Genomic DNA, 72089 nt, shown 5'->3' with positions numbered 1-72089 from the left:
CACAGTGGTGTAGCGTATAGCACTATGGAAACTGGTGGTCACCTTTCCAACTGATCTATGCTCCATATCCCACAAACAACTCCAAAGAGCGCTGGGGAATATGCCTGTGAGTATGAGGGGGATGTGAGCGGGCGGTGGATTCTGTCCCCCAGGAGTGAGGTTGTCAATGTCGAGGTGAGAGGTGAGATTCTCCATCACTCTGAATGCCCCTAAAACATACCCAAGAGTAACATATACCCCAAACTTCCCCCTCCCACAGGACAGAAAGGTCCTTATAGCAACCTGTGAGATACAGAAATCGCTACAGAGACATCCATGCACAGCGAGTCAAAGAAGGACTCTAGATAGAATGATGTCAAGAGAAATATTGGTTAAAGGCCAGATATTCTGTTGAGAGGCGATATCTGTCTCTCCAGCTGTCCCAAACAAATCCTGAGGTACCTGATACTTCACCAGATGTTCTCCTCTCTACACATTTCAAATGAGTTTTTGGCTTTGGGAACTTGTGGTGGCTGTCTCTTTCATCACCGTCATCGGCATCATCTTCTTGATCTCCAACTGCTGCTGGCACAATGAAGATAACAGGCTTGCCGGTTGGCCCCCGCATTTTGCACCTCTCATTCTCATGTCATGGGAAATTTCCCAAACAAAGTATCCCATTTGTAATGAAATTTCTCCTCTTGATTATCAGCCCAAAATGGAAGGTCTGAGAATGTGTTCACTGTACAGATCTCCATCTTATCTCTCATCCCAATGGATCAGAAAGGATTCACATGTCAGATGCTGTGTACACTAGGTTCAATATCCACACACTGAGCCTCTGGGGTGGGATGTGGTAGACATCTAACAGCTGCTTAGCAACATTAAAGAACAGATAGGAACTTAAGAAGAATCTCACACTCAGGGGGAAAGATAAAAGGTTTCACCAAGCTGGGACCTGGGATGCTCAGTTACTGGTGAAAGTGCCAGGATATCCATAATGGCTACAGTCTCATATGCCAACCACTGCACTCAAACACACCTGCTCCGACTCATATCTAAGTGAAGTTGGGGTTTTTGTCTTTACTGTGTGTTTACTCTTAGGCTGCTTTGTTTTTATAATTGTGTCATATGTTCAGATCTTCAAATCAGTGCTCAGGATCCCCTCTGAGCAGGGCCAACATAAAGCTTTCTCCACCTGCCTTCCTCACCTCACTGTGGTCTCCCTGTTTGTTTGCACTGGCATCTTTGCCTACCTGAAACCCACCTCCAGCTCCCCATCTGCTCTGGATCTTGTAGTGGCTGTTCTCTATTCCGTATCGCCACCAATGATGAATCCAATTATCTACAGCATGAGGAACAAAGAGATCAAAGCTGCCCTGAGGAGATTGACTGGGTGTAGGTAATTCACCAAGAATTATTTTTCTGTCTTTCTCTAATTAAAGTTTTCTTACATAGTATCTTTAAGTATTCATTAACATCAGTTATTTCCATGACCACACAGCTTGCACACAAACAGGTCTGATTCTGATCTCAGTTGCACCAATGTAAATCCAGATTAACTCCACTGATGTCACTGCTGCTGGGTGATTTACACCAGTAGAAAATCTGCCATTGTGGGGGTCTCAGGCACTGGTGCCCCTTGGTCTCTCCTATTCTCTGCTGGTGGCACAGAACCATCTTGTCTCCTGAGGGCTGTGACACTTTGGTCTAATTTCAGTTGTTGAGTTTGGTGTGCAGGTGCTGGGTGGTGTTGGCATACAGCAGGTCAGACTGGATGATCTGGTCATCCCTTCTGGCCTTGAACTCTATGACTCTGTGACTTTATGGATGTGCAGGGATGGAGGAGAGGAGAAGGGGCCACACAGAGAATAAGCACCAGTAGAGTCCATGGCGTTGCATTAGTACAACTTTCTGTGATGCCCTGTCCTCCTGGATAGGGAGGTAACTCCAGCTCAGATGGAGCCCTTGACCCCTGCAGCTGTGCAGTGTCACTGTATAAACATCACCATGGGCAGTGCGTGTTCTGAGGCCCCTCTGTGCCCCACATAGAGAATAGGGGGCTGTTCCAGTGGCTTTCAGGCAGCCTGGCTGTTAAGCTTAAGCTGTAAAAGCTCGTACTTTGGGCCCTAGATATGTCTGGATGAGTCCCCCGGGTGTCAGCCTAGATTAGCTGGTGATCCTCACATATGCACAAGAGGCCTGAGAACTTCAGGGGACCTAATTCCTGCACTAATCAGAGGCTGATGTTGCCTACCAACCTACTCTAGAACAGCAGCAGGAGTGAGACCTAAGAGGGGAGGGACTCCCTAGTGAGAGGAGGGGCAGGTTTATTCCTGGATCATCTCAGACATGCCCATTCCTAGTCCCTCTGCACCCTGGAGACCAAAGATGCATGGAATGGGCAGGGCTGTGAGGCTTGCTCTCAGCTCAGGTTGGTAGAACTGGTCAAAATAGCTTGTCAATGGGAAATGGTTTCCTCAGCCTGTTCGTGACAGATGCTGCTATGTCTTTAGCTAAGTTAAATAATCTGCCAATGGCTTAGAAAAATGTTTCCCAGCTCTTGGCTAGGTTGGTCACTGACGCATTCCCAGAATACCGGATTTGATGGGTTGGATCACAGAACCCCCCTTGGGAACTGCCACCTGTTGAGCCTTGACTATCTTCTGAGCCTGTCTTCCCTGCCAGCTTCGGACTTCAGTGCCTTGCCTGGTTTGAGCCAGACACGCTAGCCTGCTACAAACACAGACCCAGGTCTGAACCACATCCGCCAAAAGCTGCAGGCTTAACTGAAAACAGCTTAAGAAGTGTTCCTGTCTCCAACAACTCAGGTACCCTACTCCAAATGGGGTCCAAACCCCAAATAAATCCATTTTGCCCTGTATAAAGTTTATACAGGATAAACTCATAAATTGTTCACCCTCTATAACGTGGATAGAGAGATATGCACAGCTGTTTGCCCCTCCCCCTAGGTATTAATACTTACTCTGGGTTAATTAATAAGCCAAAAGTGATTTTATTAAATGCAAAAAGGAGGATTTAAGTGGTTCCAAGTATTAACAGACACAACAAAGTGAATTACCAAGCAAAATAAAATAAAACACGCGAGTCTAAGCCTAATACAGTAAGAAAGTGATTCCAGATGAAATCTCACTCTCAGAGATGTTCCAGTAAGCTTCTTTTACAGACTAGCCTCCTTCTAGTCTGGGTCCAGCAGTTATTCACAGCACCGTGGTTACTATCCTTTGTTCCAGTTTCTTTCAGGTCTCTTTTGGGGATGGAGAGGCTATCTCTTGAGCCAGCTGAGACAGAATGGAGGGATTTCCAGGGTTTTAAATAGACTTTCCCTTGTGGGTGAAAACCCCTTCTCCTCTCCTATGCAGAGTCCAGCAGCAAGATGAAGTTTTGGAGTTACCTGGGTAAGTCACATGTCCATGCATGACTCAGAGCTTTACCGGACGATGCCACATTCCCAGGAAAGCTCAGATGTGGACTGACATCTCTCAGAGTTCATTGTTATCTTAAGTGTTTCTGGATTGGGCACTTACTGAGAATAGTATTTTCTCAAGAAGCTGACCAACTGCTTCACTGAGGCGACTTAAAATCAAACAAGTACATAGCCAATACTCATAACTTTGAAGAGAAAAATTATACAGGCATGCAAATAGGATGAATATATCCACTAGATCATAACCTTTGCAGAGATATGTTACGTGGCACATCTAACATAAGACATATTCCAGTCATGTCATATTTACACTCATAACATATTTCTATAAAGTATTATGGGGTTTATTATTTCTATAAAGCAATGTCACTCCGAACATTGTGGAACTTCTGGGAAAGCTGTGACCCCACCCCTGCCTCATGACCATTCCTGCCAGTGTGACCTTGCACGCGTGTCCCCTTATCCGTGATACTGGACAAAACCACGTCTGATTTTGTCTCAGTACTAGACAGGGGACAAACCACACAAAAAGGGGATTATCCAGCTTAAAACCAAATGAATGGCCAACTACCTCGATCCACCATGCTCACCTCTTCCGAACAGCTTCTGAATGGCTTCCTAGATACCTCCTCTACCTGGAATATGTTCAAACAAACTGGATCTCCTGCATTCTGTCCTAGAGGCACTGATGGTGGGTATATTGTCCAACAGTGAACATCGTGGCTTCTTTCTGGAGTAGGGCCTGATGGAGTTAAAGGAGTCCTTGGGAACTTGTGTTTGACTCCTTAGGCCTCTTAGAAAATCACAGCTCTGGTCTTAGACCAACGTCCTGTCTTCTCCCTAGATATGGTGTCTCTGGGTTAGGTGTCAGATACACTGCCTTGGACAAGTGCACTTGCTTTATAGGTGAAAAGAAGGATTTAGTTCTCCAGGGCCTTCACTTAAGGACCAAACTAACACGAGACTGAAAAGAGGCTTTAGTCTAGAATTTTAAAGGTCCCTAGGGGGTTTGGACCATACGTCTCATCAATGGAAATTTTTGCAGAATATTCATAGCATGTAAGGCGAGAAGGGAGCACTAGATCACCCAGTCTAGTCTTCTGACCTCCTACAGATCACAGGCCATTTACCCCTGTCTTGAGCCCAGTAACTTATGTTTGAAGAACACATGTTCCAGAAGGGCATTCAGTCTTGATCTAAAGACATCAAGAGATGGAGAATCCACCACTGGCCTTGGTAAAAGCTGCCAAGGTGAACTGTACGTCCTGTCCCCATTGAAGGGAATTTTTAAAGATACTTAGGGAATATGATAGATTTGAAGTTCTGAGCCTTATTGTATTCGTGTCCCATCGTATGATTTAGCATATGGCACAAGGGATTTTGCTGCTCTTTGATCATATCCTCAATAGTAGTTGCCATACTCGGAAGGAAAAGAAGGCTGAGTGGGGACCTGATAACAGTCTTCAAACATGTTATGGGCTGTAATAAAGAGGATGGTGATCAATAGTCCTCCATGTCCGTTGAAGATAGGACAAGAAGTAATGGGCTGAATCTGCAGCAAGGGAGATTTAGGTTAGAGATTAGGAAATGTTTTCTAACTCTAAAGACAGTTACATTCTGGAATAGGCTGCCAAGGGAGGTTGTGGAATCCTCATCATTGGAGATTTTTTGAAGAACAGGTTGGACAAGCAACTGTCAGGGCTGGTCTAGATTTACTAGGTCCTGCCTCAGCTTCTCAAGGTCTTTTTCAGCCCCACATTTCTATGTTTCTGTGATTCTATGATATACCTACAAAAGACAGGAATTAACTTTTCTTTATTAGGTGGGCTGGCGCCAGCCACGGAATCAGCAGAGATATGGGCATGTTCTTCAAAGGGGAGGGCTATTCTTTCCAGGAATTAAAGATGGGATTTTCAAAGAGCCAGGCACCAGATTCCCCTTGGCTTCCAGTCCCTCCCAGCCCATCATCTCTGTGATTCTAGGATCTCTAGTGGATATCAAAGATCATGAGTCAATGGACCCACAGCTGCACACCAGGGTATCATTGCCCAGTATAGACACCTGCACTTCATCACTTAAGGCCCAGTTTTCAAAAGTGTTTAGGTGCCTGGTAGGTTTTCTAAAGGCCCTAGGCGTCCAAAACTCATTGATTTCAATGGGAGTTAGCTGCCTAGTTGCTTTTGAAAAACCCACTAGGTGACTAAATACCCCCTGGGGCTTGGATCCATAAAGAGACACAGGCGTGGTGACCCACAATGCGGAACACCTAACTTTTAGGCACCTATAAAATTACTGAGACAACAATAGGGTCACACACAGCGTGAGTCAGGCCCCCCGGGCTCTCTAGTCGATGGATAGGGAGAGACAGACACCTAAGAATGGGAGCCACAAAAACCAGCATTCTAGAAGGGGAGGCGCCTGAGCTAGCCGATGGGAGATGCCAAGGATAGGAGTGTGTGCTAGCTCAGAGAGAGATGCCTAAGTCCAGTCAGGGAGGCCACTGTCTCTGCTAGTGAACCATGAACCAGGGGAAGATAGGCACGTGCTCGGTCCGGGGCCCGATCTGGTAGTACCCTATACTTGCTGACATCAAATGGATACTCCCATATAATCAAACATATCTTGCCATCCCAAACCCCCAGCCAGCAAAAACATCTGGAACAAAGAAACAAATCAACGAACCAACAAAATACAGTACATCCTCGCTATAACGAACCCCTGGGGATCGAAGACATTTGTTCATTTAAACCAGGGATTCATTGTAGCAAAAGAGCCCTGCCTCTGGGGGCGTCAGCTGACACCTTGAGCCCCGTGGCCATGGCAGAGGCTAACAGCTCTTCCAGCCCTGGGTCGGTAGTTGGGGGCAGAGAGCTCCTTCGGCCTCGGGGCTGTCGTGGAGGCAGAATTTTACTCCCCGTCTTGAAAAAAGGAGAAGAGACAGAGACCCCATGAAGTCCACTAGTGACTTTGATATGGTAACTGATTTTATGTGGAAAGTGCTCTGATACCATGGTGATGGGTGGCAGTACAAAAGCCTCAGACTGATCGATCAATCAATAGATAGAGGGGTATGCATGGGGATGGATGGATAGCTAGACATTGATAAGTTCATGGAGGATAGGTCCATCAATGGCTATGAACCAAGAAGGTCAGGGATACAACCCCATGCTCTAGGTGTTCCTAAGTCTCTGACTGCCAGATTCTGAGATTGGACAACACCGGATGGATCACTCAATAATTGTCCTGTTCTGTTCATCTGACATTGGCCACTGTGTGTACACAGGATAATGGGCTAGATGGACCTTTAATCTGACCCAGTATGGCCATTCTTATGTTCTTAGCTAGACAGATAGATAGATTCTGATCTTATTTATATAGGTGTAAATTTATAGTAACTCCATTGACCTGAGTGGAGTTTTTCTAGATATTTACCAGTGTAAATATGTCAGTGTGCATAAATGGATGGCAGTTATGTTCTCATGGAAACAATAATGTCCACAGCTGATTGTATTTATAAAGAAACACAGAATGAGACAATGGTCCTGGGAGAAAGATGGCTATTTTACTTTTTGGACAATAGCCTTGACCCAAACATTTTCCACACAGCAGCATAGATATCGTTGTTCCTCATGCTATAAATGATTGGATTCTTCATGGGAGGCACAACAGAATTACAAAAAAAACCCAGCCACAATGAGATCCAGACCTGAGATTCAGCTGGAGGTGGGTTTAATATAGGCAAAACTAGCAGTGCAAACAAACACAGAGACCACAATGAGGTGAGGGAGGCAGGTGGAGAAGGTTTTATGCCAACTCTTCTCAGAGGGGATTCTCAGCACTGTTTTGAAGATCAGAACATAAGGCACAATTATATGACACTGAAAACTGGTAGAATGGGGTGGGCAGTTTTTACTCTGTCTTTACTCAGCCAAAACTCAGACTGGAGGAAATTCTGATCTCAGGGATGAAGCCAAAATAACTCCAATGACTTCAGCTCTACTCTGGTGTAACTGAGAACCCAGTCTGGCCCAACCAAAGTCTTGCTTGATTAAACACATATAAGTAACTCAAAATTTGGCTCCGAAATAGGCTTGTTCAGCAATTTATAACTATAGATCAATACATCAACTGCAGATATTCCAAACCCAATTGTCTTCTCTCATGTACCTTGGAGAAAAGCAAAAATGCTACCCAGAAATAAGAACCTGGTGCTAATACACGGTGTGAATATTCCTGTGATTCACAACATGCATCTAGCCAGTGATTCCCAATTTTGTAGTTATACATTTGACTTTTCCCTTGGTAAGAGAAGAACTTTGCACTTGTCTTTATTGAATTTCCTCTTGTTGATTTTAGACCAATTCTCCAATTTATCAAGGTCATTTTGAATTCTTATCCTGGGCTCCAAAGTCTTTGCAACCCCTCCCATCTTGGTGTCATCTGGAAGATTTATAAGCATATTCTCTCCTCTGTTATCCAAGTTGTTAATAAAAATATTGAATAACAGCCTTAAAAATGCCACCAGAATAGAGTTGCAGGTTTTGATCGTAAAACTATGGGTGGAGATTTTCAACTGGGGACTGGGATTCCCAATTCCCATTAAAACTAATTGGAATTTTGGTGGCCAAATATCTATAGGCAACCTTGAAAATCCCATCACTGGTCATGTTGGCCCCACCATGAACACAAAATAGCCTACATCGCCAAGAGAGAGATGGAGTTGTGTTACTCTGAGGTGTTGCCTAATTCAGCTAAAATCTCCCAGAATTAATTTTTATAGACCGGGTTAATAAATGGGGTAGAGGATCAGAATCCTCTTACTCCCTTCAAAAGATTCAAACTTTCTTTAAATAATTCATAGAAATTTAGAATTTTTGTAAAAAATCTACAATTTTGTGGGGTTTTTAGAGAAACTTTGTTCCCATTTTTGGTGGAGTTCAAATTAGATTAATAGATTCCAAGGCCATCAGGGACTGTCTAGTCTGACCTCCTGTATAACCCAGCCCAGAGAACATCCCCAAAACAATACCTAGAGCGGATCCTTTAGAAAAACATCCAATCTTGATTTGAAAGTTGTCAGTGATGGAATCTACAAAATAAGTAATTAATAATAAACTAAGTGAGATATCCAAAGGGGATTAATGGAGCTGGGCGCTCCTCTCCTGAAGAAAGCCAATAGGATTTAGACACACAAATCCAGTAGGTTCCTTTGAGTACTGCAGCCTGTCTGGATAATGAGAGCATGCAGTTACTTTGGAGTAGATAAAACTGTATGAGGGGTAGAAACTCACCTTCCTCACACCATAGACCATTCACTAGCTGAGGATGATGAGACTCCGCCATGGGCAGGTTATTTGAGAATTGTCCTCTATAGGGGCTCTTAGACTTTCCTCTGAATCAGGTGGTACTGGCCACTATCACGGGCAGAATAATGGACTGGATGGTCCAAACGTCTTACCCAGTTAGACAGTTCCTATGACAAGCAGATGCTGTCAAATAAAATTGCAATGAATGTTGCACCCACATCAACTCAAACATATTTAATTTAGCTTTAATTACTCATTATTAAAGCTGGCCAAAATGAAAATTATACTTTTGTGGGAAATATCATTGTTTTGTTTTCATAGAAACATCCCATAATGTTGCTTTTGGATGGGGGGGGGTGGGCAAAAAATTGAAACTGAAGGCTGAAAAGCGTTTGCTTCTCAATAAACTTCTCTAGTAAAAATGCCAGTTTATAGCAAATATTTTCGAGTTTTGGGAAAAGATTTCTGATACTGAAAACTTTTCCCCAAAAACCTGAAAAAGTATACCAAAGAGTTTTCCCTCTCCAGGTTTTCATAAAACCAAAACCAAAACCAACTTCCCCCAACCGACAAACAAAAACCCATAGAAAAATGAGTTGAAAATGAATTTCCTCACACCAAAATTATTTTCAATGACAAGCAATTTTTCTTCAAAAAGCTGTTTTGTCAGGAAGATATTTTTGAGTATCTCCACCCATTTTGAATTGTCCCCCAAGTTGTAACTATTATCTCCATTGGATGGATGACAAACTAAGGAAAGGAGCGGTGAAGAGGCTGAACAAAGCCAGAGGAATAGTTGGGATCAGCTCTCAGGACACCTTGGACCTTAGCTTTTAAATTAATTAATTATCTGATAGTTGAACCTGATATGAGGGGCCCATAATATTAGGTAAGAGACACTCTCCACCCCAAGGAGCTAAAGCAGAAAAGACAGGAAAAGGGTGGGAGGGGAAAGACAGCCCCAGGGTATGATTTTCCCAAGGTAACGCAGCAGGTCAGCGGCAGGGCTAGGAATTGATCTGGAGTACAGTCCTGTGTGCCCATAATATTTGCCTCACAGTCTTTCCTCTAGATGGTGCTGCTAATTTTAACTGTGATTATCTTCATTTCTGGAAACTCTTTAGGGAAGTAAAGGGCCAGAGAAATTAATTTTTGCCTCTGGGCTGTTGAGGGCTCCATGGACTGAGTCCCACAAGCCCTTAGAAAACAGACATGGATAAATCACCTTCCTGCAGCACCAACCTTTTTGACACACAGCTCATCTGCAGACAGCACAGATCTCAGTGTATTTCCAGCAGCTCAGCCTCAGTGCTGTGGGGGAACGGCCTCTCATAATACAGTGATAGGGGCATTAAATAGAGAGATAGAGCGGTGTGTATGGGGCTAGAGAGAGAGGGGCAACCAATTGCAGTCTGTAGCTGGAGGAGAAAAGACATCTCAGTCTGGGAGGATTACATAAAGACCAGCACCGAAAGTTTGCTATTGCAATGAAAAATATTTGGGGATTACAGAGTGGCTCTTGAAGGATGAAATTGTAAGTGACAATATATTTTTTTTTTATAGTTTCACTCTTAGCTCGATTTGGGGAAACAGAGGCAGTCCAAAGCATTTACCTTAGGAAAGAGGGGGCAGAATATTCATTCCTCAGTTTCCTTCTATTGGGAGTGGGGGAATTGATCAAATTGACACACATATATTTAGAATGGATTGAGGAGTTTACATTAAAATTGTCCAAAAATTGTGACAAACACTGTCAGCTTGCTGTTACTTTTCTCTCTGTATACATTAGTTTGTTTTTATTGCTGTTTATCTATCTGTTTGTACTTTTCTCTCTCAATTCGTTTGTTTTTACTTCTCTATCTACCTCTTTGTGTTACTTCGGTGTTTCTCTCGCATTCTCTGTATCTGTTCTTTTCTTACTTGTGTCTCTCTGTTAGTTTGTTGTTACATCTATCTATCTATCTATCTATCTATCTACCTATCTATCTATCTATCTATCATCAGTTTGTGTCTAGTTCTCAGTTTATTGTTACTTCTGTCTATTAGATTGCTGCAAGGGCAGTTGAGTGAAGTGTGTTAGAGTAGTGGGGACTAGGAGCCAGGACTCCTGGGTTCTATCCCCAGCCCTGGAAAGGGAGTGGGGTCTAGTGGGTATGAGTAGTGGGGACTGAGAGCCAGAACTCTGGAGTTTTATGTGTGGTTCTGGGAGGAAGTTCAGTCTAGTGTGTAGAGGAGACGAAACAGAACTGGGGGGGTTCTATTTCTGTCTGTCATAAGGACTGTGGGACAGACACCCCCCAGAACTTGAAGCTGAGTGGTTAGGGCGCTCAGCTGGCCTGTGACATACTCAGATTCAATCCCTCCCTCTGATTGATGTTGAGAAGGGATTTGAATTCTCATTTACAGGACAGTTCCTGCGCAGCTGGGCTACGGGCTATTCTGAAATGAGACTGTCTCAGTCTCTCCTGTTGAAGCTGCTCCACTCTGTATCAATAATTAAATAGTCATTGGAGCAGGGACTTAAACTTGGCTCTTCCAGACACCAGGTGCGTGCCCCAAGTACCAAGCTGGAGAATCACTCTCACTCGTGTTCGCTGGCCCAATGACTCTCCATTGTCACTCACAGCAGTCATTCCTGATGGCAGTGGAGAGTCACTGGGATGGAGGCTGAGATGCAGTCTGATGTAGTCATTAGAGGAGGGGACTGGGAGTCATGACACCTCACTTGTGTTCCCAGCTCTGGGATGGAGTTGGGTCCAGTGGGTAAAGCCAGAATTCCTGGCCTGTATTTCCAGCTCCGGGAGGGGTGTTGCATTTAGTGGGTTAGAGCAGGGGGCAAACTGGGAGTCAGGACTCCTGGATTCTCTTCCAAGCTCTGGGAGGGAGTTTAGTTGAGTGGTTAGAGAATCAGGAGGGGAGCTGTAATGTCTGTCTCTCACAGTGAGCATGGAAATCCAGCTAGAATGGGGGATGGGGCATCAGGGCTCCTGAGCTGTATTCCTGATTCGAGTTTACTGTGTAATTATGGCTGGGTTTGGTCACCTCCATGTGAGATGGTGCTCCCGTTTAGAGCAGTTTAAATGGGGAGTAATTCCATGGCCTGCAGTGAAATTACCCCACATTCGCAGCAGTGCCCTGACAGCAGAATCTGGCCAGCCAGACCCCTGATTCCCCTTGGTAAACTGATGATAGTGACATTTATACAATGTGATCCAGAGTTTGCGCACATGTGGGTGATAGAGGTATACAAATACCTCAAAAGCAATTGTTCCTAATTCTCCTCTCCATCACCCTGGTGTAAATTAGGAGTAACTGCACTGGAGTCCATTGAGCTGATTCTACTTTCTCTCACCCCAGTGTAAATCAGGAGTAAGTCCACTGAAATCAGTGGAACTGTTTTCCCCATCCTCATTCCCATTTACACCAATCTTCACAAGCTAAGGGTCAGACTCAAGGAAATTCAGGTGGTTTTCACAAAAGGAGAGTTATTTAACTGATCTAATCCTGGCCCTTGCTCTTGTCCCTCCCTCTGCAACCATCACACGATGTCCTAAGGAAGAAAATGTCCAACCGAACCACCGTGACCGAGTTCCTTCTCCTGGGATTCTCTGACATTTGGGAGCTGCAGATTTTGCATGTTCTGGTGTTTCTAGTGATTTACCTGGCAGCCCTGGTGGGGAATCTTCTTATCTTCATGGCCATAGCCTTCGACCACCACCTTCACACCCCCATGTACTTCTTCCTGATGAATCTGTCCATCGTAGACCTTGGCTCCATCTCTGTCACCCTTCCCAAATCCATGGCCAACTCCCTCATGAACACCAAGTCCATTTCCTATGCGGGATGTGTTTCCCAAGTCTTTTTCCTCCTCTTCATGCTGGGAGCGGATTTTTCCCTTCTCACCGTCATGGCGTATGACCGATATGTCGCCATCTGCCAACCACTGCACTATGAGGCAATGATGAACCGCAGAGCTTGTGTCCAACTTGCAGCTGGTTCCTGGATCAGTGGGATTCTCTGCTCTATGCTACACACCGGGAACACGTTTGCATTGACCTTCTGTGGAGGCAACATGGTGGATCAGTTCTTCTGTGAAATCCCCCAGCTACTGAAGCTCACCTGTTCTGACTCATATCTAAGTGAAGTTGGGGTTCTTGTCTTTAGTGTGTGTTTAGTCTTAGGCTTCTTTGTTTTTATCATTGTGTCGTATGTTCAGATCTTCAAGTCAGTGCTCAGGATCCCCTCTGAGCAGGGCCGACATAAAGCCTTCTCCACCTGCCTTCCTCACCTCGCTGTGGTCTCCCTGTTTGTTTGCACTGGCGGCTTTGCATACCTAAAACCCACTTCCAGTTCCCCATCTGCTCTGGATCTTGTGGTGGCTGTTCTCTATTCTGTATTGCCACCAATGATGAATCCAATTATCTACAGCATGAAGAACAAAGAGATCAAAGCTGCCCTGAGGAGACTGACTGCGTGTAGGTAATGCATTAATTTTCTGTCTTTCTCTAATTAAAGTTTTCTTACGTAGTATCTTTAAGTATTCATTAATGTCAGTTATTTCCATTACCACACAGCTTGCACACAAACAGGTCTGATTCTGATCTTAGTTGCACCAATGCAAATCCAGATTAACTCCACTGATGTCACTGCTGCTGGGGTGATCTACACCAGTAGAAAATCTGGTCCAGTTGTGGAGTTAAATGGGTGCAGATTGTGTGTGCGAGAGGAATCAGAGTTTCATTCTGTGCCAAAAAAATACCCGTTACACTGCTTGGCCACTTGCAGCCATTCCATGGCCACTGAAAACAATGATGGGAGTTGTCTTGCTTGCTTAAAGCAATTTGCAGCATCTGTGGATCTGGCCTACTCCCTCCAATGGAGCTGTATATCCATTGCCACCAGCTGGGGACTGGGTCCATTGTCTTATAAACCACCATTCATGGCCTAACCACAAAAGGGGGACAAGGAGCCAGACTGTGTCAGTCTAGCTCACATGTACATTCAGGCGTGTGAGAGATGGAGAGACTGGCTAGAAATTACAGGGAGGTTTATAACCACCAGCAGGGTGAGGTTCTTGAGCAGCCTCCCAATAGGAGTTGTGGGGGGCAAATGACAAAATTTGTTTTAAGAGACAGCTGAACACATGTCTGAGTGGGATTGTATGACGGAGCTGTGGTGTTTAGATGTTGCTTAGAATATCATCGAATATCAGGGTTGGAAGGGACCTCAGGAGTTCATCTAGTCCAACCCCCTGCTCAAAGCAGGACCAATCCCCAACTAAATCATCCCAGCCAGGGCTTTGTCAAGCCTGACCTTAAAACCTTGAACTCTGTGACTTTATGGATGTGCGTGGATGGGGAAGAGGAGAAGGGGCCACACAGAGAATAAACTCCATTAGAGTCCATGGCGTTTCATTAGTACAACTGTCTGCAACACCCTGTCCTTCTGGCTGGGGGAGGTGACTCCAGCTCAAATGAAGCCCTTGATCTCTGCAGCCACGCAGTGTCACCATATAAACACCACCCATGGGCAGTGACTGTTCTGAGGCTCCTCTGTGCCCCACCTAGAGGATAGGGGGCTGTTCCAGTGGCTTTCAGGTAGCCTGGTTGTTCAGCTCGTGCTGTAGAAGCTCGTACTCTAGATGTCTGTGGTTGAATCCCCCGGGTGTCAGCCTAGATTAGCTGGTGATCCTCACATATGCACAAGTGGCCTGAGAACTTCAGGGGACCTAATTCCTGCACTAATCAGAGGCTGATGTTGCCTACCAACCTACTCTAGAACAGCAGCGGGAGTGAGACCTAAGAGGGGAGGGACTCCCTAGTGAGTGGAGGAGCAGGTTTATTCCTGGATCATCTCAGACATGCCCATTCCTAGTCCCTCTGCACCCTGGAGACCAAAGATGCATGGAATGGGCAGGGGTGTGAGGCTTGCTCTCAGCTCAGGTTGGTAGAACTGGTCAAAGTAATTTGTCAATGGGAAATGGTTTCCTCAACCTGTTCATGACAGATGCTGCTATGTTTTTATCTGAGTTAAACAATCTGCCAATGGCTTAGAAAAATGTTTCCCAGCTCTTCCCTTGACTAGGTTGGCCACTGACACATTCCCAGAATACTGGATCTGACAGGTTGGATCACAGAATCCCCCTTGGGAACTGCCATCTGTTGTACCTGGACTTCTTCTGAGCCTGTCTTCTCTGCCAGCTTGGGACTTCAGTGGCTTGCCTGGTTTGAGCCAGACACGCTAGCCTGCTACAAACACAGACCCAGATCTGAACCACATTCACCAAAAGCTTCAGGCTTAACTGAAAACAGCTTAAGAAGTGTTCCTGTCTCCAACAATCAGGTACCCTACTCTGTATGGGGTCCAAACCCCAAATAAATCCATTTTACCCTGTGTAAAGTATATACAGGATAAACTCATACATTTTTCACTCTCTATAAACCTGATAGAGAGATATGCTCAGGTGTTTGCCCCTCCCCCTAGGTATTAATACATACTCTGGGTTAATTAATAAGTCAAAAGTGATTTTATTAAATACAAAAAGTAGGATTTAAGTGGTTCCAAGTTATAAAAGACAAAACAAATGAATTACCAAGCAAAATAAAACAAAGCACGCTAGTCTATGCCTAATATAGTAAGAAAGTGATTCCAGATGAAATCTCACTCTCAGAGATGTTCCAGTAAGTTTCTTTTAGAGACTAGCCTCCTTCTAATCTGGGTCCAGCAATTACTCCACCAATAGGGAGTCAGGCCCCCAGGCTCCCTATATGACAGATAGGGAGAGACAGACACCTAAGAATGGGATCCACAAAAGCCAGCATGCTAGGAGGGAGGCACCTGAGCTAGTCGATGGGAGATGCCAAGGAGAGGAGTGTGTGCTAGCTCAGAGAGAGATGCCTAAGTCCAGTCAGGGAGGTCCCTGTCTCTGCTAGTGAACCATGAACAGGGGAAGATAGGCGCATGCTCGGACCAGGGCCCGATCTGGTAGTACCCTATACTTGATGTCATCAAATGGATACTTCGATCTAATCAAAAATAACTCGCCCTCCCAAATGCCCACCCACCAGAAACATCTGGAACAAAGAAACAAATCAACTAACCAACAAAATACAGTACACCCTCACTAGAACGAACCCCTGGGGATCGAAGACATTTGTTCTTTAAAACCAGGGGTTCATTATAGCAGAAGAGCCCTGCTGCCGGGGGCAGCAGCTGACACCTTGAGCCCCATGGCCATGGCAGAGGTTGACAGGTCTTCCAGCCCTGCGTCGGTAGGTGGGGGCAGAGAGCTCCTCCGGCCTCGGGGCTGTCGTGGGGGCAGAATTTTACTCCCCATCTTGAAAAAAGGAGAAGAGACAGAGACCCCATGAAGTCCACTAGTGACTTTGATATGGTAACTGATTTTATGTGGAAAGTGCTCTGATACCATGGTGATGGGTGGCAGTACAAAAGCCTCAGACTGATCGATCGATCAATAGATAGAGGGGAATGCATGGGGATGGATGGATAGCTAGACATTGATAAGTTCATGGAGGATAGGTCCATCAATGCCCGTTAACCAAGAGGTTCAGGGATGCAACCCTGTGCTCTAGATGTCCGTAAGCCTCTGTCTGCCAGATGCTGGGATTGGACAATACAGGATGGGTCACTCAATAATTGTCCTGTTCTGTTCATTCTCTCTGAAGCATCTGACATTGGCCACTGTGTGTAGACAGGATAATGGGCTAGATGAACCATTAATCTGACCCAGTATGGCCATTCTTATGTTCTTAGCTAGACAGATAGATAGATTCTGGTCTTATTTATATAGGTGTAAATTTATAGTAACTCCATTGACCTGAGTGGAGTTTTTCTAGATATTTACCAGTGTAAATATGTCAGTGTGCATAAATGGATTGCACGTTATGTTCTCATGGAAATAATGTCAACAGTTATATTGTTATATATATCAAATAATGTTAACAGTTGATTATCTTTATAAAGAAACACAGAATGAGACGATGGTCATGGGAGAAAGATGGTCATTTTATTTTTTGGAGGATAGCCTTGACCCAATCATTTTCCACAGGGCAGCATTGATATCCTTGTTCCTCATGCTATAAATGATTGGATTCATCATGGGAGGCACCAAGGAATAAAAAACAGCTACCATGAGATCCAGTCCTGAGATTGAGCTGGAGGTGGGTTTAATATAGGCAAAACTAACAGTGCAAACAAACACGGAGACCACAATGAGGTGAGGGAGGCAAGTGGAGAAGGCTTTATGCCAGCCCTGCTCAGAGGGGATTCTCAGCACTGTTTTGAAGATCAGAACATATGACACAATTATAAAAACAAAGCAGTTTAAGGCAAAGTACATGCTAAAGGCAATAGCCCCAATTTCACTGAGATAGGAGTCGTAGCAAGCTGGGGGATTTCACAGAAGAACTGATCCATCTCATTGTCTCCACAGAAGATTATTGCAAATGTGTTGCCAGTGTGCAGTGCAGAATTCAGAACCTCACTGATCCAGGTGTTGGCTGCCATTTGGACACAAGATCTCCTGTTCTTGATCTCCTCCAAGTCCACCTGTCCTCCATGTCAGGATAGATAGGTTTTGGCTGATTGGTTCAACTCTCACCCTGAATTTAAAGGCACTAGTCTGTATGAAACAAATTCTGAGGACTATCAGCTTTGCTGCTCACTCAGTTTTACGATCTGGCAGCTACCCCTCTGAAACAGAAATAAGAAGGTATAAAATAGAGTGCATGGATTTAAAATTTTCATATTATTGGACAATATTTGCATTCCCCAGTCTTTCTTAAAGCTCAGTTTCCAATTAAGGGTTGTCAAAAATTTTCTGCTTAAATTGTTTTCAAAGGAAAATTTTGTTTTTAATTAATCTAATTTCCATAGAAAGTCTCAGGTATCAAATATATTTCACTGATAACTCATATATTTACATAGGAGAACTGAAAACCCATGTTTTTTGGGGGTGGATTTAGGCAGAAAAAAATCAGTTTTCTGCAAATTTTACCTGAAAATGTTTGTTTTTCAGTTACCAAAACATGAACAATCAGAGATTTTTGGGAATTCTTTTAAACCCCAATTTAAAAAAAAAAATCTGATAGGCTCTAGATGTGATAGGAAAGGTCTTATAGAGTCTCAAACATAATTCAAATATATGGTCTTAAATTAGCCCTATATATTAATATTCTAACATATTTAATTGAAATGGCAAACTTACTGTGCTGGTCTTTGTGGAAGTTTTCCCAGCTTGCGATACATTCGAGCCTCCAGTGTTAGGAATCATGGGTCATATCTATCTGTCTATCTATCTATCCATCTATTCACCCACTGACAGGATTTTTTGGTTCTCTCTCTCTCTCTCTCTCTCTCTCATGTCCCCATCACTGTATTATCCAGCAGTCACTACTGTGTCCCTTCGCTGGATGTCCTGAGTTGCTGGGTCTTGCTGCAGTTCCTATCAGATAGGGATCTACCTCACAGATGGGGTCTCCCTGCTCCCCTCCTTCGGCAGGCTTGGCTGAGAGGTGATGGACTAAATGGGATGAGGGACTGAAATCCCCTTCCAGCTCTAAAAAGGGCCATGCAGAGGAAGGAGGAAAGTGGGGTGGGAAGGAGATGGTGGCCAGGGCTGGCCAAAGGAGAGAAGCAGGAGAGAATGTCTGGTGTTTGGAGGTGGGACAGAAGGAAGCAGAGGTTGGGGGCTGTTCCCTGGGGCTGGGACCATGTCAGGGAGTGGGGCTGAGCAGAGGAGGGGACTGGTGGGCAGAGGGGTTCAGCAGGGATCTCTGAGGAAGCTGAGTCAGGAACTTTGTGTGGAGAATTGGATCTGGCCATGGCAGGGGGAATCTCAAAGAATGGGGACTGAGAGCATCCGTGAGGTGGAGGGTTATGAGAAGGAAGGGAGGGGATTAGGGGTTGGGGGGTTGTTTGGGGGTCTGGGCTGTGTGAGGCAGAGGGAAGGAGACACCCAGGGCTAGAGTAAGAGCATTCAGGGGGTGGAGCATGTGGCAGAGGCTGGAGTCAAAGGGCCTGAATCTCCTCTCCTTGAAACCAGGCATACTCCAGTGTAACACCATGGACTTAACGTGAGATGAGTGACGGGGGAATCAGCCCCATTGTCTCCAGTGGGGTTACTCCTGATTTACACCAGGGTGAGTGAGAGGGAAATCAGTTGACTGCAGTGGAGTATTTCTAACTTTTCTTACAATTGGTGTGTTTTGGTGCTGATTTATTGTGCCCAGCTAGAGATCAAACCAGGGCTCAGATCCTCACGCCAGGGTCTCCAAAGCTCAAGGGCCACTCCAGCAGAGTGCAGTCCACCCACTGGCCCTCAGGGAGAAATAAAGTGACAGCGATATTAGCCACAGTGTTTAGTTCTCAGTTAGGCGTGTCAGCCTTTGAAGTGCTTGGAGTCGCGCCAAACAGATTGCACTGTGCATATGCATGGCGAGAGGAGGAGCTGGTTGAAAACTGTTTCTGACTTTCAGCCTCATAGCTGCTGAAAGGAGAGTGTTCTGGCCAACAAACATAGGCCCTGTGAGTTAAAATCTAACCCTGGACAGAAATCTGTGACTGAAAACAGGAGGCATCTGCCTCTGTTGAAGGGTGTCACTTGAGCACAGCCGAATATTGAGAAGGTGCTGAAACTATTTTTGAAATGAAAATAAATAACCCATGCAGATGCTCACTGGGCGGGGGGAGGGTGATTTGGGGTGGAAAAGTTGGTGGGAAAGGCAGAGAGGAGTTTTGGGGGCAGTGAAAGGCAGGGTGACTATGGGGAGGAGGATAAATGAGGAGGGTGGATAGGAGATGGTTTGGGGGTCAGGAGATGGGGTGGGATGGGACACTGGGAAGGGGTGAGTGACAGCAGCCTGGGGGAAAATGGGGACAGGAGCACCTGACAGCCCCACATTCCCCTCCCATGTCTGTGCCAATATCTGGGGGTTCCCAACCCATCTATGGGGGTCCAACCCTCCCTGCTCCCCTCACATGGTCTTGGGGGCTTTGCCCTTGCCCTTCTAGGTGGCTGAACCGGTCTCCCTAAATCCTTCCCCACGTGTGCTGGGTCTAGGGAAGTGCCGCCCCTTGGGGTGTGAAGCGAAGAAGAGGCAAATGGGAAGCGTGCACCGACAAGACCGTGAAGACCCTGCTGGCACTGGGGTGGCTGGTACGAGCGGAGCAGTTCAAACCTCTTGGAGTGATTGTTTCAGGGTGCACTGTTTGCTGGAGGGGTTCTCACTCAGCTCAGAATAGCTCATTAAGATGAACAGGTCACTTCACTGAGCCTCCAATGCGGCAGATGGATGCGTCCGGCTTTGTGCTACAGTAATGGAAAGTTCTGGGGATGGATCTGAGGGGAATCCAGACAGGCACAGAATACAGCTCCTGTCCAGAAAAATGTGGTGGTTCTGAAAAGAGTCTTTTGCTTCTCTCGTCATCCATATCCATCACTATCCATCCATATCATAACTATTCCTTTGAAACAGAAATAAACACAGTTGCAATAGAACAAAAGGATTTGAAATTGCTGTATTATTAAAGATATAAATGTTTCCCACCTTTGCTTAAAGCTCAGTTTCCAAATAGAGGCAGTCAGAGATTTTTTGTCCACTTATTTTTAAAAAATGGGATTTTCAATTAAACAGGAAATGTCCAGGGGAAGTGTCTACTATTCTTGAAAAAAAAAACCCACTTTTGTTTGTTTGTTTCTTTTCTTTTCGCAACTGAAATCCCCAATTTTCTTTTGTTTACAAATTAACATTTTCAATTTACAGCAGGTTTTAGTTAAAAATAAATTTGTTTTTGATTGCCAAATCCTGAAAACTTTTCTGATTTCGGATTTCTGATGTAGTCAAAATTTTGCACTTATTTTTTTTTTCTAGCTGTATGACTAAAGTGATAGTTAAAGCCTTAAAGAGTTAAAATTGTGATTTAAGTTTAAGGCCTTACATTTGCTCTGTAAATTAATCCCCAAATATATTTCATTGAAATAGTGAATTTACTGTGCTGGTCATTGTGGATTTTTCCCCAGATTGTGAAGCATTCAATCCTCCAGCTCCAGGGGTTCTTTGGTTATTATTTCTCTATCTAGAAGACAAAGACACAGCTACCTAAGAGCCCTTTCACCCCTCACTCACAGGTGCTGGAACTATGGGTGCTGGGGGTGCTGCCACACCCCCTGGCTTGCAGTAGTAATAACAACCCAAATACATGGTTTCCACCTTCAGTACCCCCACTATGAAAATTGTTCCAGCACCACTGCCCTCACTCTGAGAATGAACAGACTGAACTCGATTCAAACCTGTTGCTCTCTGCAGATGAGCTGTGTGTAGCTGATTTTGAACTTCACTGACATTAGAAGACTGATGCTGTAGAAGGCTGTCTGCCCATGTCTATTTCCTAAGGGCTTGCAGGACTCACTCCCTGAAGCTCTACACAGCTCAGAAGCTGAGGCCCAGAGGCAAAAGTTCATAAATTAATGGATTTCAAGCAAAAGGTCTGACCCCAGTCTGACCCCTGCATGGCACAGGCCATAGGATCTCCACCAGGGTACCCTGACTCCAGCCCATCTTCTAATCTGTGAGCCAGGATTACAAAGGGATTTAGGCACCTAAAGATGGAGACAGGCACCTAAAGGGATTTATCAAAGTTCCTAAGTGAGCTAGATGGCTAAGTCCCATGGACATTCAATGGTAGTTTCGTGCCTAACCTGCTTATCTGCTAAGGTAAATACCACTAGGTACCTATTGCCATCTCTATGTGCCTAAACCCCTTTGTAATATTAGCCCTGCATCTATCTTGATCTCTTCCAGGGTCTCCACGTGTCAAGGTTCCTTCCCCACTCTGAATTCTAGGGTACAGATGTGGGGACCTGCATGAAAGACCCCCTAAGCTTATTCTTACCAGCTTAGGTTAAAAACTTCCTCAAGGTACAAACTTTGCCTTGTCCTTGAACCCTATGCTGCCACCACCAAGCATGTTAAACAAAGAACAGGAGAAGTGCCCACTTGGAAATGTCTCCCCCCAAAATATCCCCCCAAGCACTACACCTCCTTTCCTGGGAAAGACTTGATAAAAATCCTCACCAATTTGCATAGGTGAACACAGACCCAAACCCTTGGATCTTAAGAACAATGAAAAGGCAATCAGGTTCTTAAAAGAAGAATTTTAATTAGAGAAAAGGTAAGAGAATCACCTCTGTAAAATCAGGATGGTAAATACCTTACAGGGTAATCAGATTCAAAATATAGAGAATCCCTCTAGGCAAAACCTTATGTTACAAAAAGACACAAAAAGAGGAATATACATTCCATCCAGCACAGCCTATTTTACCCACCATTAAACAAAAGGAAATCTAACGCATTTCTAGCTAGATTATTTACTAACTTTTTACAGGAGTTCTGAGCTGCATTCTTGATCTGTTCCCAGCAGAAGCATCACACAGACAGACAGACCCTTTGTTCCCTCCCTTCCAGCTCTGAAAGTATCTTGTCTCCTTGTGGCGGTTCAATGATGAGACAGAACACAGCTTTATCCAAGCAAGCAGGCTGGTCAGCTGAAATGGGCTGCTGCCCCCCCAGCTTTCAACCTTCTCCTTTTATTATATTTCTCCCCCTTATGCATTACATACTCCTACCGCAAAAAGATACAACAAAGGAATGCATGACGCTGATTAATATTCTTATTTACCAACTTTTATCTACTACAATCCTGGTTCTCAGGCCTTGAGCCCAGGCTAAGAAAGCTTCCCACGGTCACCGTCTTATAATCAACTTTTCATGGTTCATATCTAGTCCTTGTCCTTGGATAGAAGCAATGTGTGCATTGCCTCTACAAAACAGCCAGAGTGTGCTCTGACTGTTTCCAGGTGGAATAACCAAACATGAACCCTTCATCTCCTCATTGGTCATTTGGGTCAGGTGCCAGCGACATTATCTTAGCTTCTTAACCCTGTACAAGTGAAAGGGTTTTGCCTCTGGCCAGGAGGGATTTAAAGGTGGTTACCCCTCCCTTTATATTTATGACAGCACGTCTTTTGAATTTCAGAAAAACGAAGGCTGGAATTTGCAAAGGAGCCTAAGGGAGTAAGGCATGTACATCTTGAGCCCTATCTCCCTTAGACTCCCTTGAGAATCCCAGCCTCAAATGATAACAAGTACATCCACACAGCAGGGGTGAGAGGTGACCAAGACTCTAGAGCTCCTGTGATCTAAGCCCAAGTAGTCAACTGAGGTCCTGCACACTCTGTGCCTCAATTTCTCCAACTGTATCATGGGAGTTAATTACTGAGCGTCGATAGGTAATTCACAATGAATCATTTATTTAGCCCTGACCCACAATTTATTTTCTCCATGTAGATACTTATAAACTATGATCAAGTCATCCCTGTATGTTTTCTTTGTTAAGCTAGTTGTTAATTAATTTTTTTAATAGAAAATTGTGTTTTCAATTAAACAATTTTTTTTTCTCAGAATCCACCTACTTTTCTGGAAAAATTTGATTATTCCTGGAAAGAAAGAAAATTTTGGTTTTCAGCTTAAAATTTCCAGTGTTCAGCTGGTTTTTCGGACTGCCAAAAATTATGGGGAAAATTCAAAATTTTCCAGAGAGGAAAAACATTGTGGCCAGCAGCAGATGTTTTCATTAAATTGACACTAAAAGACTAAAAGAGTTTGGACAGTCATTTCACATTTATGTTCTTAAATTTCCCCTGTATATTAATCCCCCCAAATATGTAACTGAAATAGCAAACTTACTGTGCTGGTCTATGTGGAATTTGTCTCAGCTTGTGATGCAGTTGATTCTCAGGCATCAGAATTGTTTGGACACTATCTGTCTGTCTATCTAGCACCCATCACTGTATTATCCAGCAGCCATTTCTGTGTCCCTTCGCTGGATGTCCTGAGGTGCTGGGTCTCTCTGCAGTTCCTAGCAGACAGGGATCCACTCCACAGATGGGTGCTCCTACTCCCCTCCTAGGGCAGGCTTGGCTGAGAGGTGATTGACTAAATAGGATCAGGGACTGAAAGCCCCTCCCAGCTCTAGAGCTGATCCCAGCTTGTGCAAGCTTCAGAGATGGTCACAGCACAGGTTGTACCAGCCCAGGGGCTAAATAGCTGAATCTGGTTTCCAGGGCTGTGAGCCCAGCTCTGATCTCACCTCTGAGCAAACTGCCCTGACAACCTGCCCTTGCTGAGCCTAACTCCACAGAGTGCGAACAGCACCTGCCCTGGATCTCACACGATGGAAGCATCCTTGGAAGGACCCTTGGCTAAAAACAAGGCAGGGCTGAAACTCATAGTGTGTGCCAAGGGGTTTGCAGAAATAAATATATATTTATAGCACAAACATGTGACCTACAATAACTAAGAGCTCAGTGGCACCAGAACCTCAGCTCTCCTGGAATGGCCTGGTCCTTCATTAACTCCACATCATTAGCTCTGGGGGAGCACAGATGCTTTTTCTCCTGCATTGCGCCAGCAGCTCTCGGGATGCAGCCACCAGAGGAACCCACAGCTCAGGTGGCCCAGGCTGTTTGTAGCTGCTCACTAAGAGGTATGCAGAAGCAAAGTTTAAAAAGTACAGGTCAAGTCCTGAGCAGGTGTAAATTGATACAGTTCCATTGACTTCTGACTAGCCAGGGCTATTGACAGCAGGTGGAGATCTGGCCTGCTAAACAGGTTCAAATCCATATTCTTTGCCTGTGAAAGTGAACTGAAGATGGGTCAAAAGTTTCTAACCAGTCTGCTCTTTCTTAGAAAGTGAGCAGGGCAGAGATGTAAGGGGCAGATTTCTCACCTCAGCTAGACCTGCGCCAATGTAGAGTAGCTCCATTGACATCACCAGGTTAATGCTGCTGAGGTTCTGGCCCCAAGACTCTGAGCTAAACTCAGTAGTGACATAAACACTGGTGTAAGTTACTTGCCTGTCATCATTGTATTATAGATAGGCTTGGAAGGATTCGATTTTTATTGGTAAATGTGGATAAACTTGGATTGCACCACGCACACACAAACCCACCAAAATATTTCCATTGATAATAATCAAAATTTACAGACAGGCAAAGTAAGAAAAATGAGGCTTGAGAATTTATTAGAGTTTGATGTAAGGCTAATTATTTTGTATATTTTGGCATATGATGTTGATAATTTATGTTTTAATGGTTATAAAGCTTCAGCTTGTTGACTCTTAGCTTCTACTGTCATTAAATAACTATTGTCTAACACCCTCCCCCCATAATTTCCTACAACTGTGAAAATTTAAATTGGTAAAAATTGAAAAATAAATGCTTAAAACACATAATTTTGTGCAACCGTGAAAAATTAAATAGATAAAAATTGGAAAAAGCCCACTGAAAAATAAACATTGATATCATCTGTTGAAATTATAAAAGAATAAAAATGAACTTCTCCCAAGCCTCATTATAACCTTGGTGTAAGTGGGAGAGTCCCATTACAAGTGCTGATCTGACATTCATACCACACCCAGGGTAAATCTAATCACATCCAAGATGAGAAGGGATTGGCCCAGTCCATGACCTAACAAGAATCTCATTTTGTCATAAAGACAGATTTTTATTTGATTGGTTTCAGAGTGGCAGCCGTGTTAGTTTGTATTCGCAAAAAGAAAAGGAGGACTTGTGGCACCTTAGAGACTAACCAATGTATTTGAGCACAAGCTTTCGTGAGCTACAGCTCACTTCATCAGATGCATCCAATGAAGTGAGCTGTAGCTCACGAAAGCTTGTGCTCAAATAAATTTGTTAGTCTCTAAGGTGCCACAAGTCCTCCTGTTCTTTTTATTTGATTGTGACAGTCAGTGAAGCAAAATCTGCTGAAGAAAGGGAGAAAGATTTGGGCAACACATCCAGAATAAGAAATCAACCTGAGTGAAATGGCCATGGATTTGGGAATGGTGACAGAGAGGGAGCTTAGGTCTAGTATCATTCCTGGGCAAGAAAACGGGAGGGTGATAGTTATGCAGTGAGACTCTCAAACACAGGAAGAAACATAAAACAAGACGTCACACATATTCAGATGGGCCATTCACCCCAACAGAAGCTGAAGATCAGCTACAGAAAAACTATGCCACCATGAATTCCTTCCAGCTTCTGTCCCCAGTGGGAATGAATCGCTCTATTGCCATTAGAAGTTACACTGTAATTAATCCCGAAGGAGAAAGGCCTAGGAAAGAGCAGACTGGTTAGGAACATTTGACTCTTGTTCAGTTCAGATTCACAGGCAAAGAATACGGATTTGGCCCTTAGTTGTTAGTGTTTGCCTCTGAGTATAAAGCAGCTGAGGCTCTGCTGTCAATAAGCTTGTCATAAATATAAAGGGAAGGGTAAACCCCTTTAAAATCCCTCCTGGCCAGAGGAAAAATCCTCTCACCTGTAAAGGACTCTTAAAGGGTTAAGAAGCTAAAGGTAACCTCGCTGGCACCTGACCAAAATGACCAATGAGGAGACAAGATACTTTCAAAAGCTGGGAGGAGGGAGAGAAACAAAGGGTCTGTGTCTGTCCGTACGCTGCTTTTGCCGGGGATAGACCAGGAATGGAGTCTTAGAACTTTTAGTAAGTAATCTAGCTAGGTATGCGTTAGATGATGATTTCTTTAAATGGCTGAGAAAAGAACTGTGCTGAATAGAATGACTATTTCTGTCTGTGTGTCTATTTTGTAACTTAAGGTTTTGCCTAGAGAGATTCTCTATGTTTTGAATCTAATTACCCTGTAAGGTATCTACCATCCTGATTTTATAGAGGTGATTCCTTTACCTCTATTTACTTCTATTTCTATTAAAAGTCTTCTTGTACGAAAACTGAATGCTTTTTCATTGTTCTCAGATCCAAGGGTTTGGGTCTGTGGTCACCTATGCAAATTGGTGAGGAGTTTTACCAAACCTTTCCCAGGAAGTGGGGTGCAAGGGTTGGGACGATTTTGGGGGGAAAGATGTGTCCAAACTATGTTTCCCAGTAAACCCAGTTAGAGTTTGATGGTGGCAGTGGATATTCCAAGGACAAAGGATAAAATTAATTTGTACCTTGGGGAAGTTTTAACCTAAGCTGGTGAAAGTAAGCTTAGGAGGTTTTCATGCAGGTCCCCACATCTGTACCCTAGAGTTCAGAGTGGGGGAGGAACCTTGACAAAGCTCTTAGCTAAAAATCACATCTCTGTGCTATAAATACATATTTATTTCTGCAACCCCCTTGGGACACCCACTAGGCCTCAGCCCTGCCTGTTTTTAGCCAAGGGTCCTTCCAGGGATGTTGCCATCGGGTAAGATCCAGGGCAGGTGCTGTTGCCCCTCTTTGGGGTGAGGGTCAGCTAGGGCAGATTGTCAGGATGGTTTATAAAATCCCCCAGCTCCTCAAACTCCCCAGCTCTAATTCAGAACTCAGTGAGACTACGTATATTGCCTTTAGTATGTCCTTAGCCTTCACCTGTTTTGTTTTAATAATTGTGTCATATGTTCAGATCTTCAAAACAGTGCTGAGAATCCCCTCTGAGCAGGGCCGGCATAAAGCCTTCTCCACCTTCCTTCCTCACCTGGCTGTAGTCTCCGTGTTTGTTTCCACTGGCATCTTTGCCTACATTAAAAACCCACCTCCAGCTCGACATGAGGTCTGGATCTCCTGGCGACTGTTCTCTACCCTGTGGCACCGCCAATGATGATTCCAATGATCTATAGCCTGAGGAACAAGGAGATCAAAGCTGCCCTGTGGAAAATGATTGGGTCAACGCTATTCTCCAAAAAATAAAATGGCCATCTTTCTCCCATGACCGTCGTCTCATTCTGTTTTTTATAAATATAATCAACTGATGACATTATTGTTTCCATAAGAACCTAGTGTGCAATCCGTTTATGCACACTGAGGGATTTACACTGGTAAATATCCAGACAAATGCCCCTCAATTCAATGGAGTTACTATAGATTTACACTAACATAAATATCAAAATCTATCTATCCCCAGCCACACCCATCTATCTATCTATCTATCTATCTATCTATCTATCTGTATGTGGCTTTTATACTGCTGCCCATCACCATGCTATCTGAGCACATTCCACATAAAATCAGTAGACATATCAAAGTTTTCAAGGGGTCTAAGGCTCTTCACCGTTTGGGCAGAGGGATAAAAATTGTACTTGGGATACGAGTTGTTTGTTTCTTTGCTTGACTGTATCTTCTGGGTTTTTTTGTTTTGTTTTGTTGATTTTATTCTTTGGTTGGTTGATTCGTTTCTTTGTGCCAGATGTTTTTGGGGGTGGGAGTTTGGGAGGGTGGGGTCTTTTTGATTCAATGGCGGTATCAATTTTTTAACATCTAGAATTGGGTGTGTCAATGTGTCGTCTCTTCAATGGGGTTTTCTGAGAGAGCTGAAGGCTTGTTTTGACAATGGTGAACGGGAGGAAAAGAGTTTCTGTAGGCAACTGGCTAATTTTTCAGCAGGTGCAGCTGGGTTCAGCACCTGCAGTTATTCCCTGGAGTAAGTTGAGCAACCAGCTGGCCTTTTCCAAACAAATTATGATTTATTTACCACCATAATAGAGCATCACATAAAAGAAAATATTGCAGATATCATCACACCAGTGGCTTTGGTAGGGTAAACATTTGGCCTCATTATCCAGAGCCAGTTTGTCTTTAGGAAACAATGGAAAACTTTTCACTTCAGAAAATCCTTTTCACCATAGGAATAACACAACATTCATTGATTTATTTAAATAAAAATAATAAAAGGATCCCTAGACAAGGCTCCAGGCAGCCTGACCCATTCATAAAGTCACACAGTCACAGAGTTCAAGTCGAGAAGGGACCACCAGATCATCCAGTCTGCACACCCACACACTACACCCAACAGGTGAAACGAGACCAAAGTAAATGAGACCCACAGGAGACCAGATGGTTCTGTGCCACAGGCAGAGAACAGGAGGAACCGAGGGCACCAGTGCCCGACCCCCCCTCCCCGCAATGGCAGGGAGATGATTAAGTGAGATAGACCCAGATAATCCTGGCAAGTGACCCGCACCCCACACACTTCAGAGGAAGGACAACTCCCCTCCCACCCCCCACCAAAGACAACACCAATCTGAGCTGGGGGAAAATTCCTTCCCAACCCCACAAATGGTGATGAATTAGACCTTGAGCATGTAAGCAAGAAACAGCCAGCAAAGCACCTGAGAAAGAGCGAATGGCTGAGAATGCAGAGCCCTGGCACATGCCACCCAATGTCCCATCTCCAGGCATGGCCATCCCCAATGCTTCAGTGGAAGGAGATAAAAAACCCACCCAGAATGCACTGGGGAGGGGGGGATGCCTTCCTGACCCCTGCCAGTGGCCAGATGAAACCCTGAAGCATGAGTTTTAGGAACATAAGACATAAAGCGAAAGTAAGCCCTGCCCCCCACCATCACAAGGAATCCCATCATACAATCACACTCATAAAATTTGTCCAGCTCTTTCTTAAAACTAAATTAAGTTGTTTGCCCCACAACTCCTATTGGGAGGCTGCTCCAGAAACTGCACCCCCTCTAATAGTTGGAAACCTTCCTGTAATTTCTAGCCAGTATCTGGATCTCTCACACTCCCAAATGTACACTCGATCCAGGCTAACACAGTGTGGCTTCTTGTCCCCATCTAGTGGGTAGACCACATATGTCAGTTTATGAGCCTAGAAGGCTTTGTCCTTCAGTGCAGGCTCATGCTTGAAACTCTGAAAGCCCTGGGTTGAAATCTCTGCAAATTATCTGTGAAGAGACATTGTTACAGTGTTACACACAGAAGCACACAAAATAGACGCTTCCCTCCCTCTGCACACACAACTACTCCACATATACACAAACATGCCAAAACACACTAGTGGAGAGTCCAGATTTGCTCCAGTGTAACTGAGATCAGAATACAGCTCTAAAGGCTCGGCTGCAAAGTGAGAAGGCTGCAGTAACTGAAAGAAATGTGGCCACTCTGCAATAAATATACATGTCAAACCCCAACTGGTATAAATTGGCCTAGCTCCAATAAAGTCAATAGGCCTGTTTCCCAAATGCCGTACATTGGTTTAGCTCCATCCAGGTCAACATTGATTTAATGAGGATCCACCCCAAATGTCTTCTATCACATACACCAGTTTAACACCAGTCTGACTCCTTTGGTTCCAATGAAGCCATTCCTGATTTATACACACACAGGCAAGAAAATCCTCATCCTTGTTTTTAGTGGCCATGAATCAGGTACAAATGGCCAAGCAGTCTACCAGGTATTGTTTTGGCAGAGAATGAAAGTCTGATTCTTCTCACATGCAGAGTGTACACCAATTTAACTCCACAACTGGGCCAGATCTTCTGCTGGTGTAAATCAGCCCAGCTGCATTAACATCAGTGGAGTTAATCTGGCTTTGCAACAGTGCAGCTGAGATCAAAATCTGACCTGTGTGAGTGTAAGCTGGATATAATTGACTTTAATGAAGAGGGAAAGTGAGGGAACGTTTATTGTGGAAAGGCAGAAAATTAATTATTGGTGAATAACTTCCACCCAGTCAGTCTCCTCAGGGCACCTTTGATTTCCTTGTTCCTCATGCTGTAGATGATTGGATTCATCATTGGTGGCACCATGGAATAGAGAACAGCCACCACAAGATCCAGAGTAGATGGGGAACGGGAGGTGGGTTTCAGGTAAGCAAAGAAGCCAGTGAAAACAAACAAGGAAACCACAATGAGGTGAGGAAAGCAGGTGGATAGGGCTTTATGCCGGCCCTGCTCAGAGGGGATTCTGAGCACTGATTTGAAGATCTGAACATACGACACAATGATAAAAATAAAGAAGCCTAAGACTAAACACACACTAAAGACAATAACCCCAACTTCACTTATATATGAGTCAGAACAGGTGAGCTTCAGTAGCTGGGGGATTTCACAGAAGAACTGATCCACCATGTTGCCTCCACAGAAGGTCAATGCAAACGTGTTCCCGGTGTGTAACACAGAGTAGAGAATCCCACTGATCCAGGAACCAGCTGCAAGTTGGACACAAGCTCTGCTGTTCATCATTGCCTCATAGTGCAGTGGTTGGCAGATGGCGACATATCGGTCATACGCCATGACGGTGAGAAGGGAAAAATCCGCTCCCAGCATGAAGAGGAGGAAAAAGACTTGGGAAACACATCCAGCATAGGAAATGGACTTGGTGTTCATGAGGGAGTTGGCCATGGATTTGGGGACAGTGACAGAGATGGAGCCAAGGTCTACGATGGAGAGATTTATCAGGAAGAAGTACATGGGGGTGTGAAGGTGGTGGTCGAAGGCTATGGCCATGAAGATAAGAAGATTCCCCACCAGGGCTGTCAGGTAAATCACTAGAAACACCAGAACATGCAAAATCTGCAGCTCCCAAATGTCAGAGAATCCCAGGAGAAGGAACTCGGTCACGGTGGTTCGGTTGGACATTTTCTTTCTCAGGACATCGTGTGATGGCTGTGGAGGGAAGAACAAGAGCAAGGGCCAGGATTAGATCAGTTAAATAACTCTCCTTTTGTGAAAACCACCTTAATTTCCTTGATTCAGACCCTTAGCTTGTGAAGATTGGTGTAATATGGGAATGAGGTTGGAGAAAACACCCCACTCACTCCAATGGAGTTACTCCTGATTCACACTGGGGTGATGGAGAGGAGAACTAAGACCAATTGCTTTTGAGTAGGGCTGTCAATTAATTGCAGTTAACTCAAGGGATAAACTCAAAACCAATTAACTTGATTAAATTAATCGTGGTTTTAATCGTACTGTTAAACCATAATAGAATACCAATTTAAATTTATTATAAATGTTTTTGGAAGTTTTTCTACATTTTCAAATATATTGATTTCAATTACAACACAGAATACAAAGTATACAGTGCTCACTTTATATTATTTTTGATTACAAACATTTGCTTACTTCTTTAACTTGCTGGCAAGAATACTGTGGGAAACTGAATCAAAAGCTTTGCTAAAGTCAAGATACAATTCAAATCTTTTCTCATCATCAGTTAGCCTTTTGTTTATTTTTTTACAGTGCAAACCTTTGTAATCAAAAATAATAATATAAAGTGACCTCTGTACACTTTGTATTCTGCATTCTAATTGAAATCAATATATTTGAAAATGTAGAAAAACATCCCAAAATATTCAAAATAAATTTCAATTGGCATTCTATTATTGTTTAACAGTGCAATTAAAACTGCGATTAATTGTGATTAAATTTTTTAATCATTTGACAGCCCTACTTTTGAGGTTCATGTATATCTTTGCCACCCAGAGGTGGACGAGCTCTGGATAACGGTATATAAATGTCACTATCCTCAGTTTACCAAGGGGAATCGGGGGCCTGGCTGGCCAGATTCTGCTGTCAGGGGCACTGCTGTGAATGTGGAGTAATTTCACTGCATGCCATGGAATTACTCCCCATTTAAACTGCTCTAAACGGGAGCAGCATCTAGCATAGAGGTGACCGAGCCCAGTCATAATTACACAGTGAACTCTAGTCAGGAATACAGCCCAGGGGTCCTGACACCCCATCCCCCGTTCTAGCCGGGATTCCACTCTCACTGTGAGAGACAGACATTACAGCTCCCCTCCTGATTCTCTAACCACTCAACTAAATTCCCTCCCAGAGCCTGGAAGAGTCCTGACTCCCAGTTTGCTCCCTGCTCTAACCCACAAGCCAAGAGTTCTGGATCTGCCCACTGAGCTCAACTCCATCCCAGAGCTGGGAACACAACTGAGGTGGCTGGACTCCCAGTCCTCTCCTCTAATCACTACCTTTGACTGCATCTCAGCCTCTCTCTGGCCAATGACTCTCCATGGCCAACAGGAATGACTGCTGCAAGTGACAATGGAGGGTCATTGGGACAGGGAATTCTCCAGCGTGGTAATTGGTGCACTCATCTTGTGTCTGGCACAGCCAAGTTCAAGTCCCTGCTCCAGTGACTACTTAATTATTGATACAAAACGGAGCTGCCTCAACAGGAGAGAATGAGAAAAGTACCTCTCTAGGTAACCCATTACAGTGCTTCACCACCCTCCTAGTGAAATACTGTTTCCTAATATCCAACCTGGACCTCCCACACTGCAACTTGAGACCACTGCTCCTTGCTCTATCTTCTGCCACCACTGAGAACAGCTGAGCTCCATCCTCTTTGGAAGCCCCCTTCAGGTAGTTGAAGGCTGCTATCAAATCCCCCCTCACTCTTCTCTTTTGCAGACTAAATAACCATCAGCATCTCCTCGTAAGTCATGTGCCCCAGCCCCCTAATAATTTTTGTTGCCCGCCGCTGGACTCTCTCCAATTTGTCCACATCCCTTATGTAGTGGGGGGACCACAATTGGATGCAATATTCCAGGTGAGGCCTGACCAGTGTCGAATAGAGGAGAATAATCACTTCCCTCGATCTGCTGGCAATGCTCCTACTAATGCAGCCCAATAGGCCATTGGGCTACTTGGCTACAAGGGCACACTGCTGACTCATATCCAGCTTTCTCATCCACTGTAATCCCCTGTTCCTTTTCTGCAGAACTACTGCTTAGCCAGTCAGTCCCCAATCTGTAGCAATGTAAGGGATTCTTCCTTCCTAAGTACAGGACTCTGCACTTGTCCATGTTGAACCTCATCAGATTTCTTTTGGCCCAATCCTCCAATTTGTCTAGGTCATTCTGGACCCTATCCCTACCCTCCAGTGTATCTACCTCTCCCCGCAGCTGAGTGTCATCTGCGAACTTGCTGAAGGTCAAATTCATCCCATCATCCAGATCATTAATAAAGATGATTAACTAAACCAGCCCCAGGACCAACCCCCGGGGCACTCCGATTGATACCAGCTGCCAACTAGACTTTAAGCCATTAGTCACTACCCACTGAGCCTGACAACCTAGCCAGCTTTCTATCCACCTTTCAGTCCATTCACTAATCCATACTTCTTTAATTTGTTGGCAAGAATACTGTGGAAGACCATATCAAAAGCTTTGCTAAAGTGAAGATACAATTCAAATCCCTGCTCATCATCAATCAGAAGGAAGGTTTGAACCTGGGTCTGTCACATGCCAGCTTAGTACCCTAACCACTCAGCTTCAAGTTATGGGGGAAAGGAGTGCCTGTCCTTATGAGAGACAGAAATGGGACTCAATAGTTCTGGTTCCTCTCTACTTGCTCTCTACACTGGAGTGAACTTCCTCCCAAATCCACAAATAGAACCCAGGACTCCTGGCTCTCAGTCCCTACAACTCTAACCCACTAGACCCCACTCCCTTCCCAGAGCTGCGGATAGAACCCAGGAATCCTGGATCCCAGCCCTGCTGCTCTAACCCACTAGACTCAACTCCCCTTGCAGCAATCTAATAGACAGAAGTAACAATAAACATGGAAAATAGAAAGAGGAGTACTTGTGGCCCCTTAGAGACTAACAAATTTATTTGAGCATAAGCTTTCGTGGGCTAAAACCCACTTCATCGGACACATGCAGTGGAAAATACAGTAGGAAGATATATATATATACACACAGAGAACATGAAAAAATGGGTGTTGCCATGTCCACTATAACGAGAGTGATCAGTTAAGGTGACAAGCATCAGACGGGTAGCCATGTTAGTCTGGATCTATAAAAGCGGCAAAGAGTCCTGTGGCGCCTTATAGACTGACAGACGTATTGGAGCTTAAGCTTTCTTGGGTGAATACCAACTTTGTCGGATACATGTCAGTTAAGGTGAGTTATTATAAGCAGGAGAAAAAAAAATTTTGTAGCGATAATCAGGATGGCCCATTTCCAACAGTTGACAATGAACATAGAGATAGAGAAAGAGAGGGAGAACTAGACACAAACTGATGGATGGATAGATAGATAGATAGATAGATAGATGTAACAACAAACTAACAGAGAGACACAAGTTAGAAAAGAACAGATACAGAGAGTGAGAGAGAAATACAGAACTAACACAAGCTAACAGGTAGATAGAGAAGTAAAAACAAACTAATTGAGAGAGAAAAGTACAAACAGACAGACAGACAGCAATAACAACAAACTAATGTATACATAGAGAAAAGTAACAGTGAGCTGATAGTGTTTGTCACAATTTTTGAACAATTTTAATGTAAACTTCTCAGTCCATTCTAAAAAATATTTGTGTCAATTTGATCAATTCCCCCACTCCCAATAGGAGGAAACTGTGGCATGGATATTCTGCCCTCTCTTTCCTAAGGTAACTGCTTTGGATTACCTCAGTTTCCCATGCCCAAATCGAGCTAAGAGTGAAACTCTGAAAAAAAATACATATTGTCATTTACAATTTTGTCCTTAAAGAGCCACTCTGTAATCCCCAAATATATTTCATTGCAAGAGCAAACTTACAGTGCCGGTCTGTGTGGAATCCATCAGACTGAGATGTCTTTTCTCCTCGAGCTACAGACTGCAATTGGTTGCCCCTCTCTCTCCAGCCCCATACACACCGCTCTATCAATCTCTCTGTCTAATGCTCCTATCACTGTATTATGAGAGGCCGTTCCCCCACTGCACTGAGCCTGAGCTGCTGGAAATACACTGAGATCTGTGCTGTCTGCAGATGAGCCCTGTGTCAAAAAGATTGGTGCTGTGGGAAGGTGATTTATCCATGTCTGTTTTCTAAGGCTTGTGGACTCATTCCCTGGAGCCCTCAATAGCCCAAAAGCAACAGTATATTTCTCTTGCCCTCTACTTCTCTGTAGAGTTTCCAGAAACTAAAATAATCACAATTACAATTAGGCAGCAGGGTCTAGAGGAAAGGTTGTGAGGCAAACACTGACCTGCTGTGTTACCCGGGGAAAGTCATTCCCTGGGGCTGTCTTTTCCCTCCCATCCTTTGCCTGTCTTTTCTACTGTAAGCTCCTTCAGGTGGAGTCTTTGTCGTACCTAATGAAATGGGCCTCTGACATCAGGTGCAACTATCAGATAATTAATTATTAAAAAGCTAAAGGCCCAGGTGTCCTGAGACCTGATCCCAACTATTCCTCTGACTGTTCAGTCACTTCACTGCTCCATTCCTCAGTTTGTCATCCATCAAATGGGGATAATAATTACAACTTGGAGGATAACTCATAATGAATAGCCATGCTCAAAAATATCTTCCTCTCAAAATAGATTTTTGAAGAAAAATTGCTTGTCATTGAAAATAATTTTGGCATGGAAAAAAATTCATTTTGGACTCATTTTTCTATGGGTTTTTGTTTGTTGGTGTGGGGAAGCTGTTTTTGGTTTTCTTTTTATGAAAACCTGGAGATGGAAACCTTTTTTGTATATTTTTTCAGGTCTTGGGGAAAAAGTTTTCAATATCAGAAATCTTTTCTCCAAACTAGAAAATATACACCATAAAGTGGCATTTTCACTAGAGAAGCTTTTTGAAAACCAAACACTTTTCAGTCTCCAGTTTCTTTTTTTTTGCCCAGCCCCCATCCAAAAGCAATATTATGGGATGTTTCTATGAAAACAAAGCAATGACATTTCTCAGAAAAATACAATTTTCATTTTTGACCAGCTTTAAGAATGAATAATTAAAACTAAATTAAATGCATTTGAGTTGATATGGGTGCAACATTCATTGGAATTTTATTTGACAACATCTGCTTGTTATAGATCAGAGGAACTGTCTAATTGAGTCAGACCTTTGGACCATCTAGTCCAGGATCCTGTCCCTGGCAGTGGCTAGTACCACCTGATTCAGAGGAAGGTCTAAGGTGCCCCATAGAGGACAATTCTTGAATAATCTGCCCATGGTGGAGTCTCACCGTCATCAGCTAATGAATGGATCTATGATGTGAGGAATGTGAGTTTCTATCCTTCAGAGAGTTTTATCTACTCTAAAGTAACTGCATGCGCACATTATCCATATAGACTGGAATGTTCGAAGGTACCTACTTGATTTGCGTGCCTAAATCCAGTTTGCTTTCGATAGGAGTGCCCAGCTCCATTAATCCCCTTTGAAAATCTCGCCTAGTTTATTATTAATTACTTATTTCGTAGATTCTCCATCACTGAGAACTTTCAAATCAAGATTGGATGTTTTTCTAAAGGATCTGCTCTAGGTATTATTTTGGGGACATTCTCTGGGCTGGGTTGTACAGGGGGTCAGACTAGAAGGTCACAATGGTCCTTTCTGGCCTTGGAATCTATTAATCTAATTTGAACTCCCCCAAGAATGGGAACAAAGTGTCTCCAAAAAACTCACAAAAATGGTAGTTCTTTTAAATAGTTAAATTTCTATGAATTATGTAAAGAAAGTTTGAATTGTTTTAAGGGAGTAAGAGGATTCTGATCCCCTCCCCTGTGTTTTTGACCAGCTCTGGTAAAATTAATTCCGGGAGATATTAGCTGAATTAGGCCACACCTCAGAGTAACACATCTCCACCTCTCTCAGTGAAGTAGGCTACAGCTTCGTATATGTCATAATATCTCCTGGGGACAGATTTCTGTCCAGGACTCTACAACAATCAAAGATTAAACCAGTTCCTTGACAATCCCAGTTTTGTGCTCATGGTGGGGCCAGCATGACCAGTGATGGAATTTTCGAGGTTGCCTCTAGATATTTGGCCATCAAATTCCAGTTAGTTTTAATGAGGATTGAGTTTTTCTTTGGGTCTCTGAACTTTTGTATGCCAGATCCCTCTGGTCACTTTGAAAACCTCAGCCTAGGAGTCTAGCCAATGTTGTGGGAACAACAATGCAGTGAATGAAGCTCCAGGTTTATATACCTCACTTGGTGTCTGTGTAAAAGGGCCTCCCCAGGAATCTGGAACTAAAGCTAGTTTTTGGTGTCCAGCTCGAGATGACTGAGGCCTTTCAGAGCGATCGGGAGACAGAGTCATGTGATGTGGAGCCAGACAGAGTGAGAAGTGGGCTGCAAGACAGCAAGGATGTGCCTCCAGCTCAGCCCATGAGGTGCCCAGAGATAATCAGGAGGCCCCTGGGTTCAGAGGCCAAACCTGCTAATGGGTTGGCTAAAACCTGCTCCAAAACACAAGTGTCTGAACCTGCTGAGAAAGTGAGGTGAGCACTGTCAAGAGAGGGAAACAGGTCACAGATCAGAGTGGGGACTAGTGGTTAGAAAATAGAGGGGACGTGAGTCAGGACTCCTGGGTTTCTGTCCCAGCTCTGGGGGGAGGGGAGTAGGGTTAGTGGTTAAAGCAAGGGGGCTGGAAGTCTGGACTCTTGAGTTCCAGTCGTTACTGGCTTTGAATGTCTGTGTGACCTTGTGCAAGTGACTTCTGCCACTCTCCATGCCTCAGTGTCCCCATCTATTAAATGGGGCTTATCAGACTCGCTCCTTTTGGAGTCAATAGTGCTGGATCCCCAGCTGTTATGAATCAGCCATAGCTTCCTTGGAGCAAATGGTGCCAGATCCCCAGCTGGTGTGAACAGGCAGAGCTCCGTTGAGGGCAGTGGGGCAGTATATGGGGAAGATCCCGTTGTGGAGAAGCCAGCAGAAGTGGCAGCCATATCCCTGCAACTGGGTCCACCCCTTGGTGTGTAAGTTACCTCAGTGCAGGGTTCCATTCTCACCCCTTCCCCACAATAAAGCCCCAATGTGCTTGGCCCGCACATCTCTGCTTGGCTCAAAGTGCTGTTATACATTGAGGTGCTAGTTAACGGTGGCTGTTATAATGTCCTCCCCTCTCCCCAGTCTGTGTGTGCTACAGGGACCCACACTGATGGGATGGAGCATGGGAACCTCATGGAGTTGACAGAGTTTGTCCTGGTGGGGCTATCTCAGACCCATAAGGTCCCGCTCATCCTCTTCTTCCTTTTCATGCTCTTCCACATCATCATCCTCCCAGCCAACTTCTTCATCATCCTCACCATGCAGGGCAGCCCCCCTGCCGGGCTCCCCCATGTATTACTTCCTGGACAACTTGGTCTTCTGCTATTACTCTGTCACCCATCCAAAGATGCTGGTCAACTTCTTCTCCCACTGCAAGACCATTGCATACCAGGGTTACATGGCCCAGCTCTTCTTCCTCCACCTCCTGGGGGCAGCCAAGGTCATGGCTTATGACTGCTACGTGGAACATCTGCCAACCTCTGCACTGTACCAAGCTCAAAATGAGAGGGGCCTGCTGCACCCTGGTGAGGGACGCGTGGATGGGAGGCTTCCTACATTCCATTGTCCAGGTGGTTCTGACCATCTGACCATCCTTCTGAGGTCCCAACGAGCTTGACAACTTCTTCTGTGATGTCCCTCAGGTGATCAAGCTGGCCTGCATTGACTCTTATGTGGTGCAGCTGCTGATGTTCTCTGACAGCAACGTGGTCACCTTGATGTACTTTGTCCTCCTCCTCATCTCCTACACTGTCCTGCTGGTCAAGCTCAGGATCCGGTCCAGGAAAGAGCAAAGTGGCTTCCACCTGCATCGCCCACATCATCATCAGTCTTCATCATATTCAGTCCAGCCCTCTACGTCTACACCTGGCTCTTTGGCAGCTTCCCCATGGACAAGATGGTGTCCATATTCCACACCACGTTGTACATGATCATCAGCACCATAAAGAGGATGATGGGAAGATAAGGGCTTTGGAGAGGGTAATAAATGGAAGTCAGAATAAAGAATTGTCAGACTGGGAAATATATTCTTGGTGTAGGGCTCAGTTTTGCTTTTAGTTATACTGCAACTCGGTAGGATCTGGAGTAACTCTGTGGTAATGCTGTAGTATCTATGGAGCAACTAGAATATGTGAAGTAACTTACTAGTAAATCTGTAGTAACTATGGAATAGCACTGTAACATATATGAAAATCCCTGTACAATCTGTGGAATAATGAGTAAATCTGTAGCATTTACAGAACAGCTATGTATTAACTCTATAATGAGTAACTCTACAGTAGATGTGGAGTGAGCCTGTAGTAAATGTGTTATATCTATGGAGCAACTCTGTAGAATCTATGGAGTTGCTCTGTAATGTCTGTGGACCATCTTATGAATCTGTAGTGTCAATGGAAGATCTGTGGGATGACTATGGAGTATATCATGGATAACTTGAGAGTTTACATTGGTGTAACCGAGAGAAGAAATTGGCTCATTATATTTTACATCTGAATATGGTGCTATGCGTAATTAATACTAATTAATAGGCAGGAGATGATTATCACTTCTATTAGCTGTGTTAAAACACAGAAGGAATCTTGGGTATGAGTCAATGTGTTTGAATAAGTGTCTAGAATTAAGAAAAGGAGTACTTGTGGCACCTTAGAGACTAACCAATTTATTTGAGCATGAGCTTTCGTGACCTACAGCTCACTTCATTGGATGCATCCGATGAAGTGAGCTGTAGGTCATGAAAGCTCATGCTCAAATAAATTGGTTAGTCTCTAAGGTGCCACAAGTACTCCTTTTCTTTTTGCGAATACAGACTAACACGGCTGTTACTCTGAAACCTGTCTAGAATTAAATTCATGTCACTTAAAAATTGCAGGGTTAATTATTGTCTTGATTTATATTATGCTAGCACATAAGGGACCTTACTGAGATCAGGTCCCTTTGTACCAGGCACTGTACACATTCATAGTAAAAGTACCCTAGTACGTACCCCTGCCCCAAAGACCTTACAATCTACATAGGCAAGACAGACAAACAGTGGATGAATGGAAGAATGATTGCCCTTGCGGAACTGAGACCAGAGAGATTAAGGCTGGAATGTTCTGTAATGCCTAAAAGAGCTTGCTGATGTCACTGAAAAACCCAAGGTCAGGAGCAGCACTGGGAATTTAACGCAGGTGGTCTAAGACCCAGCCCAAGTCCTTGGCTACAGCACCATGCTTCTTCTAGAATAGGTAGGAGAGTCAAGGTTATATGGGTGACCTGCAAACTTATGTCACTTTCCAGCTTGTCTGCGGAGCTGTGAAGACCTGGAGTCTGGACCCTGCTGGGTTATTGGTTTTATGTTTTTACTTTTTTCACCTTCTTTGTTTAAAAAAAACAAAACAGAGCACACACAAAGTCTGGGCAATTGCACACTGTACTGTACATTAATGTTGTGTGATTAAGCAAATTCAAGACATGGTTGGGCAAGCAGCCTTAACACTACCCTTTGTGCCTACAGGATATTTTGATGTAACCTTTAATTGCATTACCACATGACATGTACTGCAGTGGCAGATATACATGCGACACACAGTCTTGTACGTTTCATACTAGTATCTGGGGCCTTGACCGAGATCTTGGCTGCACAAGAGGGACCATTGGTCTAAGCCGGCTGAGCAGTGAGGCCAGGCACTCGGCTGGACGTACCAATGGCTTGGTGAAGCATTCACAAGAAGGCTGAGGTAGCAGGTTAGCTGGAGTATCAGATGGATCCAGGGTGACGGGGAAGGCAGGATACAAGGTTGGATGGGTAGGTAGAATCATAGAAATGTAGGGCTGGAAGTCAGTTATTTCCCATTTTGTAATTGTGATGTGTTTGATTTTTCCTTCCTGGGGGAAGTACTTTGCACTTGTCTTTATTGCATTTCATCTTGTTGGTATCAGACCAATTCTCCAATTTGTCAAGGTCATTTTGAATTTGAATGTCCTGGTGCTGACTGAGGGGGAGACTGGGCTGGATGGGACCACTGGTCAGGTCTGGGGTGGAAGGAAAGGGAGCAGAAGATTTCATTTTTCAATAAGATGATAATGTGGAACATGGGCATGGAGACAGGATGGCTGATGAGAATGAGGGCATAGAAATGGAAATGATCACCTCTGAGGTGGAAGCAAAACTTAACAAGCTTAAAGCACTCAAATTGAAGGGACCAGATGATCTCCACCCCAGAATACTGAAAGAACGGGCACCTGACATTGCAAGTCCAGTAGCACGGATATTTAACAAATCTACCAATTTAAGGGTAGTACCATATGACTGGAGAATAGCTAATGCAGTACCTATAGTTAAGAAATGGAAAAAAAGTGAGCTGACCTGTTAGCCTGACCTCACTAGTATGCCAGGCTGTAGAACAAATTTTGTAGGAAAGAATAATTAAATTCATGGAGGTAAACAGAAAAGGGGATACAACGCAACATGGGTTTACCAAATGTAGATGGTGCCAGACTAACCTAACGTTTTTCTCTGAGAAAAAAACTGATTTACCAGACAAGGGAATTGTGGCAGATCCCATCTACCTGGACTTCAGTAAAGCATTTGACCTGGTATCACATGGGAAATTATTAGCTAAACTGGCAAAGTTGGGGATTAGGACAAGAACTGTAAGGTGGGTGTGACATTCCCCTGTGGTGTTGTCTGGACCGGTGATCTGCTAGGCCGCTCCAGTCCTCCACTCTGGGAGCCAGCCTTACCCTGCTCTGCTGCGAGAACCCCCACTCCCGGGCTGTTCACGCACAGCCTCCGGCATGTAAACTGCTCCCAGCTACTTGCAATAGAATGACACTCGCCAATATCTCTGGTCCTAGACGCAACCCTAGGGACCTCCATCTTGCAGTGTCCAGTTCTGCCCTCTGGACGCTGCAAGCTTATATGAGTTCATCAATTTAACAAAGAAATTGATATGTACCGAGCTTGTTATCCCAAGGGGAGCCTCTGACACACTGCAAACCAAACACATGGCTTCAGGTAGCATAAACAGATTTATTAGCTATAAAACTAGATTTTAAGTGATTATAAGTCAAAGCACAACAAGTCAGATTTGGTCAAATGAAATAAAAGCAAAACACATTCTAAGCTGATCTTAACACTTCCGGTGTCCTTAAAACTTAGATGCTTCTCACCACAGGCTGGCTGGTTACTTTTCAGTCAGACTCTCCCCTTTGAAATCACTCCTTTCATGTCAGTAGTGCAGAAGAAGCTGCCTTTAGAAGGGAAATATAATAAAAATATACCAATCAGAATATATAAAATAAAATGTTCTGCATTTAAAAAGGAAAATACAATGTATGCATTTATTTGGGCACAGTATATCTCTTGTGTGAAAGTGAGCCTCTTCATAATCAGCATTATACAGATGTGTAAACTGAGGCACAGACAGGTGACTCAATTTTCTCAAAGTCATACAGTGAGTCAGAAACAGAATCCAGAAGTACTCACTCTCAGTCCCCTACTCGAAACAATTAGACTTTTCTTCCTGCTGGAGCTGGAAATAGAAGCAAGGAGTCCTGACACTCAGGGCCCCCTTGCTCTAACCACTAGATCCCACTTCCCTCCCTGAGCTGGGAATAGAAGCCAGAAGTAGAGCTGAGTGAATCACTGATTTTTTTGATTCAATGGCCAACCCCAAAACTATGGAAAAATAAAAATAAAATTGGGTCAACCAGAAATGGATTTTTTTCTTCCCCAAAATGGAAAAAAAAATCCAACAATTGGGTTAAACAAAAACAAAACATTTTGGTTAACCTGAAATGAAACATTTAATTTTGTTTTGGTCAAACAAAATACTTCATTTGACCAAAATTATTATTATTCTTTTGTTTGTTTCATTTCGTTCTTGGGGTGATGTTGTTATTAATTATTATTATTATTTTACCATTTTGTTTGTTTTTAAAATAAAGCTAGTTAACCATCTAAAAAAAGTCATTTTGGAAAAAAAGGTCGAAATGTTTCATTTAGTAAATGTCAAAATGAGCTGATTTTTTTTCAGCCAAAACTATTCACCAAATTTGACCTGAATTCATGAATAGTTTTGGTTGCCCTGAAACTGTGTTTTTTGACAAATAAATTATTTGTCAGAAAAATTTTGCCCAGCTTTACCCAGGATCCCAAACTAATAGGCGTCCCTGATATAACATGTAGAGCCCAAACCTTTTAGTTAACACAGTCAAGGGAGCAGTTAGGAACAGAACACAGAGATCTGTTCTTCCTCACCTCCATTCTGTAAAACCCAGCGTGGACACTTATTATCTGTCATTACCTCCTATGGCTGATGCTTACAGATGATCTAAGCCTTTGACTGCCAGATGCTGGGACTGGACGACAACAAACAGCCCATATACATAGCTGGTCTCGTCTAATCTTACACTTCACTGCCAGCTAATGTGGTTAGATTTACCTCTCACGTTACTGGAACACACCTGGACCAATTTCTGTTCTTCTAGACAAACAAGATTATCTCCAGAATTGAAGGAAAAATAGAGCAACCTCTTTCTCTCTCTCTCTCTCTCGCTCTCTCTCTCTCTCTCTCTCATCTAATCACTCAGTCTAATTTACTCATGTACAGAATCTACAGAATTGTCCTTCATTTCTTTCTCTCTGTCTTATCAAAGGTACTGTGCATAATTTCTTTCTATCAAGGTAACTAATGTTAATGAATGACTCATCTATCTGCCTGTCATTTTCAAAGGCACCTAAAATATCTTCATCTACAGGATTCTCTCTCATCTCACTGAGATTTGAGAGTCCCACAGACACACCGGAGAATCTTGTTTGTCTAGAAGAACAGAAATTGGTCGAGCTGTGTTCCAGTAACGTGAGAGGTAAATCTAACCACATTAGCTGGCAGTGAAATGTAAGATTAGACGGGACCAGCTATGTGTATGGGATCTTTGTTGTTGGTTTGTCTAGTGCCTTTTCGATAAACACTCTGGTATCTCATTCTCATTAATGGGATGGCACTGTGTGAGGTAGGGAAGTGGGGACAAATATGGGGGTGCTCTTTAATAATCATTCGTAGGGCTGCATGTCTGTGACAATGGGAAAGAAGTCACAAACACTGTGATTTTCCTATTTGTTCATGACTTTTTTTGCGTGTCCATGACTCACCCTGCAGAGGGGGCTCCTGCAGTGCCTGTCCTGAAGGGCTGGGCCCAGCCTCACACTCCAGGCATTGCGACCAAGCGTGCAGGGTCGCAGCACCGTTCAGGTGTGGCCCAGCTGCTCCTCTGGAGCGGACACAGCAGCTGCCAATGCCTGTTCCTGAGGTGAGTGTGGGACAGGGTGTCAGAATCACCAACCAGAGATGAGTAAGATCCAAGAGACCGGACACCTGATCTGTGTGCACACAGAGAGATGAGAAAGGGGATGGGGTGAAACTGATTGTGTATCTAATCTATCTAATCTATCTATCTATCTATCATGAGATACCATGCAAACCCCTGAGAGGTATCTAAATACATATGTGGTCTCAATGGGACCAAGCTATGGAGGAAAACCTAACTGCAGTGACAGAGTTTATCTTTCTCGGCTTCTCAGACCTCCAGCATTTGCAGCCCCTTCTTTTTGTCCTCATTTTACTCATCTACCTCATCACACTGGTAGGAAATGGCCTCATCATTGCTGTCATGGTTGCTGACCTGGCCCTCATCACCCCCATGTATTTCTTCCTCAGGAACTTGTCAGTCTTGGAGATCTGCTACACTTCAGTGGTCATCCCTAAGACCCTGACCAACCTCCTGTCAGAGAGGCAGGCTATCTCTTTCCTGGGCTGTGCTTCTACCTTTTCTTTGGCAGCACGGAGCGTGGCCTGCTGACTGTTATGTCCTATGACCGGTACGTTGCCATATGCAACCCTATGCGTTACTCACTCATCATGAGCAGAAAGGTCACCCTAAGCTTGGCAGTTGTGGTGTGGTTCGTGGGCAACTTGGTGGCATGTGAGCAAATGGCAGCCATATTCATGTTACCCTTCCACAGACCAAATAAAATCAACCACTTCTTCTGCGATGTCCTCCCAGTGCTTAGGCTGGTGAGCATGGATACATCGCTCATCAATGCGATTCTTCCTTTCCTCACTATGGTGTTCACAATAGTCCCCTTAATCTTAATCATTACCTCCTATGAAAGCATCATCTGGACCATTCTGAAGATGCACTCAGGTGAGGGGAGACACAAAGCTTTCTCCACTTGCTCCTCACACCTAATCACAGTCATCTTATTCTACTGCAGCATCTGTATCACCTACATGAGGCCCAGTTCCAATGTCTCTGTGGACACCGACCGAGCCCTCACCCTGCTCTACATGGTCATTATTCCGACATTCAACCCAATCATATACAGCCTGAGGAACAAAGAAGTCAAGGAGGCTCTGAGGAAATTCTTGACCAGGACTAACATTTCTGTGTTCTCATAAATACAGTTGGTTTTTCTGATCACTAAGCCCCATTAAAGTGTCTCAACTTGGGAGGTGTCACAAAGTGGGAAAATGTCTGTACTATTGCTTAAAATATGATGTATAATTTGGTTTCCCTTTTTAATTCTATATTGTCGTCTGGTTGAATGTGTAGTGTTAAAGCAAAGGAGGTTGTAAAGTGTGCTGTTAAGGAACTCATGAAAAGTAAAACAATGACTCAGATAATTCAGCCTCTGAGGTACCCACTTCAGAGGGTTAAGACAACAATGGGCTGGGTCATCAACTGGGGGAAGAACCGACCTGGCTGGCACCATCCACAATAGGATGTTTTATTCTTCCTATGGCTAGGGCTAAGAATCAAAAGACCCTGAAAGTTAAAAAGGAAGTGGTCGGCTCTGCTGGAACCTGACAAAAAGACTCAGAGTCATCAGGATAAAGAAAGACAGATAGACAGACTGAGAGTCAGGAACTGCAGTGGTCAAGCTGTAACTTGGTGCCCAGAGAGAACAGGAGACATCAAGGGTGGGTCACGTCTACCCAGGGGCTGGAGGGGAATGCCAAACGTAGGGGAGACAATGGGCCCTATAGGTATTTGTTATTTTTAAAATCTGCTTCTTTAAGCACTGTGCACGATTTGGACAAATACTCCTGCTTCTGTGTCACTGCAAACTATTCCTGACCACAGGGTCCCAAAGGGGAACTTTGGCAGAGTCCCAGCACAGCTGGACCTGAGAGGTAGTGGGGTGGGCATCTGGGAAGGGGGAAGCTGGAAACCCCGTCAGAGCGTGGCTGGATTTCTGAATCCCACCCCAGAGAGAAGTAGAGGCATGAGCCGGCCACATGGAAGGGGTTCATTCGTGGGACTGGAGAAGGGTCTCAGAAGGAGGCAGCCTACCCAGGAGGAATCCAGAAGGGCAGGTCACATTTAAAGTCTGGGCTGTATTTTATTACATCCATGTTTTAGGAAAGATGTGGACAAATTGGAGAGAGTATGTAGGAGAGCAACAAAAATGATCAAAGGGTCAGAAAACCTGACAGCAAGAAAGGTTAAAGAAACTGGTCATCTTTAGTTTTGAGAAAAGAAGACTGAGGGGGGACCTGATAACAGCCTTCAAGTATGTTAAGGGCTGATATAAAGAGGACGGTGATCTATGGTTCTCCATGTCCATTGAAGATAAAACAAGAAGTAATGGGCTTAATCTGGGATATTTAGGTTATAGATTTGGGAAATCTTTCTAACTAGAAGGGGAGTTAAATTTTGGAACAGGCTTCCAAGGGAGGTTGTGGATTCCCCATCATTGGAGGTTTTTAAGAACAGGTTGGACAACACCTCTCAGGGCTGCTGTAGGTTTACTTGGTCCTGTCTTAGCACAGGGGTCTGGACTCGATGACCTCTCGAGGTCCATCTCAGCCCTACATTTCTATGAATGTCTGACAACTACAACTGTCTAAATGACTTCTGATCTCCTACTAACAGCATTTTCTGTTAAAAAAAAAACAAACAACAATAAAAACACCTGGGAAATTCACTGACAAAAACTTTATGAATGCAGAGTTATGGTTGTAGAGGGCCAGTGACATAGCATGCCTATGTGCTGTAGCAATTTTGTGGCACGTTCATCGAGACCTTTGTTTTGCATTGTAACCTCCTTGCTGGTTTAGAACATCCAGATGCTCATGAAAAAGAGGCCTATCCTGACAGCATCAGTCTTCTCTGAGCACTGCTGCCCCTGCTAGAGTGTGGAAAGTGCTCACAAGGAGAGAGCCATCACTGGCCATCAACGTGGACTGATTCTTCTATCCTGGAACAGTGGGTTTTCTGCTGGCACGGCCGCTGACTTCGATTGCCTCTCTACACAGAAGCAAACAGGGGAAGGATTTGGAGCTGGGAAATTCACTCAGCAAAAGCACCTGGAAACAGGATGTGGCTGAGAGACTCAGCATCACCTAAGGATGCTGACCAGAACCAGGTCTGCCAGGGATGGTGAGATCAGACTGAGGGGGGTGCCTTGAGGACGTTGTTTTCCTAAGTTCTGTACCTCTGGTGTTGTTATGTAAAGTGTTTGTGTCTCTGGCTTTCTTGCTGCATTGTCCCTGAAGGGTTTGTCTGGGCTCCCACTGCCAGATGAGGGGGAATGGGTATAAGTAACTGGAGGATGGGAGGAATGAGACAGTTGTTTTGTGGTCTAAGCCAGGTGGACTGCAGACTCCCACTGCCCAAGAAGGTTGTCATGCATGGGGTCTGCACTTGGCAATATGCCTGAGAGAGACCCAGAGCTAGAGGCAATGACTAGTCACTATCTAGACTTGATAGAGGGGTTAGAATCACATGGGAAACACAGTTTAGTTCTGAGTACAACAGACTGATGCCTGACCAGGGGGAGGGCAGGGCCAGGTTGTAACAGCACCCATTGAAATAAATGAGGCAGTTCACACTTCCGAGCTATTGTGTCAGGCTCTCTGCATACTCAGGCAGACATTGCCACAGGGGTTTCACTCAAGTCATGTTTGCAATGTTGTCTTTGCAACCATAACATCTAGAGACTTAGGGCTAGATTCACAAGGGGGATTAGGTGCCTAACTGCCTAACTTAGGTTCCTAAGGCCAACATTTAGACACCATTGACATTCATGAAACCCCTGCTACCTTTCCCTATAGGTGCCTAATGTTCTCAGGTGCCTAAATTTCCACCAGTAAAGCCCCAGAGGCACCTACATTTTTGTCAGTGGGCTAGTGGGAAGCCATCAAATTACTGACACCACTGAGCAGCTCAGCCCTGACTCCTGCCAACTCCCCAGTGGCACTTACAAACTTGGTGCTCCCTCAAGTATCTCACTTGTGGAGGTCTAATCTGATAGGTGTTCTCAGAGGTCTCTCTCAATCTCCCCTGTTGAAGCTGTTCTACTCTGTGCATGTACTGAAATCTTCACTGGAGCAGGGAATGGAATGTGGGTATCCCAGGAGAACATCCTAGCAATTAGCTCTGTAGAGTCCTAGAGGGTGTAGAGAGAGTGGAAATAACTTTATAGACTAGTGGCTAATGCATTCCCCCGAGAGACCCAGATTTCACTCCCTGAGCCAATGAAGATTTGCACATGTCAATACAGACCCACAGACACAGTGTTGCAGCTGTGTCGCTATAGCATAGACACTTTCTTTGTCGGTGGAAGGAGTTTATCCATTGATGTAGTTAATCCACCTCTCTGAGAAGTGGTAGGTAGGTCAATGGAAGAATTCATCCTTTTACACACTGGCCCCCTGCTCGAGACCTCATGGCCCTGCCACATCCCGCCCCTGAAAAAGGCAGTGGAGAGGATTCTCCAAGCTGCCTAGAAGGGCTATGTGGGACACAGCCAATCAGAGCCCAGCAGGCTAGTCTAGGAATAGCTGCAGGGCCAGAGTGAATTAGTTTCTTGCTGGAACTGGTGGAGTGTGAATGGTGTGCGGCTGGCCGAGGGAGCGAGAAGGAGCTCTAGGCTGGTAGCTAGGACCCTATTCAGACAAGGTAAGGGTGAAGAAGGTTCAGGGCTGTGGGGAAGTGGCCCAGGGAATTAAAGCAGCAGTATGACTTAGATAAAGGGACACAGTGGATGGATGCTATCAACAGGATCTCTGGGCTGGGATCTGGAGTAGTGAGCGGGCCTGGGTCCCCCCACCCCCATTAGCCACTGCGGGAGTAGTGGCCTGGACTTTGAGGCACCCCAGAAGGGGAACGGAACTCCATAGTGGCCCAGCAAGAGAGCTGGAGCCTGAAGCACCCAGAGATGGTGAGGACATTGCCTCCTGGGGAAAAGCCCTGGGCATACGGCTCGACACCAGCGCTAAGATCATTGATAGATTATGGGACTAATTAAGGACCTGAGCCCAAGGAGGGCTACAGGGAGAGAAAGTGCAAGCCTGCACACACTTGACCAAGGGCCCTTGCTAGGGGTGAGAGCCCCAACCCCATTACACCCCTGTTTTCAGTTGCTTATAACTTTGCCAAATTCTTTCTGTCAGACCTGCTAACATGGCCAAATTCCATTTGGGGGTGTTACTCTCTTCCTGCAGGTTGAAGGCAAAACTAAATTCTCTAGGCTCCAATTCACCCTGATCAAAATTTTTGTAAAGCACTTCACACTTTTATATCTACATGTAATAATTTAGTCACACATCACAGGGTACAAATAAGTCCTATTGACTCCCTAAAGCATATGTGGTTCTTCCTGAAAGAGAGGCAGGAGTCAATTTGGAACGGGGAAAAGTGGTAGTATGCTACTGAAGCTCGATCAGCTGTGGAGGTGACTTGAATTCATAGAGTTCTTGGTCCTCCAATTTCCGGAGCAGTCTAGGATAGACTGTAGGATGAAGTTAATAATGAGTGGCTTTTATAGTAGGAGGGCATTCTGTAGTTCTCTGCTAAGGCAAATGGAGTCTGGTGTCTCTGCTTACATCACACCCATATCCCAGTCTCCAACTAAAATACCATACTCTACCCCAAATCCAGGAAGCACTTTAAGTTTCTGCTGTCAAATGGTCAAAATAGAATTTGACACGAAGTTGCTCACAGATTTGTAGCTGGGATTTTCAAAGGACCCCAGGAGTTAGGCACCCAGCTTCCATTGGACGTAGTGCAAAGCTAGCCAGGTGCCTAACTCCCTTAGGCCTCTTTGAAAATCCCAGTCTCAGTCCTTACCATTAGGTAAACCAAGTTTGAAAATCTGACCCAATATGTCATCAGTAGCTTTCATAGTCATCACCCTATCTGAGAAGTAATGGAGCCAAAATTCATCCCTTGATTTAAATGATGCTAGAACAGAGATTTTTCTCTGGGGATTCCAAATGACCCCTAAGAATTTTAGATGCTCAAACCTCTTTCTGCTCACAGCCCTACAGGGTCCTTTATCAGGGTCATATATGGAGAGTTTATTTCCCATCCATAGGGCTTAGATGCTTATTTCTGCAGAAATTGTCAAAGACACCAGAAAAGTTGCCATGATCTACACTCCACTCCAGAGAGCCACAATCTGGCTTTGGATGTCAGTGTGTATAGACATACATCAACGCGAACACTACTATTTCCAAATACAATTTACATCACCACTACACAGAACAGTCACAGGTATTTCACCAGAGAACAAACTGACAATATCTCCCTCCCATTCCCCCGGAATCCCACCCAAAGCAGCTTCATCTCTGAACACACAGCAGATGCTCTGGGGATGTGTTCTCAAGAGTCCTTTTAAAGAACATATATTTAAGTTCTCCTTCTAGGTCCCCATTGTTAGTAATGCAGAGTCAGCACCATTTATTTATTTGAACTGGTAGGTGAGAGACATTTCACATATTGCTGTAGCTATTGTAATGATTCTGAATCTTTCATGGATATTTTGAATCTCCTTCATCTCTCTCTCTCTCTCTCTCACCATTTCTCGCTCTACTGAGTTGTATGAAACTTTCTGGTACTACGGGGGGCACAATTTCACTCTTCTGTAGTGTCTGAAGGGCACCGAAATTTTGAATATAAACTATTTATTTGTTGTGCTTTTGTTTCTGAATGTACAACTATCATAAATATAAAGGGAAAGGTAATCACCTTTAAAATCCCTCCTGGCCAGAGGAAAAATCCTGTCACTCGTAAAGGATTAAGAAGCTAAAGGTAACCTCGCTGGCACCTGACCAAAATGACCAATGAGGAGACTAGATACTTTCAAAAGCTGGGAGGAGGGAGAAAAACAAAGGGTCTGTGTCTGTCTGTGTGATGCTTTTGCCGGGGACAGAACAGGAATGGAGTCTTAGAACTTAGTAAGTAATCCGATGAAGTGAGCTGTAGCTCACGAAAGCTTATGCTCAAATAAATTGGTTAGTCTCTAAGGTGCCACAAGTACTCCTTTTCTTCTAGCTAGGTATGTGTTAGATTATGATTTCTTTAAATGGCTGAGAAAATAGCTGTGCTGAATAGAATGAATATTCCTGTCTGTGTGTCTTTTTTGTAACTTAAGGTTTTGCCTAGAGGGATTCTCTGTGTTTTGAATCTAATTACCCTGTAAGGTATTTACCATCCTGATTTTACAGAGGTGATTCTTTTTACTGTTTCTTCTATTAAAATGTTTCTTTTCAAGAACTGAATGCTTTTTTCATTGTTCTAAGATCGAAGGGCTTGGGTCTGTGGTCACCTATGCAAATTGGTGAAGATTTTTACCAAACCTTCCCCAGGAAGTGGGGTGCAAGGGTTGGGAGGATTTTGGGGGGAAAGACATTTCCAAATGATGCTTTCCTAATAAAAATAAACCCAGATAAATGTTTGGTGGTGGTAGTGGAAGTCCAAGGGCAAAGGGTAAAATAGTTTGTACCTTGGGGAAGTTTTAACCTAAGCTGGTAAAAGTAAGCTTAGGAGGTTTTCATGCAGGTCCCCACATCTGTACCCAAGAGTTCAGGGTGGGGAAGGAACCTTGACAACAACTAACTTGCAAACATGAGAGAGTATAATCTTTCAGATTTAGGTAAGGAGAAAACTAATGGATCCCGATATCAGTTGGACTCTGGCACTTTGTTTGCTGAAAATCTGGAAACATAAAATAGATCAAAATAAAACATAGGGTGATTCTATCTTTTACTACTATCTTTACTAATGTTTTTAATAAAAGCATTCATCATCGTCATCTTCACCATCACCATCATCTCTGTCTCAGCAGTCAGTATCTATCTATCTATCAGAATCAGGTGGGTAGCTAGCTCTTATCATAATATTATTTTCCCATTTATCTTTTTGTGTGTTTCCTTCTGTCTTTATCTATCTATTAGACTATTTGTCTCTCCGTTGGAATATTCAAAACTTTCTGGTGTTATGGAGAGCAGAATCTGGCTCTTCTTTAAAGTCTTGTATTAACCTACCATGCCATTGAGGGGCATGTAGAGTTTATATATGCAATCATGAAAAACTGCAATTTTTGTCATTTAGCTAAGCTGAAAACAAATGGATCCCAATACCAAGTGGACTGCCATATTTTGCATGGAGGAAATATAAAGCAGTTAAAGAAAGAATAAAATGATTGTATATTTTATTAATTAAAAATAAGTTATACTCCTCATCATTCTCTCTCTCTCACCAAATTATTCACACTCCATCTGCATGCATCTCTTTCTCTGTCTCTTAAACTGTCTGAGTTAATTGAAATTTACAGTTATTGTGGAGGGTAGAATCTGGCTCTTCAGTTGAAAGACATGTAACCTACTATGCCTTTGACATAAATTTAATACTTAAACATTAAAAAAAGGATAACAGCGTATTTTGAATGAAATCTGGAAATGTATAGCAGCTAAAGAAATGAAGATTAGATTGTTTTTATATTTTACCAGCTAGTGGTAATAATCTGTCTCTCCACTGTCAGTGTTTTCACGGTACCATGCCTCTGACTGTAGTATTAGATTTACAGTCCATGAAGATTAAAGTCCTTTATTTATCACTTGAATGTGTGCGGCATGGTCCATGGAAGGGCAAACTTTCCCCAATACACAGGCACTAGCCCTGGCTAAGGGAAAGGCTGGTATCTAAGAGTTAAAGCAAAGATGGTGAATCAGGAGCTTTCCTATGTCCTCCTTCAGGTACTCGTAAAGGTGTGTGATCTACCAATGAGGGAAGGATTCTTGAGTTCTATCCGAAGCTCAGAAAAGGAGTGGGCTCTACTGTTTAGTGATTGGGGAGACTCAGAATCAGGACTCCTGGGTTCCATTCTCAACTATGAGAGGTGAGTAGGGTCTATTGGTTAGAGAAGCAGAGCTTGGGAGTCAGCACTCCTGGTTTCTATTCCAAGCTTTGGGAGGTGAGCGGGGTCTAGTGGATTAGCATAGGAGGCTTGGAGACAGGTCTCATGGATTGTATTGCAGGCTCTGGGAGGGAGTGTAGTGTAGTGGTTAGAGCAGTGACGTCTAGGAGCCACGAGCATTCCTCAGCCCTGGGAATGGTGTGTGCTCTAGCAGTGACATTGCTGGGATCTCCAGAAGGCAAGCAGGTTCTAGGGGTTTGTCAAGGTTCCTTCCCCACTCTGAGCTCTACGGTACAGATGTGGGGACCTGCACAAAAGACCCCCTAAGCCTATTCTTACCAGCTTAGGTTAAATGCTGCCACCACCAAAGTGTTACACAAAGGACAGGGGAAATGCCCACTTGAAAACATCTCCCCCACAAAATATCCCCCCAAGCACTACACCCCCTTTCCTGGGGAAGGCTTGATAAAAATCCTCACCAATTTGCAGAGGTGAACACAGACTGAAACCCTTGGATCTTAAGAACAATGAAAAAGCAATCAGGTTTAATTAAAAAGAAGAATTTTAATTAAAGAAAAAGTAAAAGAATCACCCCTCTAAAATCAGGATGGTAAATACCTTACAGGGTAATCAGATTCAAAACATAGAGAATCCCTCTAGGCAAAACCTTAAGTTACAAAAAGATACAAAACCAGGAATATGCATTCCATTCAGCACAACTTATTTTATCAGCCATTTAAACAAAACAGAATCTAACGCATATCTAACTAGATTGCTTACTAACTCTTTACAGGAGTTCTGACCTGCATTCCTCCTCTGGTCCCGGCAAAAGCATCACACAGACAGAGAAGACCCTTTGTTCCCCCCAGCTCCAGCTTTGAAACTATCTTGTCTCCTCATTGGTCATTCTGGTCAGGTGCCGGTGAGGTTATCTTAGCTTCTTAACCCTTTACAGGTGAAAGGGTTTTTCCTCTGGCCAAGAGGGATTCAAAGGTGTTTACCCTTCCCTTTATATTTATGATAGGGTTAGATCAGGGTCATGGAATCAGGATGCCTAGCCTCTATTCCTGGATCTGAGAGGGAAATGGGATCTAAGGATTACTGGTAAGAAATTCTAGACTCCTGGTTCTGCCAGTGACCAAACTAAAATATGCAAATTCTTGTATCATAACTCCTTTTTCCTTGTTTATAGACCATTCTCCTCTCTGCTGCAGCTAAGTGAAGATGTGGTCGTGGAGAATCAAACCACACCAACTGAATTCATCCTTCTTGGATTTCATAATATTCAGGGGTTACATTTCCTTTCTTGGGTTATCTCCATCATCTACATCTTCACCATCTTGGGGAACATTCTCATCATCTTCCTCTCCTTGGTGGAACCACGTCTCCAAACCCCAGTGTACTTCTTCCTGGGAAACCTCTCCCTCCTAGACGTCTGCCAGACCACCACCACCATCCCACAGATGCTTGTGCACCTCCTCTCAGGCAGGAGAAGTATCTCCTATGCAAGGTGTGCAGCACAACTCTACTTCTTCCTTTTTTTGTGGGTGCTGAGTGCGTCTTGCTGGCCACCATGGCGTACGACTGCTAGGTGGCCATATGCAAACCCCTGTGCTGCACGCTGCTCATGAACAGGAAGTTTTGTGTTCTGCTGGTGTCAGTCTCCTGGCTTAGTGGCACACTCAGTGCAGCCTTGCACATGTTCCTCACCATCCGCCTGCCTTTCTGTGAGGCCAATGGGGTCAACTGCTTCTACTGTGACATCCCACCCCTGCTGGCTCTTTCCTGTGGAGACATCTCATTCAGTGTCACCATTATACTGGTCTCCAGCATCTTCTTGGGGTGGAACCCCACCCTGTGCATCGAACTTTCATATGGATACATTGTTTCAAGGATACTGAAAATACATTCCCCTGAGGCAAGGAGCAAGGCCTTTTCCACCTGTGTGTCGCATCTCACAGTGGGGGAGGTTTAGGTTGGATATTAGGAAAAACTTTTTCACTAAGAGGGTGGTGAAACACTGGAATGCGTTACCTAGGGAGGTGGTAGAATCTCCTTCCTTAGAAGTTTTTAAGGTCAGGCTTGACAAAGCCCTGGCTGGGATGATTTAATTGGGGATTGGTCCTGCTTTGAGCAGGGGGTTGGACTAGATGACCTCCTGAGGTCCCTTCCAACCCTGATATTCTATGATTCTATGATTCTGTGCAGTCCTGCTCTACTATGGGAGTAGTATCTTCACCTATGTCAGACTCCTCTCTCGCTACTCATTGGATAATGACAGGTTAATCTCCCTGCTGTACAGCATCGTCACCCCCATGTTAAACCCATTGATATATACTCTGAGGAACAAGGATGTGAAGAGAGCCATGAAAAAGGTCCTTGTGAGGAAAATGTTCTTCTAAGAGCATCAAGAATACTGGCTTTGGTATCTACTTCCATGAATGGGATGTAGTAAGTTAGAACATATGGGATCTGGGAGTCAGGACTCCTGGGTTCTATTCTGCCCTCTGGGAAGGGAGTGGGTTTTAGTGGTTAGTGAGGGGATGCTGGGAGTCAGGATCCTAGGTTACATTTGATGACTCTTGGAGGTGAATGGGTCTAGGGGTTGGAGCAGCGTATTTGAAGCCCCAGGACTGTTGCAAAGAGCTTTCATATCTATGGATGAAAACTTTTATAGGGGTGCAAAGTGTTATTATTAAATGTGGAGGTCAATCACTAGGAAAGTCTGAGAAAGGATCCAACAACAGAACATTACAATTAAACTGAACCTTAATTTATAAACATAATGTTAGTTGCTATGTGGCCTTGAACGTGTTTCACATATTTACGAAAGATGTGGACAAATTGGAGAGAGTCCAAATGAGAGTAACACAAATGATAAAAGGTTTAGCAAACCTGACCGATGTGGAACGGTGAAAAAAACTGGGCATGTTTAGTCTTTAGAAAAGAAGACTGAGGGGGACCTGATAACAGGCTTCCAATATGTTAATGGCTCATCTAAAGATGAGAGGGATCAACTGTTCTCCATGCCCACTGAAGGTAGGAGAAGAAGCAATGGGCTTAGTCTGCAGCAAGGAAGATTTACATTAGCTATTAGGAAAAGCTGTCTAACTCTCAGGGGAGTTGACCTCTGGAACAGGCTTCCAAGGGAGATTGTGGAATACCCGTCATTGGAGGATTTTAGGAACAGGTTGGACAGACACCTGTCAGGTCTGGTCTAGGTTCATTTGGTCCTGCCTCAGCACAGGTGGCTGGACTTGATGACCTCTCAAGGTCCCTTCCAGCCCAACATTTCTATGATTCTGTGATATATATTTGACTAAAAAAAATGAAATTTTGGGCCAGTCCTTCAACTATTTAAGCATGTGGGCTCAGATTTCCAAGAGAGCCTAAGGGAGTTAGGCACCCAACTCCCATTGATTTTTCAATGAACTCCGTTATGCCCCTTTGAAAATCAAAGCCATAAATAATTGTCTGATTGACTTACATCCTCTCCCCTCCTGCCAATGCACATGAATCCCTTCACTCACGGGAGTAAGAGTCCACAGGCCTGTAAACTCGTCTGCCGTGTTTCATTTGTTACAGAACTTTGATGCTCCATCCCTGATATGGGTGCATATTAGTAGTGGATGAATTGAACATTCCCTATTGCCTAACTCCCTCAAAGGCTGAGGCTTGAGTTTTCATGGGAGCCAAAGGGATTTTGGTGCCCATCTCCCACTGGGAGTTAGCTTCCTTTAAAAAACAAAACTTCCCAACCTTTTTTTTGTCTGTAAAGTCATTTCATATCTTTAGATAAGAAATGCTATGGAAGATCTGGGATACACTGCAAAGCTTGGCAAATAGCTATGTGGGCTAGGAGTGTGAAAAAAGTCACAGCCCCTAAATAGCTACGTGGGCTAGGAGTGTGAAAAAAGTCAAAGCCCCTTACTGACATAGCAATGCCACCAAAATCCGTTGTGTAGAGGCAACTATGCCGACAGAAGAGTGTGTCAGATAGCATAGCTTATGTCATTCAGGCAGATGGGGTAACTATGCCACTACGGGGCTCTGCTGACACACCAATCCCGGCCAAGAGTCTGTAGTAGATAAGTCCAAAATGACAAAAAAGTTTAGTTATAATATTTGTTATTTGTCTGTGTTTATTTCTCATTAACTTATACTAATTATGTCAATTTCCCTCTGCTTCTGTGTACTATTTAATCCTGTTATATGTATTTTTCTTCTCTGCAAAATGTGTGGGGTATATTTTGTCTAAAAGTGTGTTACATAAAATAAAATTGATTTCATATTATTCTTATCTATCTAATCTCTCCTATCTATGCCATCAAGAAATAAGGTGTGCATTTTTAACAGTGAGAGTAATTAACCATTGTAACAATTTACCAAGGGTTGCGGTACATTCTTCATCAATTTTTAAATCAAGATGGGATTTTTTTTTTCTGAAAAGATCTCTAGAAATTATTTTGGGTAGTTCTCTGGCCTGTGCTATACAGGAGGTCAGACTATGGTCCCTTCTGGCCTATGAATCCATAGCTTCTTATATGACTCCCATCACCATAGTATCTGAGCACCTCACTAGTAGCTCAGAGAAGGCAGTGAGGTTTTTCCATTACACATGGGTCTATTTTTATTTGGGAGGTGTCTAGCATTTTGGGGCCCTGATCTGAACACAGAATTTCCGGGGTGGGGGAGGGTATCCTCATACTCAGGCAAAGAGGGGCTATCCCATCCCTGCTATAGGAGAAGAGGCGTTGGGGAAAGAGAGGCCTACAGCTGAGCAAGTGCTATTTCCCTAGAGCTGTATATAGAGGGAATATTCTCTCTCTGCTCTGAGTAGGCCAGACAGCGAGAGACCAAGCGCGAGAATGACTCTGTAGCCTGGTGGTTAGAGCGCTCAGCTGGGAGATCCAGAATCCAGTCCCCCTGCTCCAATGACTTTCATTATTTATCCACACTGGAATGATTCCAACAGGAGAGACTGAGTGAGCCCCTGGTCAGGATATCCCATAGGGTAGTGGTTTGAGAAGTGGCAGAGCCCTGTTCAAATCCCTTCTGCCACTCAGGTGCACGGGGGATGTGAAGCTGGGATCTCCCATATCCCAGGTGCGTATCATAACCACTAGGCTGAAAATTATGGGGGAGCTCCTCCTTCCCCGGCTTGCAAAAAAAACATCTTCGGTGCTGAACTCCCTGAGAGGGGTGGGGCTTAGCACACATTCCTCTCCTTGTCATCTCCCATTGGTTACCTTAGCTGGCTCCCCTACCAGTGTTCTGGCTTTTGCAAATTCCATTCTGAGGCACCTATTGCACAGGGAGCCTGAGAGCTGAACTCAGCCTTTGTGAATCCCAGACTCCCAGTAGTTTTCTAGGCACCTAGAAGTTAGGCCTGGTGATACTCAGTGTCCCCATGCCTAATTTGTGAAGCTAGCCCCTAGTTCTTCTGGATGGTGCCAGGCAGACAGTCCAGGAGCCTGCCTTACCCCAAGTGACCCCGGAGAAGCATGGCACAGCGTTAGCCCTCCCTGTGTCGGCACACAAGGATCTGTGGACTCCAGCACCCACTGCAACACTAAAACTCTGCCAGAGGCAGCAGGTAGTTGGGCCACAGCTATGGTCCCTCTCCCCACAGCAGCAGTGGGCCTAGATGACCATTTGTGGTCCCCTGTTGAACAGGGTAACAAATCACAGAATCATAGAAATGTTGGGTTGGAAGGGACCTCCTGAAGTCATCAGTTCCAGCCCCTGTGATGAGGTAGGACCAAAGAAACCTAGACCAGCTGTGACAAAGCTCTGTCCTTGCCTCCGTGGGTCCCGCATTTCCTGGCGGATTTTGCTAGCCTCGGAGGCTCACTGTGACCCTCCACATAACCCTTCTCTCTCTAGAGACAAGGGTCACAGTCTACTAAGCCATTTTCATCATAAATGAGTGAGGGAGTTGAGGAGCAGTTATCCTTCCTTGCACAGTCTCTGTTGTCTCCCAGTCTCAGTGATTAATCAGGGGGCAAAGGTGTGTGTATGGGGGGGAGGGAGCCCAGGCCCACCCTCTACTCCGGACTCCAGCCCAGGGACCCTATTAGTATCATCTATGGTAGCTGACCTTTTAGAAACATGACATGTACAATTCCCTGGGCTACTTCCCCCACAGCAGCCCTCACTTCCTCAAGCTCCACTTCATCCTTACCTCAGGGCCTCCTTCCTTGTGCCTGATATGGTGTGTACTACTCAGTCTCTCCAACAGCACAACTTCCTCCCACAGCTCCTGACATGCACACCCACCTGACTAACTGGGAGGCTTTTAACTAGTTTCAGCCAGCCCCTGATTGGCTTCAGGTGTCCCAATCAATCTAGCATTCTCTCTGACTTCTGGAAAGTTCTTAATTGGCCCCAGGTGTCTTAATTGACCTGGAGCAGCTGCCATTTAATTTATCCTTGTACCAGAGATCTGTTTAGCCTGGAGCTAATATATCTATCTCCCACTGCTTTTCTATAGCCATCAGGCCTTGCCTCGTCACACAGCCCTGTCATGTGTTTGTCCAACCTGTTCTTAAAAACCTCCAGTGGTGGGGATTCCACAGCCTCCCTTGGAAGCCTATTCCAGAGTTTAACTGTCCTTAGAGTTAGAATGTTTTTCCAAATATCTAATCTAAATCTAAGCTCATTACTTCTTGTCCTACCTTCAGCGGAGATGGAGAACAATTGATCCCCATCCTCTTTAGAACAGCCCTTATCAGGTCCCCCCACGCTTCTTTTCTCAACACTACACATGCCCAGTTTTTTCACCTTTCCGCATAAGTCAGTTTTTTAAACCTTTCATCATTTTTGTTGCTCTCCTCTGGACTCTCTCCAATTTGTCCACATCTTTCCTAAAGTGTGGCACCCAGAACTGGACACAATACTCCAGCTGATGCCTCACCAGTGTCAAGTAGAGTGGGAAAATTACCTCCTCTGTCCTACATACAACACTTCTGTTAAGACACCCCAGAATAATATTAGCCTTTTTCACAATTGCATCACACTGTTGACTCATATTCAATTTGTGATCCACCATAACCCCAGATCCTTTTCCACAGTACTACCACCTAGCAAGTCATTCCCTATTTTGTAGTTGTGCATTTGACTTTTCCTTCTTAAGTGAAGTACTTTGCACTTATCTTTGTTGAATTTCATATTGTTGAATTTAGACCAATTCTCCAAATTGTCAATGTTGTTTTGAATTCTAATAGTGTCCTCCAAAGTGCTTGTTTCCCCTCCAAGCTTGGTGTCAACTGCAAATGTTATAAGCATACTTTCTATTCCATTATCCAATTAATTAAAATATTGAATAGTAATGGACCCAGCACTGACCCTGTGCGACCCACCTAGATACGTGCTCCTACTTTGACAGTGAACCATTCATAACTCCTCTTTGAGTATGGTCTTTCAACCAGTTATGCACCCACCTTATAATAATTTGTCTAGACTGCATTTCCCTAGACTGTTTATGAGAATGTCATGGGGGACTGTGTCTAAAGCCTTACTAAAATAAAGATATATCGTGTCTACTGCTTCCCCTCATCCACCAACCCAGTAACCTGTCAAGGAAGGATATTTGGTTGGTATGACATGGTTTGTTCTTGACAAATACATGCTGGCTATTTGTTATAAATCCCACTTCACTTTGTGTTTTCTTTAGTGCACAAGGATGCATTATGCTTGCTTCAGGTGCAAAGTCTAGAGGAGCGGCCAACAGTGTGATATAATGGCTCTGTTTATATCTATGTTATGTCTCCCTCTAGAAGCTGGACCAAGAAGAGAACAGGAGACCTACTAGTAGCTAAAGGAGACCTGTTTTCACTTGAGTGGTAGAGGCCAGGTATTCCAGGCTGGGATTTTCAAAGGAGACGAAGGGAGCCTTTGAAAGTATCCCCTTTGAAAATCAAGACCCAAGGTTTACAGTCCTCCTTTCTTGTGAGACAGCCAGTCCTCATGGCTTTTGCTTAGAGCTGAGTGAGTTATTGATTTTTTTTGGTTCAGTGTCTGAAGTGAAAAATCTGTAAAAAATTGGTTTGTTTCAGTTTGAAACTGGATGTTGGGGGGGTTGTTTGTTTGTCTCACCAAAATGAAGAAACAAAACAAAATCATTGGGATTGGTGTTGGTCCTGCTTTGAGTAGGGGATTGGACTAGATGACCTCCTGAGGTCTTTTCCAACCCTAATTTTCTATGATTCTATCTAACATAAACATTTTGCATGTTGATTCAAGTTCAGATTATGAAAATGAAAATATAGTTTCATAAAGAAAATGTTGATTAGAAATGAGATTTCATTTCCAAAATGTCACAATGATCTGTTTTGACATTTCCCCCCCTGTGACATTCTGTACCTCAGGAGAACACCCCACATCCCCATGTTCATCCTTATAATATTATTGTGTGGTATCCAATGCAAGGTTTGTCATGTCCGGTGTCTTCGGAGGCTCATGATGCACTGAAAATTGTTGTTACAGTAATGTACTGGTTATACTTACCTGTATATAGTTGAGTCTGAAAATGTGTCCTCATTTGACTTTAAAAAAGCCCAGGCAAAACTCTCCAGGAGCAGAGGGGCAGTTCACACCTCATCAGGACATGTATGGGACAAGCCCAGCCCAGCCTCACAGGAACAAAGGACACTGGCCTAGGCAGCAACAAAAGATTAGTTGGACTCTCTAGTGAGTCACCCCCCTTCCCTTGACGTTTGCCATGCTGTCATAAATAGAAAGGGAAGGGTAACCACCTTTCTGTATACAGTGCTATAAAATCCCTCCTGGCCAGAGGCAAAATCCTTTCACCTGTAAAGGGTTAAGAAGCTAAGGTAACCTCGCTGGCACGTGACCCAAAATGGCAAATGAGGAGACAAGATTCTTTCAAATCTGGAGGGGGGGGGAAAAGGAGTGTCTGTCTGTCTGTGTGATACCTTTGCCGGGAACAGATCAAGGATGCAAGCCTTCTAACTCCTGTAAAGTTAGTAAGTAATCTAGCTGGAAAATGTGTTAGATTTTCTTTTGTTTTTTTGGCTTGTGAAATTTGCTGTGCTGGAGGGGTATTCCTGTTTTTGTGTCTTTTTGTAACTGAAGGTTTTGCCTAGAGGGATTCTCTATATTTTGAATCTGATTACCCTGTAAAGTATTTACCATCCTGATTTTACAGAGGTGATTCTTTCACCTTTTCTTTAAATAACATTCTTCTTTTAAGAACCTGATTGATTTTTCATTGTTCTTAAGATTCAAGGGTTTGGGTCTGTGTTCACCTGTACCAATTGGTGAGGATTATTATCAAGTCTTCCCCAGGAAAGGGGGTGTAGGGCTTGGTGGGATATTTTGGGGGAAGATGTCTCCAAGTGGTCTCTTTCCCTGCTCTTTGTTTAAATCACTTGGTGGTGGCAGCGTATCAGGTTTTTAACCTAAGCTGGTTCCCAAGGCAAGAAAGAAATCTGTGCCTTGGGGAAGTTTTAACCTAAGCTGGTAAGAATAAGCTTAGGGGGTCTTTCATGCAGGTCCCCGCATCTGTACCCTAGAGTTCAGAGTGGGGAAGGAACCTTGACACATGCTCTCTCTCTTCCACCTCCATTTACAGATACCACCACCAAACGACTGAAGCGCTGATCAAATGGGAGAGCCTGGCTAAAGGGCAACCAGCCAGCCTGTGGTGAGAAGCATCTATGTTCGTATGGGTGCTGAAAGTGTTAAAATCAACCTTAGAATGCATTTTGCTTATATTTCATTTGACCAAATCTGACTTGTGCTTTGATGTATAATCACTTAAAATCTATCTTTAGTAGTTAATAAATTTGTTTGTTTATTCTGCCTAAAGCAGTGTGTTTGGTTTGAGGCATGTCAGAGATTCCTCTTGGGATAACAAGGCTGGTACATATCAATATCTATTATTTTGAGCTTGCAGGGTCCAGTGGGCATAACTGGACATTGCAAGACGGAGGTTCCTAGGGTTGTGTCTGGGACCAGAGATATTGGCTAGTGTCATTCTGTTGCACAATCCAAGCAGCAGTTGGCTAAAAGTGTTCACTCACGTAGCTGGGAGCATCTTACATGCTGGAGGCTGTGCATGAACAGCCCAGGGTGGGGGTTCTCGCAGCAGAGCAGGGTAAGGCTGGCTCCCAGAGTGGAGGATTGGAGTGACCTAGCAGATCACTGGTCCAGATAGCACCAGAGGGGAATGTCACACCCCCAAACAATTTTCAGTTCTTTTTTGGGCCAAAACTATTTGCCAAATTTGACCCAAAGCAAGTAATTTTGGTGCCTTCCAAAATGAATTTTTCAGTGAATTAGAATTGGTAAAAAGAACCGTTTTTAAAATCCTGCTGTCAGGGTGCCAATGCCTGAGATGATAGGGCGTCCAGGATTCCCAGGTTTATGGATCTTGGGAAGCAGATAGCCTAGAACCCCGACCAGGGGTATTTTATGTCTGGCTATGTGGACTCTTTCCTCAGGCCCTATGCTACCAGCACTCCCAGCTATCTTTGAGACACCACTGACTTCCTGAGGAAACTACAATCCATCGGTGATCTTCCAGAAAACACCCTCCTGGCCACTATGGATGTAGAAGCCCTCTACACCAACATTCCACACAAAGATGGACTACAAGCTGTCAGGAACAGTATCCTGATAATGTCACGGCAAACCTGGTGGCTGAACTTTGTGACTTTGTCCTCACCCACAATTATTTCACATTTGGGGACAATGTATACCTTCAAGTCAGCGACACTGCTATGGGTACCCGCATGGCCTCACAGTATGCTAACATTTTTATGGCTGACTTAGAACAACGCGTCCTTAGCTCTCGTCCCCTAATACCCCTACTCTACTTGCGCTACATCGATGATATCTTCATCATCTGGACCCATGGAAAAGAAGCCCTTGAGGAATTCCACCATGTTTTCAACAATTTCCATCCCACCATCAACCTCAGCCTAGACCAATCCACACAAGCGGTCCACTTCCTGGACACTACTGTGCTAATAAGCGATGGTCACATAAACACCACCCTATACCGGAAACCTACTGACCGCTATACTTACCTACATGCCTCCAGCTTTCATCCAGGCCACACCACATGATCCATTGTCTACAGCCAAGCTCTAAGATACAACTGCATTTGCTCCAATCCCTCAGACAGAGACAAACACCTACAAGATCTTTATCAAGCATTCTTAAAACTACAGTACCCACCTGCTGAAGTGAAAACCTGATTGACAGAGCCAGAAGAGTACCCAGAAGTCATCTACTACAGGACAGGCCCAACAAAGAAAATAACAGAACACCACTAGCCATCACTTTCAGCCCCCAACTAAAACCTCTCCAGCGCATCATCAAAGTTTTACAACCTATCCTGAAAAATGATCCCTCACTCTCACAGATCTTGGGAGACAGACCAGTCCTCGCTTACAGACAGCCCCCCAACCTGAAGCAAATACTCACCAGCAACCACACACCACACACCAAAAACACTAACCCAGGAACCTATCCTTGCAACAAAGCCCAATGCCAACTCTGTCCACATATTTATTCAAGTGACACCATCGTAGGACCTAATCACATTAGCCATGCCATCAGGGGCTCATTCACCTGCACATCTACCAATATGATATATGCCATCATGAGCCAGCAATGCCCCTCTGCCATGTACATTGGCCAAACCAGACAGTCTCTACGCAAAAGAATAAATGGACACAAATCTGATATCAGGAATCATAACATTCAAAAACTGATAGGAGAACACTTCAACCTCTCTGGCCACTCAGTAAAAGATTTAAGGGTGGCAATTCTGCAACAGGAAAGCTTCAAAAACAGACTCCAATGAGAAACTGCTGAGCTTGAATTAATATGCAAACTAGATACCATTAACTTGGGTTTGAATAGAGACTGGGAGTGTCTGGGTCATTACACGTATTGAATCTATTTCCTTAAGTTAAGTATCCTCACACCTTCTTGTCAACTGTCTAAATGGGCCATCTTGATTATCACCACAAAAGTTTTTTTCTCCTGCTGATAATAGCTCATCTTAACTTTTTAGCCTCTCACAGTTTGTATGCATCCGATGAAGTGAGCTGTAGCTCACGAAAGCTCATGCTCAAATAAACTGGTTAGTCTCTAAGGTGCCACAAGTACTCCTTTTCTTTTTTCTTTTTACGAATACAGACTAACACGGCTGTTACTCTGAAACCTGACAGTTTGTATGGTAACTTCCAACTTATCTGTGTGTGTATCTATCTATCTATCTATCTATCTTACTATATGTTCCATTCTATGCATCCGATGAAGTGAGCTGTAGCTCACGAAAGCTTATGCTCAGATAAATTTGTTAGTCTCTAAGGTGCCACAAGTACTCCTGTTCTTTTTGCGGATACAGACTAACACGGCTGCTACTCTGAAAAAGGTATATATTGGTGGCCCTGGGTAGTCTTCTCTAGGGGCCCCACTAGGTCCGCCGCTATTTGTTCAAATGGAACCTCTATGATGGGAAGGGGTACCAAAGGTGCCCTCAGATGGGGACGGGGACTGTGCATCTGACACTCTGGGCAGGAGGCACAGTATCTCCACACTTCTTTGTGCACCCCAGGCCAGAAGACCCTTGCCAAGGTCTTCTCTATCCCTAAATGCCCCCTAAAAAGATTACTATGAGCAAGTCTTAATACAGCCTTCTGGTGTTTGTGAGGCACTAGGAGCTGCTCTACCTTCTGTCCCTGTACTGGTGCAACCTGGTACAGGAAATCCTTCTTTATGATGAAATAGGGGCTGGATGCCTAGGTTTTCCCTTCCACGGGGACCCCATCTATTTCTATTACCTCCTTCCTAATGTTGTCATACCTTGGCTCTTCGGCTTGGTCCCGTCCGAAATTTTCCCTCCCAGGGCTGGTCCGCCCGAGTTGTAGGGGACTGGTCTCTATTGCTTCTGCCAGTGTAGCGGGTTGGGGTCTGGCTCAGGTGCTTCTCCCTCCTGGGTGGCCTCCTTTTCAGCTGCCTGGGTCCGCCTAGCTACAAGAGCGACCCTCTGGCTTTGGGTCAGTATTCAGGTTCCCAAGGCCTTAGATGCCCTTCTTTCCCTTTTCGTCTTGCTGCCCCGCCTGGGAGTAGAGAAAAAATCTGGGGATATTTCAGAGAAGATTGGGGGTTGACAGTCTATTATGGATGCCTCACTAGCTTCAGGGTCTTCCCCTTTCTCCAGTCCCCCTACTGGGAGTAAGTCATCAAATTCTGGGAAGTCCCTTCCTATGAGCACCAGGTAAGGGAGTTTAGGCACTACATCTGCTGCTACCTCTATAGTGTTCCCCTGGATTTCAATTTTTACTGGGATTGTGGGGTATTAACTATCCATCCCATGGACATGTCACACCTGGGTATTTTGCCTGTAGTAGCTGATTACGTTTCATGAGCTTTCCTGAGATAAGCGTGATGGCGCTCCCTTAATCTATCAGTGCTGTGGTCTCTACTCCATTTAACCTAAATGGCCTGGTATATTTGTGTGGGGTTAGTGCAACCCACACAATGTGAATTAGGGAGCATGGGTTTTCCCAGTTTCCTAGGTTACATTGCATAGACTTCTTGGCTTTGGGACACTGTGTGGCTATGTCTCCCCACTCCCTGCAGGCGTAACATCTGCATGGGGCCCTAGGCGTTCCCCAGTCTCTCGGTTTGGGCAGTCTAATGTCACAATCTTCTTAACCCTCAGTGCTCTGACTTTTGGTGGCCTCTGGTGGGCCTTCAGCCCCTCTTTTTTTTCACCTGGGCCTTCCTGAGGGATCAGCTGCCTGAGCTCTGGGGGTTGGTGCTGCTAATTTAACCCGGGGTGCCTCTTCCTTAACTGGTTGGGTCATTTCCCTCACCGTCCTTCGCCTCTCTACCAGTGGGACAACCTTGTCATAGGTGGAGGGGTCATTCTGGCTTACCCAGGTGCGAAGGTCTGGTGGTAATCCTCTCATGTACCTGTCAATGACCAGAACCTCTAGTATCTGTTCTGGACCCCAAGACTCGGTTCGTAACCACTTTCGTGTGAGATGGATGAGGTCATATAATTGGGACCGTGGAGTTTTGTTTTCCTGATACCTCCACTCATGATAGTGCTTGGCCTGCACTGAGGATGTTACCCCAGATCTGGCCAGGATCTCTGCTTTCAGCTGCAGGTAGTCTGCCACAGCCTCTTCGGACATATCATAGTATGCCTTCTGGGCCTCCCACACAGGAATGGGGTGAGGATTCCAGACCACTTATCTTGAGGCCAAGCCTCCCGTAGGGCTGTCCTCTCAAAGGCCAGGAGGTATGCTTCTATATCATCCTCCCGCATCATTTGCTGCAGCCAGTTGCTGGCCCGTATGACCCATGTCCCATCATGGCTGCAGTTCAGCTCTGTAAGGACCTGCACCTGGTTTACCAGTTCCAACCACATAGAACGGTCTTGAGTGGCCTGGTTCATCAACAGGCGATTGGTCTCTTGCTGCAGCCGCACTGCCTCCTATTGGGTGGCTGCCTGGACACCGGTAACCTCCTTCTGGGCAGCTGTGGCTTCTATCAGTGCCCACAATACATCCTGCATTGTGATAAAGAAAAAAAATACACCTTCCTTTTTTTTTTTTTTTTAAAAACACCCGCCTTCTTCCACCACACTGTGCACCAAATCCCACCGCTCACTCCAGTATAACAAAGTTCCTTTTCTGCCTTGGTGTGTCCTGTGCTTTCTGGCAGATTTGCTCACCTCAGAGGTTCATGGCAGCCCTCAGTTTGGCCGATTTTCTAGAGGCTCAAACCTGCTGTTCACTCAGCTAACCTCATCACTGGCCAGTGTGGGGGAGAACAATCTCCGCAGTCTCTGTTGTCCCACCTAGTGGACCGGGGACAGGTCAGATCCCTTTCCACATGAGACCTTCTCCTCTGGTGTGTCTCACAGACCAGGTCAACTCCTCCTGTGTCAGATAAGGAGATGAGGGGATGGCGGGGAGCCTGGGCCTTCCCTCTACACTGGGTTCCAGCCCAGGGCCCTGTGGATAGCAGTTGTCTACAACGTTTCCTGTATCAGCTGTGCGACAGCTACAACTCCCTGGGCTACTTCCCCATGGCCTCCCCCGAGCACCTTCTTTATCATCACTGCAGGACCTTCCTCCTGAAGCCTGATAACGCTTCTACTCCTCAGTCCTCCAGCGGCACGCCTTTTCAGTCCCCGCTCCTTGTGTCCCTCACTAACCGATGGGAGGTCCTTTTTTAAACCAGGTGTCCTGATTAGCTTGCCTGCCTTAATTGATTCTAGTAAGTTCTTAATTGGCTCCAGGTATCTTAATTAGGTTGCCTGTCTTAATTGGTTCTAGCAGGCTCCTGATTGCTCTCGGGCAGCCCCTGCTCTGGTCACTCAGGGAACAGAAAACTATTCATACAATGGCCAGTAGATTTGCCTTCTACGGATCTGACTCCTTTCGTGAGTCTGCTGGATTTTCTGTTGTATGTTTATCTAGTTGAACATCATTGTAAGTGTGTGTTTCTATGTGTATGTCTATTTGAGTCTCTCTGTGGGGAATGTGTTTGAGCAGGATTTTTTTCTCTGTGACTGAAAGTGTTTGCATGAGAATGTGGATGTTGTGTACATGTCACCGTAGGTTTGTTTCTGTGTGTGTGTATATATATATGTATTTTGTGTATGCGTGTGTGGATACTAAATTCTGTTCTCAACTGTACTAGAGTATCTTGATAATTTGATTCAGCATAAATTACAATTTCTATGCATTTTAAATAGAATTTTGTGGAGAGAACAGTTGCACAACAAACAAAAGCCACCATCCAGCAGCACAGTTGTAAACAGACACATGCCAAAGTACACTCATCCTCAAATCAAACACAATCTTCTGTACACCCTACACAACAGACACTGCACCAACATTGATAATACTGACAATCACACAAAAACTTACAAACGAACAAACCCTACTCAAGCACATGTGGTATACTGCACTTTCTATCTAGCTAGTATATTACTTTTTATTTCTTTCTGTCTCTACAAAGTTACCAGTGGCCTGATACAAAGCCCACTGTATCCTATGCAAGGATTTCCATTGAGTTGGATAAAGGCAGTGGAGAGCAGTGTGTCTTAGTGGAAGGGACCCTGGGCCCGCTGTGTGAACTTTGCTGTGTCAGGTCACCTCTTTGTGCCTTATTTTCTCCATTGGTAAAATGGGGATAATGTTTCCTACATCTTTTGTAATGTACTTTGTAAGATTGGATGAAAGGCACTGTATAAGTTCCAAGTATTAATATACAACTTTAATCACCATAGTATCTGAGTAGCTCATATTCTATAATGACTTTAAACCAAAAAATCATCTCTGAGGTACATTAGTGTTTTCAAGTTGAACATTCACATATCATATAACAAGATTACTCTCAAAATGTTATTAACACTTCTTTTAACGTTCTCCTCTTCCAGTGGCAGGAACACAATTGAAAGTTGAAACATGGAGAGCAGAAATCAAACTGCATTGAAGGAGTTCATCTTCCCGGGATTTTCCAGCCTCTTACTCTTCAGTGGGTTTTTGTTCACTTACCTCTTCACCCCAGGGCTGCCCCAGGCACCAGCATTCCAAGACGGTGCTTGGGGCGGCAGTTAGAAAGGGGTGGCAGTGTTTCAGCAGCGGCGGCAATTTGGCGGCAGCTTCTCTGTTCCACCGGCCACAGCGACAAATCAGCGGCCGCTTCTCCCTTTTGCCGTCTGTGGTGGCAGTCTTTTTCACTGCTTGGGGCGGCAAAAACTGTAGAGCCGGCCCTGCTTCACCCTACTTGGGAACATCTTTATTATTGTTGTTGCCTTGGTGGACCAGCAACTTCACACTCCCATGTATTTCTTCCTTGAGAACCTGTCTTTCTGGACATCTGTTATACCACCACCACCATCCCCCAGATGCTGGTTCATCTCCTTTCAGAGAGGAGCAATATCTGATACACAGGCTGTGTGCTGCAACTTTACTTCTTCTCCTTCGTGGGCACAGAGTGCCTCCTGCTGGCAGTGATGGCCTTTGACCACTATGTTGCCATTTGCAACCCACTGCGTTACACTCTGATCGTCAACAAAAGCATTTGCCTCCAGCTGTCAGCTGCCTCTTGGGTAAGTGGCTTCCTTAACTCTGCAAAACTCACAATCTTAGCCTTCCAATTACCCCTCTGTGGAGACAACCATATTGATTACTTCTACTGTGATATCCCCTCGCTGCTTGAGCTGTCATGTGAGGACACCTCCCTAAACAAACTCCTGCTGCTCTCCACTGGCCTGTTCATAGCCTGGATGCCCTTTGCCTGCATCCTTTTATCATACACTTACATCATCTCGAACATATTGAAGATGCCTTCTTCCAAGGGGAAGGGAAAGGCATACTCCACTTGTTTGTCCCATCTGACTGTGGTCCTTCTGTACTATGGCAGCTCTATCTTCTCCTACCTGAGACCCAGTTCAAGTTACTCACCGGATAGCACCAGCCTGATCTCAGTATTATATAGTGTCTTAACACCAATGTTAAACCCCATCATTTATACCTTGCAGAACAAGGATGTGAAAAAAGCTTTAAAAAATGTGATACATAGGATGTGAAAGAATATTCTTGTTCTCTTCCTTGGCCTTTTCTTCTTCTTCTTCTTCATAATCTTTGTCATCATCATCTTGTCTTCTTTCTTGGCTTTTCTTTTACTGAGGCTGTTGTTTCTTTTCATTATCATTATAATTTTCTTAACCATTTTAATTGTCTTCTTCTTCTCATCATTATTTTCTTCTTCTATTTCTACTGCTTTCCCTCTTCTTCTTCTTCAGCGTCATCATCATCCAAATATTTGTAAATTACATACCAGGAATCCTCAAACAGTAGTGATTCAATTCTTATCCATTTGGGAATATGATAATATATCTGGGTTTTTTTCATTATTTACTTTTTCTTTTCTGTACACAGGCATGGCAAGTTCTAAAGAATGTAGAATGCATTGCACAGAAGACACAAAGACATTATTGCTAAGTTTGGGAGGATTAGGTTTTTATTGGTAAATGGTGGTAAACATGGATTTCACAGTACACACAAACTGACCAAAATATTGTCATCGATAATAATTGAAATTTACAGGCAAAGTAAGAAAAATGCTGGTTGAAAACTTATTTGAGTTTGATTTAAGGATATTTACTTTGTATGTTTTGACAAGTGATGTTGACAATTTGTGTTTTAACAGTTATAAAGCTTTAAGTTTTTGAAATCAATGTCAACTGTCAATAAATAATTATCTTCTTACCTGCCCTGTAGTCTAACCCTTCCATAATTTCCTGCAAATGTGAAAATGTAAATAAATAAAAATCAGAAAAAAATGTGGTAGAATGGACTTGTCTGTGCACAATGGCCCTGCACTGCTCCTGCACTATGGGAATTCTGGAAGTGCATAAATCAGCCCTACCTCAACCCAGAATCTGGTCCTCTGACTAAATTCACAGACTCTGAAACATGAAGAAGAATTTGGAGTCAGCAACATGTAATTGCTAGTGTTTGCATTTGTCCATGACACTGGAGGAAATATCCCAAAGATTGAG

General features: G+C 44.3%; 2 protein-coding genes and 4 pseudogenes across 2 annotated transcripts; 5 read left to right on the top strand and 1 right to left on the bottom strand.

The window, feature by feature from the left end:
- Positions 1–12295: 12295 nt before the first annotated feature.
- On the top strand, positions 12296–13216 carry LOC141998751 (olfactory receptor 14A16-like). Its single transcript, XM_074971752.1, has one exon. The coding sequence runs from the start codon at positions 12296–12298 to the stop codon at positions 13214–13216; it is 921 nt and encodes a 306-aa protein (XP_074827853.1).
- Positions 13217–30247: 17031 nt separating this feature from the next.
- On the bottom strand, positions 30248–31183 carry LOC141998137 (olfactory receptor 14A16-like). The gene has a single exon (XM_074970775.1). It carries the CDS (start codon positions 31181–31183, stop codon positions 30248–30250), a length of 936 nt encoding a protein of 311 aa, XP_074826876.1.
- A 7262-nt stretch (positions 31184–38445) lies between these two features.
- Positions 38446–39295, top strand: LOC141998889 (olfactory receptor 4N5-like; annotated as a pseudogene).
- Positions 39296–44820: 5525 nt separating this feature from the next.
- On the top strand, positions 44821–45773 carry LOC141998374 (olfactory receptor 10A7-like; annotated as a pseudogene).
- A 7548-nt stretch (positions 45774–53321) lies between these two features.
- Positions 53322–55920, top strand: LOC141998888 (olfactory receptor 5V1-like; annotated as a pseudogene).
- A 14067-nt stretch (positions 55921–69987) lies between these two features.
- On the top strand, positions 69988–71114 carry LOC141998618 (olfactory receptor 5V1-like; annotated as a pseudogene).
- The last annotated feature ends 975 nt before the right edge of the window (positions 71115–72089 follow it).

The sequence above is a fragment of the Natator depressus genome, chromosome 14, assembly GCF_965152275.1.
Source record: "Natator depressus isolate rNatDep1 chromosome 14, rNatDep2.hap1, whole genome shotgun sequence".
NCBI lineage: Eukaryota > Metazoa > Chordata > Testudines > Cheloniidae > Natator > Natator depressus.
Note: the sequence above shows the minus strand (reverse complement) of the source record. Positions and strands in the feature narration are given on the sequence as shown.

What these genes read in the sequence shown, in the direction of transcription:
- LOC141998751 (XM_074971752.1), top strand. Translation starts at nt 12,296, where the DNA reads ATGTCCAACCGAACCACCGTGACCGAGTTCCTTCTCCTGGGATTCTCT.
- LOC141998137 (XM_074970775.1), bottom strand. Translation starts at nt 31,183, where the DNA reads ATGTCCAACCGAACCACCGTGACCGAGTTCCTTCTCCTGGGATTCTCT.